This window comes from Primulina huaijiensis, chromosome 16 (genome assembly GCF_012295235.1).
Source record: "Primulina huaijiensis isolate GDHJ02 chromosome 16, ASM1229523v2, whole genome shotgun sequence".
Classification (NCBI taxonomy): Eukaryota; Viridiplantae; Streptophyta; class Magnoliopsida; order Lamiales; family Gesneriaceae; genus Primulina; species Primulina huaijiensis.
Window position 1 is genome coordinate 605,458 of NC_133321.1, and position 72,089 is coordinate 677,546.

General features: G+C 36.8%; 4 protein-coding genes across 6 annotated transcripts; 3 read left to right on the plus strand and 1 right to left on the minus strand.

Annotated features, from left to right (window-relative positions):
- Positions 1–2,013: 2,013 nt before the first annotated feature.
- LOC140961646 (large ribosomal subunit protein eL8y-like) lies at positions 2,014–4,396 on the minus strand. Its single transcript, XM_073420300.1, has 6 exons — positions 4,288–4,396; positions 3,960–4,209; positions 2,788–2,957; positions 2,567–2,695; positions 2,381–2,473; positions 2,014–2,259 (listed from the first exon to the last, which is right to left on the minus strand). The coding sequence occupies exons 1-6, from the start codon at positions 4,288–4,290 to the stop codon at positions 2,128–2,130; spliced, it is 777 nt and encodes a 258-aa protein (XP_073276401.1). The 5' UTR covers positions 4,291–4,396; the 3' UTR covers positions 2,014–2,127.
- An 11,625-nt stretch (positions 4,397–16,021) lies between these two features.
- LOC140961671 (uncharacterized) lies at positions 16,022–18,293 on the plus strand. Its single transcript, XM_073420331.1, has 2 exons — positions 16,022–16,092; positions 17,801–18,293. Exons 1-2 carry the CDS (start codon positions 16,022–16,024, stop codon positions 18,291–18,293), a joined length of 564 nt encoding a protein of 187 aa, XP_073276432.1.
- A 99-nt stretch (positions 18,294–18,392) lies between these two features.
- LOC140961674 (uncharacterized) lies at positions 18,393–19,886 on the plus strand. Its single transcript, XM_073420334.1, has 2 exons — positions 18,393–19,184; positions 19,809–19,886. Exons 1-2 carry the CDS (start codon positions 18,393–18,395, stop codon positions 19,884–19,886), a joined length of 870 nt encoding a protein of 289 aa, XP_073276435.1.
- A 3,453-nt stretch (positions 19,887–23,339) lies between these two features.
- LOC140962002 (calmodulin-binding transcription activator 5-like) lies at positions 23,340–37,767 on the plus strand. 3 transcript variants are annotated; one of them, XM_073420839.1, is made up of 14 exons: positions 23,340–23,407; positions 23,583–23,681; positions 24,601–24,726; positions 24,865–24,980; positions 32,117–32,205; positions 32,364–32,409; positions 32,692–32,824; positions 33,121–33,240; positions 33,341–33,399; positions 34,183–34,602; positions 34,959–35,656; positions 36,058–36,604; positions 36,831–37,139; positions 37,210–37,767. In XM_073420839.1, the coding sequence occupies exons 2-14, from the start codon at positions 23,618–23,620 to the stop codon at positions 37,252–37,254; spliced, it is 2,772 nt and encodes a 923-aa protein (XP_073276940.1). In that variant the 5' UTR covers positions 23,340–23,407; positions 23,583–23,617; the 3' UTR covers positions 37,255–37,767. The 3 variants fall into 3 exon arrangements, with proteins under 3 accessions (XP_073276940.1, XP_073276941.1, XP_073276942.1); XM_073420840.1 differs by lacking the exon at positions 23,340–23,407 and having other exon boundaries at positions 23,623–23,761; XM_073420841.1 differs by lacking the exons at positions 23,340–23,407; positions 23,583–23,681; positions 24,601–24,726 and adding an exon at positions 25,590–25,712.
- Positions 37,768–72,089: the final 34,322 nt, after the last annotated feature.

A 72,089-nucleotide genomic window follows, 5' to 3' on the forward strand; every position in this document is an offset into this window, starting at 1 on the left:
TTGTTAGCCTATTGAGCCTCGAAGAGGAAGTCAATGTTGGAAGTGAAAACTTTCATAATGAACTTGTCTTCGTTTTGTCTCCCATTTGATGACAGATCACTTGTTTTCAATTTCTCTGAAATGAATGTGGGAAAAGATATGCTTGTTGTTATAGATATTAAAACAGTGAGACAAATTTTGGTGAGATCAATCAAAATCTAAAGGGGGAATGGTACCTATAACTAGGTATAGGCTAAGGTACAAGGAGCTACAAAACCGGAAGATGACTTTTTTGGTTGAATTAATGACTAAATTAAAGAGCACACAATTGCGGGAATGGGTACAAACATAACCCCAAACAAGAATTATCGTCAATTATGTTTCTATTTTATTCTCTAAACTATCGTTTGGATTGATATATAGCTTATCTTCAAATTATTATCTGTTCAATTTTATGTATGTTTTGTCATATTATTTATTTATCTATTAATTATTTATCTTATGTCAATCGAATTATTGAATTTAAATTATAATATTGTCTTTAATAAATAATATTATTAATATTTTCAAAAAAGACAAAATAATACAATCAAACATTATATTAATTATCATTTTTTATTTATTTTATCACTAAAAAATTATTTAGATTCACGTTATTATCTTATCTTTCACTTAAGACTCTTTAAAATAAATTTTATTTTTTCTAAAATTAAATTGGTATTGTTAATTTTATTATTACTAATTAAAATATGAAAGAAGATACGTGGAAAAATATATCTATGGGTACACCAATATTTATCAAGTAAAAGAACTTAACTAAAAATACACACTATCATGAGGTTAACATAAGTAATCGCCAAACTGAATAGTGGTTCTATGGGTACACCGAAATTTCATTAAATTAATAATTTTATTTTTATTATATATTTTTTGAATGATATTAGTGAATGATATTTATTTTGAATAATATTTTGTTGATTGTTGTTTATGTAATTTATTTAGACTTTATATTTAAATGTTTTACTAAAAAAATCATATAAAAAGATAACATATTATATTTTACAATATATTTACCTTATTAGTTTAAATAATTGTATCAAAACCGAAATAACAAAACCATTTCGGTATAAAACCAAACCGAACCGAAGTAAAATAGTTCAAATATCGGATTATATATTTGTAAAACCGAAAACCGAAAAAATCGAAATAAAANATAAAAAGATAACATATTATATTTTACAATATATTTACCTTATTAGTTTAAATAATTGTATCAAAACCGAAATAACAGAACGATTTCGGTATAAAACCGAACCGAACCGAACCGAAGTAAAATGGTTCAAATATCGGATTATATATTTGTAAAACCGAAAACCAAAAAAATCGAAATAAAAAACCGAATTGACTAATGAACACCCCTAATGGTAGGTTGTGTTAGTATATCTTTAACAACCGTCTTGGACAATAATGACTTGGTAAAGGCGTGGGGAAAATATCTACCAAATATTGTTGTGATCAAATTGGTAAAAAAAAAAATTTTAATAATCATGTTAATTGATATGTGTCAAATAAGACACTCAACAGATCATATTGTAAACTTAAAAGACCATGTTGTTAATGTTCTCTATTTATAAATCAGATTAATACCATGAATATCTATCATGCATATTCGGGGAAAATTTGTTTCTAAGCCAATAAATAAATTGTCAACACAAAATTTACTATAAGAATGTGAAATTAATACAAGATACTAATGAGGGAGGACATGAGTTTTTATGGTCTAATTTTTCTAGTAAAAGATCGAACTAAGGGTAAAAATTGAAACGGTAAAGAAATATTAACATGAACCGGTGAAATATCAGGAATAAAGCTTCAAGTTCCAGCAAATTTGAAAAAACAAGAAATGAGCCTGTGAATTTTCCTTCAATGATTCCTACTAATATATTTTCGAGTCATTCAGAGATCTTCAGTCAATAAATCTAGTATAGTGATTCCGGATTTCCTTTTTAACCATTGTTGTATCAAAAGCAGGCAAAGAAAATCCAATGATCAACCGAAACTAAAACATTGTCTAATCAAAATCTGGGAAAAAAATCACAAACAATTAACATACTCATTTGGTTCAATCGCATATATGACAATAAACCCTTAGGTCATCCTTTGAGCAGCCTCCTTTGCAATAAGTTTTTCTTTGGATTTTGTCTTAGCTTGACATTTTGAGCCCATAACACCTCCTCCCCACTTCTTCCTAGTCTCGTCATACTTGTCATTAAAGTTGACCTGTAAGAAAAGTAGAGAAAGTGCATCATATTAACACTGATGCGAAACTGTACAAATTTATCACATAGAGCTGTTCAAAGCTGCAGAAAATTTACACCTTTTTCGGTGACGACCCTCTTACCTTGATAGCTTCCAAAATTTTTCTGAACTCCATCTTGTCTTCATTCTTCACGGAGGTCAGACACAAGACAGATGCAGTCTTCTCGTGAACAATCTGCAAAATACCATGCGCAAATAAAATTAAGTTGGTATCATCGCATGTATTGCAAAGGGGTTGATCAAATACCATGAGATACAAATCACTTACAGTTCCCAACCTAGCCTTCCCCTTCACGATGCAGTATGGAATTTCCATTTTCCTGCATAACGCAGGGAGCCATACAACCAATTCGATCGGATCCACATCATGAGCAATAACAACCAACTGGGCCTTGTTCTGCGATAAAAGTTTGATGGCACCATCAGTTTCCTAGTGCTAGTATTTACTAGAAGAAGTATGTACATCGAGAAGTAGAATAACAAACCCACCTGCTCAATCAGATAGGTCACATGGTTCAGCCCATATTTCACAACAATAGGCTTCTTAACTTCAGGAGTTTTTCCTTCAGCTTCAGCCTGAGCTCTTTTCAGAAGACGTTCTTTCTTCTGAGCTTTATCCTCAGGCCTGTATTTAAGCATCATCTTGAACAGACTTGCAGCTGCAAAGTCAAATCGAACATAATTTGAGAATTTGATGAGGTTATCTACATCCCTCAGCACTAGGGATGTAATCGAGCCGAGACGCGTCGAGCCGAACTCTTTAATGTTTGAGCATGACTCGTTTATAATTGAACCAAGCTCGAGCTTTATTTAAAGAATATATTCATAGTTCACGAGCTTATTCGAACTTTTTATCGAAGCTAAATGAGCTTAATAAATATAAATTATGAATTAAATATTTATTAAATTCATTAAAACTAAATTATATATTTAGAGTAAAACATAATATTCTAATAAATAAATTATTAAATTTAATAAATTTTTCTATATTTTTCATAGAGTAATGTGTAAAATTAATAAATCAAATCTCAAAAATATTATTTTTCATCTAAGATATGTCACGAACATGTTCGCGAGCTAACGAGCCGAATATTATAAAGTTTGAGCTTGGTTCGTTTATCGAGACTTATTAAACGAGCTCGGGCTTTTATCGAATCGAGCTTCGAATAGCTCACAAACAGTTCATTTACATCCCTACTCAGCACACGATCAACAAATATTAAACTAGTAGATAACAAGTACAATATGAAGGTACCTAAACATTCCAATCGATCACTCAACACAACACATATAACAAGAAGCAATTCCCACGAAAACTTGAGTGACGCTACACTATACTTGGATGAAACCTATGAAATGGCATAGAACTAAATGTATGGTCATAAAAGAATCTGAATCGTTAAACGCAGAAGATAAAAATGTCCACTGTGCACTGCACCAATTGGGGTCAACCGAACAAATGGAGATAAAACTGACACTGTGAGATGCGAGAGGAAGAAATTGAGTATCGTCAAAAGTAGCACACTACAACATCTACACCATGATTCCAATCAATTGAAAGACAGACTAAGATTAACACAAAATGTTGATCTAATAAATAATTATTTAAAAAAATTTAAATCCAACGAAAAAACGAAGAAATGTAGAAAAGGGTAACAAACCCAAGTTCTTGCTTAGGGTCTTGGAGAACTGATGCATCGGCGGCGGAACCTTCAATCGCTGCTTCAAAATCATACTCTTACGTTGAATCCGCACCACTTGAGGACATCTCACGTATCTATGAAGATCCTTTTTCGGCGGCAAAGCTCCTCCAATTCCGAATTGTTTAGGACGTTTCTCGAAGAGTGGATTTACCACTTTTTCCGCCTTTTTCTTCGCAGCAGCCGGAAGCTTCGCGCCTTCCTTAGGAGCCTGAAAGGAGGAGTTCAAATCATTCAAAAGAATTTACATTACCGCAATGTAAACATGAGCGACAGAGAGGAAGCTCACCATTGCCTTCAATTGCAGCGCAGCTTTGGGAACGCAGTTAAACCTAACGCTGGTTTTTATTTATTAACGGGAGTGGGAGCCCTCCGGGTATATTTTGTTTTGAGTCGTCATGGGCCCATTATACTTGGAACTTTTTGTCATACAGAATATAATTATAGATAGAAGCTTGGAGATTTTAAAAAAAAAAATTGTTATTTTAAATTTTAAAATAAATCAAACTTTATGCTTGAGTTTTATTGATTGTAACAAATTTTCCAACTAATTCGTGATTTCTTATAAACGTAACAAACCTAAATCATTTTTTAAGATTGTTTTGCTAATATTCATAGTGGTTTCTTATAAACGTAACAAACCAAAATCATTCTTTAAGGTTGTTTTGCTAATACTCATAGTGGTCGAGTCGAGGAGAAAAAATTATACGTGTAATCAGAAAGGCTAATTTATAGATACATACACGTATATGTGTGTGCGCATAATAGGCTGTCATGATTTGAGAATTTGCATGTGTATCATATCAACCATATGGGTGTGTATACAAATGGTTTGACACAATATATTTTAATATATGTATGTCATTTGATAATTGTATGTATTATATCGAGTTTAAATTTAATATCTACATATTTTTGCCAACAACCATCTAACTTCTCATATGTATGTAGACATGGTGGTGCAGCAGAATTATGGAGAATGCAAAAGATACATCAATTATTTGTACAATCATTTTTACAACTATCTCTAAAACGACAAAATTATCCTATAAAAATTAACAATTGCAATTCAATTTTTTGGAAGTCATTGTGCAATGAAAAGCTCATTTCTTTCTAGGGAATTTTTTTTCCTTTTTACCACTAATGCGATCCGTGTAAAATGGACGAGTCGGGTCGGGTGCTCCACCGGATCTGCTATCAAGATAATAAAGAGAATAAGAGCAGTGTGATATATGGCTTTCCCTGTGACCTGTTGCCTAGAAGATGAACTCGTGAATGGGTGCCGAAAAGGTGTCCGACGTGGCCACTCCGATGCTTACGTCAGTGAATGACTCAACAAAAAGATCAATGTAACCAAGTGATGTAAGAGTGCAATAAATGAGAGTATTCAATGAGTGTTAATATCTGAATCTCCCCTTCATGTAAATAAAGAACCTGATATTTATATTAGAGATTGCCATGATGACCTCGTTCCTTGCGTTGATAATTAGTTATAATAGGCTGGCTGATTATACCCTATATTCTGACATGTCAAATCATATACTAGTCACATCCAGCCCACTTCATTTTGTCAACCATTTATGTTACTGTCAGAGATAGGTCGGCTGTGCATGCTTTATCAAGTTGACGCCATTAAATACTTTACTTATATCGAGGTGACCGAGCAGAATGCTTCTCGGGCAATTATAGGAGAACTCGGGCATTCCACGTCATGGGGAAGTCATGTCCCAGGTGGTCCAATGGCTCGGCCATGGAAGCTTATCGTAGCCGGGTAATGAAGTCCTATAACAAGCATGTTCGACCACGAGATTTTCAGGTTGGGGATTTGGTTATGAAAAAGACCAAGTCGGTCGGTGATGTGGGAAAATTAGAAGCAAGGTGGGAAGGTCCTTTCAAAGTAATTCAAAGAGTTAGCTCAGGTGCGGCCTATTATTTGGAATATCCTCAGGGACATGTCCTTAAAAGACCCTGGAATGTATTTCCTTTGAAGAAATATTATGTATGAAGAATTGTACCTATTATAAGTTCTCTTAAAAGGAATCATTCAACAATTGATCTACAAAGTCCAAGGACCCGTACCTTGGCCCGAGGACCCGTATCCCGGTCATCTATAAAGTCCAAGGACCCGTGCCTTGGCCCGAGGACCCGTACCCCGGTCATCTATAAAGTCCAAGGACCCGTGCCTTGGCCCAGGGACCCGTACCCTGGTCATCTACAAAGTCCAAGGACCCGTACCTTGGCCCGAGGACCCGTACCCCGGTCATCTACAAAGTCCAAGGACCTGTACCTTGGCCCGGGGACCCGTACCCCGGTCATATACAAAGTCCAAGGACCCGTACCCCGGTCATATACAAAGTCCAAGGACCCGTACCTTGGCCCAGGGACCCGTACCCTGGTCATCTACAAAGTCCAAGGACCCGTACCTTGGCCCGGGAACCCGTACCCCGGTCATCTATAAAGTCCAAGGACCCGTACCCTGGTCATCTATAAAGTCCAAGGACCCGTACCTTGGCACGGGGACCCGTACCCGATCATCTACTAAGACCAGGAACCAATACCCTGGCCTGGGAACCCGCATCCCGGTTATCTCTTAAGACTCGCACCCTGATTATTTGTCAAGATCAGTTGTTAATAAATATTACTTGGAAAATATTATTGAAGGCAAAGAAGGTGGAGCAGAATATTTTCATTAACGTTGTAAAAAATTTTACAAGGTGCCCGGAAACCCGGGAGTAAAAAAAAAAGAAAGAAAAAAAGAATCCTAGTCTATTATGAATGTTCTCTCTTCTTCATCCTCATCTTCCGGGAGGGCCGCAACAGCCTTCGCCAAATCCGGGAAATCCTCCCGGTCTGCTGGGACAAGGCCCGCCTCTTGAAACTGCTCAAGGCACTTGTTGAAGCCCTGCTCGAAGTAAGGGAAGGCTTTGTCAGCCACCATCTTCTTGAGCTCCGGAGACTTCATGAATCGAGCCATTTGTTCCTCTTGAGCAGTCTTTATCAGGCTCACAGCAGCCTGGAAATCTTCAGCTCGGAGTCGGGAGGACTCCGCCTCTGCGCTAGCCGTCTTCGCTTCTACCCGGGATTCCGAAAGCTCTGCCTGGACCAGGTCCATTTGTTGTTTCCATCTGGCCCTCTCCCGAGCCAGAACATGCTCATGAAGCTCCTTTACTCGGCCCAGTTCCTCCAGAACTTTTTCATGCGTTTCTCGGGCCAAGGAAGCTTGTTGATTTGCCTTTCTGGCTGCCCCAGCCACCTGCTCATAAGCAGATATGAGCATCTGCAAGCCCTGCAATTAAAAGAAGAATTAGACCTTGTTGCATGATAACATAAATGATACATGTTGAGGAAACTTACAGAAAAGGACCGAGCAACCCCCTCGTACAACTTCATGTTGGGGTGAAGTCCCTTGAGGTGCTCTATCTCCTCGGGACGAAGAAGGCCTCGCACCATCTTGGTCAGGTTCGAGCTCACATCCTCACCAAATATATTTGGCAAGTCCAAGATCACCTCGCCTTGGGAGGTAGGACCAGTGGATGAGCCGGGAAGAAGGTGCTGTTGAGTGGTGGCTTCAATTTCTTCTTCTTCCACCGTCACTACCTCAAAGGCCGGCTCAGTCACAGCCTTCCTCTTACGATGGTTAAGAGACGCCGGGTCCTCCTCAGTATGCAGAGAAGTAGCCTCCTCCCGGGTGGGGATCGTCTCTTCCCGGGCTTTCGCCTCAGCTTCTGCCCGAGCCCGGCGTTCTTCCTGTTCTTGGGCTCTCCGAGCTCTTTTCTCCGCTCGGGCCTGCTTTTGCTCGGCCTTTTTCTTAGCAGCTGCTTTGAGTAGGCTTGCCTTGATCATTTCTTCCTCAGCTGCGTAAAAAAAATAAAAGTTAGAAATAAAACAAAAGGGGAAAAAATTTTAAAGCTAGAAGGGGAATAATTTACAGGCCTGTGACCCAGCTTGGCTAAATTCATCTATCAGTTGATCCATGGGGTCTTTAGGCCGGGTTCCGACCCCATAATATACCAAAGTATCCCCCCCAATCAACACTGAGGACAAGAAAGATTGGCTTTCTATAGCATCCCAAGCTTGGGTGAAATGGGGAAGGAATTTGTAATCTCGGGGGAGCTCAGGTTGCTCGGGAAGGGAAGATAAAAAACCCAAATTGCAGGCGGGAGGGGTCGGGAATTGCATGAAGAAAAATTTGTTTTTCCACCCCTTCAAAGACGAAGGGATGTCTGTTAAGAATCGGTATTTCATGCGAGCCATAAAAGAAAAAACCTCGTCGTTAAAACGGCAAGAGTAGAAAAAATGGAAGATTGGAGAATTAATTAATAAATTTTTCATACGGAAGAGAATGAAGGTGGCTGCCATAATTCGGAAGACATTAGGATGAAGATGATTGATTGGGAGCCCAAAGAATCGAGCAATTCCTTCGAAAAAATGATGAATTGGGAAACGAAGCCCACTCTTGAGCTGTTCTACGAAGAAAGTTTGGAAGCCCGGAGGGGGTGTGTCCAGATGGTCGTTAGGCTTGGGAATCAATATTTTGTAAGATGAGGGAATCGAACCCAAGGACCTAATTTCTTCAAGGCTACCTGGGCGAAGGGTGGAAGTTACAGTAGAAAACCACAAGGGCCCCGTTACCTTCTCTTTCCCTTTGCCCTGGGTGATAGTAGGTCGAGAGGAAGAGATTTTATATTTTTGTTGAAAAGCAAGTCGGGAAGAAGGGATGGGGATGGCTATAGGGATGTGAACAGAGTTCTCAGAAGGAGTCGGGGAGATATCCTCCGAACGACCCCGGACATTTTTACCAGAAGTTGAAGAAGTAGAGTTTGACATATTGACTAAAGAGGAGAGTTAAGAGACTTACGAGAGCTAGGGAAAGAACGTGACTGGTAACAGAAAATCGCTAGAGTTAAGATTTGCACGTCGGAAAGCCTGAGAGAGAAATCCGGCAGAGCTTCGCTACAAGTTTGAATTTGCAAATGATTTTTGAAAAATCGGTCATCCAATATATATAGGGGAAAGGAATCAATCTACACCGTTGATCTAAAACAGATCGAACGAACCAGATTAGCCTCGAAAATTGAGCGGTATGATTAGGCGGGATATTTGAAAAGACAGGTGCATAAATCGAGGCGTCATGATCATTTAAATGCTCGGAATACGTACAGATTCTGACAACTTTAGTAGGGCACACGCCATTATAACACTATATTAATTACCCGAGAATACAGAACGACATATTATCTATAAGCCCGGGTGGTGTGAGAGCCCGGCATCTTGTTTGTAAGCCCTGGTGATGTGAAAGCCCGGCATCTTATTTGTCATCCCGAGTAAGGTGAGAACCCGGCATCTTATTTGTAAAGCTCGGGTGGTGTGAAAGCCCGGCATCTTATTTGTCATCCCGGGTAAAGTGAGAGCCCGGCATCTTATTTGAAAAGCCCGGGTGGTGTGAGAGCCCGGCATCTTATTTGTAAGCCCGGGTGGTGTGAAAGCCCGGCATCTTATTTGTCATCTCGGGTGATGTGAGCACGGCGTATTGTTTATAATCTTGGGCGATATCAGGCCTCGGCATTTTATTCTGAACCCGGGAAATTCGAGGCCCGGCAATTTATTTTAAGCTTATTAAACATTATGTCCTGGCATTTCAGTTTTACTCGTTAGTTATATATTATTCGGCTTACATGAGTTTGTTTACAGAAGATTAAAGAAGCAAAATACATTAAATCAAAATTTTATTAAGGAAGTTGTCGATGCCGTCTTACATCTGCTATTCTCAAAGCTACATGATCTTGCCACTCAGATATCCAATCAGTCAATTCCTGAATGTGAAGACTGGTGAAGGACTCGGAGGTCGAGATCTTGATCAGTTGATGCCATTCCTTCCACAGCATCGCATGCAACAGAACTTGGTCAGTGGCCAGATCTGCAATTCGAGCTACTTCCAGCTCTCGTCTGTATTTCCTCGCCACTACTCTTTGTGCACGAGTGAGGGCCAAGCCGTTTTGGTACATGTTACTGATATCCTGAATTTTATACCAGGTAGACATGACCTTCACGCAGATGTATTTTTCGATGGTCCTCTTTAAACCCTCCAGATAAGGGTGTATTCCGCCCGGTGCTTGAGCGTGCGTATCACCGAAAGTGACTGTACTACTGCAAGCACTCGACTCACTTGAACTTGACATATTGAACTAATGATTGTCACCTTTCGTTTCCACCATCTTATTTATAAGCAAGTGGCATTTAATATTGAAGAAGTTGGAAGGACTCAAGCCAATCAAAACGTTTTCTCATTTATTAGGAAGGAGTTAATCACAGTCGTTGATCTACAAACGCACAAACGACTAGGATGAATTTTGGAAGTTGAGCCGGGCAGACGAAAGAAAATGCACGAATATCAATGTGTCGAACTTATCGGATTCTCGGAATATGGAACGATTTTTCGGTAATATAAATGCCAAAGCGTGCATCATAGCCACGTCACATGGATTACCCAAGAACACCAACCAACGGAACATCTAAGCCCGGGAAATTTAAGGTCCCGGCACCTTATTCTAAGCCAAGGGTACATGAGGTCTCGGCATTTCGGTTTATCGTTCATCCATTATTAATTCTCGACTGGTGTCAGTTAGCTTTCAATTATTTAATTCATGATATATGCGTCTACTTATGAAACTTAAAGATACCAGGAAAATAAACGACCGAGACAAACTGGGAGAAATATTTCTTGTATTATTCATTAGCACGGATTACATCAAAATATTCCTCTTCTACAGCAGTTTCCCATTTTTTCAACCAACTGGTTAAAACTCCGGTGGAAGTCTTGAGGAAGCTGTCCGAATCAACAATCTGATGGAGGATTTTCCTCTCTTTCCGAAGCATTAGCTGGTAGACATGTCCGTCAGTAAAGATGTCTGACCACTCGGATATGTGCAAGTATTCCCGAAATTTCTTCATTTTTGCTACTAATTTGGGAATAGTAGCTTCTTCCGTTTCATAAAGGAACTTCAGCCCTTGGAGCTCTTCCCAATAGCAAAGAATTTTATGGAAGACTTCATCTTCCATAATAATTTTTCGAGCCTCCAAAGTAGATTCCTTGGAAGCCTCAGTCATATCCGGAACCTTTGAGCCACTTGCACCTGCCATTATACTCCTTGGGTAATAATTTGGTAAGATGATGGAAAAATAGGTGGGTTATTATATATAGGGGGAAGAGATTGATCACAGCTGTTGATTTTTGAATGCATAGACGGTCAGGGTGGGTATTGGAAGTTGTACCAGATAGCTGAAAAGACGTGCACGGATACCAGAATATCATGATTATCATCCTTGGGAACACGAAACGTTTTGGATAAGATTGAAGTTTAGGGCTCACGTCAGCAATATCCACGTGTCAGTACACTGCCATCAACCCTTAAAATCCCATGTGATAAGGCGATTTTCTTGACCGGGCACACGAGACCAGTCGGGACAGCGAGTGGACTCTAGCCCGACTAATTAAGGAGGGAGTGATGATGCCCCGGGATGTCCCAGGTCATGGAGACGTCTCGAGTCATGAATAGTGCCCGGGTCAGGATAATGGGTTAAGGACATGAGTCATATAATTGCTCGAAACAAAGAGAGCACAACTTAGAGAAATCACAAAGTGAGCAATCAGTCAGTGGGCCGAGCCATTGGACCACCCGGGACATGACTTCCCCATGACGTGGAATGCCCGAGTTCTCCTATAATTACTCGAGAAGCATTCTGCTCGGTCACCTCGATATAAGTAGTATTTAATGGCGTCAACTTTATAAAGCATGCACAGCCGACCTATCTCTGACAGTAACATAAATGGTTGACAAAATTAAGTGGGTTGGATGTGACTAGTATATGATTTGACATGTCAGAATATAGGGTATAATCAGTCACCCTATTATAATTAATGATCAACGCAAGGAACGAGGTCATCATGGCAATTTCTAATATAAATATCAGGTTCTTTATTTACATGAAGGGGAGATTCAGATATTAACACTCATTGAATACTCTCATTTATTGCACTCTTACATCACTTGGTTACATTGATCTTTTTGTTGAGTCATTCACTGACGTAAGCATCGGAGTGGCCACGCCGGACACCCTTTCGACACCCATTCACGAGTTCATCTTCTAGGCAACAGGTCACAGGGAAAGCCATATATCACACTGCTCTTATTCCCTTTATTATCTTGATCAGCAACCGATCCGACTCGTCCATTTTACCCGGATCGCATCAGTATGATTTTTTTTTAAATATTTGGGATTTTGAAACATATGCACTTTTTTTTTTGTAAATTGGATATTAGCCAAAGCTTCTAAATTGACGTCAATTGATAATGTGTGTTATGTTTCCCAAATAAAAGATAAAATAAATTGACATTTTATTATGTATGAGTGCATATTTTGTATAACATTTGTATCAATTTAATTATCATATTTCACTTGAAAGATTAATTGTCATTTTTGTTTCCTAGAACGTAGATGAATTGGCCATGATGTGAAAAACGTATAATAGAATGAATAATGAAATTTGAAAGAATTTTGTAATATGTTGATTTTTTTTTAACTTGAAAGTAAAAATATAATAGTGTGGTTGATGTGATCCGGGTAAAATGGACGAGTCGGGTCTGGTAGAATGATTATCAAGGGGCTTTTTTGCCAAAGCTGCTTCCACGGCTTCGGATACAATTTTAGCCAAGTCCTCCGATGTTAAGTTGATAGTAGGCCGGGGACCAGTGGGTGGCGGGCCACCTGCAGCAGAAAGATGAGTGTTATTTTTCTCCTGGATTCGAGATGTGTCTTGGTTCGTCCTTCTAGTAGGAGCCATATCAACGTCTTAGAACTCTATTTCCCACAGACGGCGCCAATGATGTGATCCGGGTAAAATGGACGAGTCGGGTCGGGTGCTCCACCGGATCTGCTATCAAGATAATAAAGAGAATAAGAGCAGTGTGATATATGGCTTTCCCTGTGACCTGTTGCCTAGAAGATGAACTCGTGAATGGGTGCCGAAAGGGTGTCCGTCGTGGCCACTCCGATCCTAACGTCAGTGAATGACTCAACAAAAAGATCAATGTAACCAAGTGATGTAAGAGTGCAATAAATGAGAGTATTCAATGAGTGTTAATATCTGAATCTCCCCTTCATGTAAATAAAGAACCTGATATTTATATTAGAGATTGCCATGATGATCTCGTACCTTGCGTTGATCATTAATTATAATAGGGTGGCTGATTATACCCTATATTCTGACATGTCAAATCATATACTAGTCACATCCAGCCCACTTAATTTTTTCAACCATTTATGTTACTGTCAGAGATAGGTCGGCTGTGCATGCTTTACCAAGTTGACGCCATTAAATACTTTACTTATATCGAGGTGACCGAGCAGAATGCTTCTCGGGCAATTATAGGAGAACTCGGGCATTCCACGTCATGGGGAAGTCATGTCCCGGGTGGTCCAATGGCTCGGCCCACTGACTGATTGCTCACTTTGTGATTTTTCTAAGTTGTGCTCTTTTCGTTTCGAGCAATTATATGACCCATGTCCTTAACCCATTATCCTGACCCGGGCACTATTCATGACCCGAGACGTCTCCATGACCTGGGACGTCCCGGGGCATCACATACCAAATATGAAAAGTAACATATGTTTTATCCTCCAAGAAATGGATCCAAAGATACCAAATTATAAAATTCAAGTAAAAAGTTCCAATAGCTTGTTCTTCATAGTCATCCAAAAATTCCACGGAAGAACACATGCGTGCTCTCGTTACTGAATTTGTCGAACCAATAGTTTCATCATTATCTAGTTGGCCAAAATACGAAGGTAATGGGGTTGTTACATGATGATCGAACCTAAAATTTGATCCAAAGTCGACTCCATATTGGAGTGTTTTCGTGACAGTTGTAAAATTATTAACCTCTTTTTCGCTACCGACATTTGTACCTCTGTCTTTCTTTGACTTAATTTGCACCTAGCAAAATAAAGAATGTTAATATAATTATTTTCAAGTATAATGACATAAGAAAAAGAGTTATTAAATAATACCTTGGTTTTCTTTTGTTCTAGTTTCTAATGATCCTTTTTTTCAAACCGTACGAGGGGCTCCCTTTCTCTTCGTACACTTCGGGTCTAGAGTTTGAGTAGAAAAGGTGGTTCCAACTTCTCCAACGCTGGCAGATCTCACTGGATTACATGGTTGAACTAAATATTCACTTTCATGACCTGATATCATTCTTGAAGTGAACTCAGCCTTCTTGACTAAAATCCAGCTTTTCACCTCCTGAAATCTTGCCTCATCATCCGCAGCCAACCCTGCTAGTCCTGAAAATTCTCGATCCAATTCATCATATTTTTCATGCTCTGGAGTAGTAATCCAACCATCATAATTTACTTTCACCCATGTGTACAAGCAATTCGTATCACGCTTCCATCTCCTAAGGATATAATTTTGTGGTACTGATCTCACGTCATTGAATAACAAAACCAACACAGAATGTCTGCAAAGTATTCCTCTAAACTCAAATAAATGCAACTGGAAACTATCTCATTTTGTTATATTTCAAACTGGACATCTACAATTCTTTGTTTTATTATTTTTCTTTGACCTCGACATCCTCACGTACCTTCATAGGTTTCACACCAAAGAAGGTACAACATATTTATGTTGGTACTTCAGTGTGAATGATTCGAATCGTGAGTATTGCTTGCCTTTGGGCCGATTTCGTCAGGTTGGTCAACAATTGACTTATGGGTTTTTAGGGTTTTGTAAATCATGTTGACAAAGCTAGGATTTTGGTCCTTTTATACTTTATTTTTCTTGATTAATGGGGAAGGATGAAGTGTGATGTAACCTTTTAAGTGGTGATGGGTGTGCTTTTTGTTCATTCTGTTTTTGTTTTCCTCTGTTATTGGATTTTTTTTGGGGTGGGTGGTACAAGTACTTATTATATTATTCAAAACTAGCAGTGTTGGCACGCTGGATGAGCGTGTTAAAAACTAATTAATAAATTTGTCAAAAATATTTTGCCTGACTGGTTGATGGTTTTCTCAATCTTTTAAGTTTTATGTGGATTAAGGTATATATACATGAAATAAATTATAAATTATTTAAAATTAAAGGTAGTTTTTGTAAAAAGTAAGTGGACATACCAAACTACTGAAAGTAGCCACATTGATAGCCACATTGATAGCCACATTCTTAATAATATGCTAAGAGTTATAGTAAGATATATATGAAATAAATTGTAAATTACTTAAAAATAAGGGTTGTTTTTGCATACCAATCTAAAAAAATAGTCATTATAATAGCCATATTTTTAATAATATAGTAACAGATAGTACGTATTAGTGCTATGGTTTTAAGTCCAAACTTGGGATAAATTATTGACTGTTAATTTTGTGGGGGATATGTTCCAATAAATTGATTCATTTTCTTGTTCACTTGTTCATAGAATCTTGCTGAATTTTTCCTTCAAAACTCATGTGAAGTGCTGCCCTAAACGTGTGTGTGTGTGTGTTGCTTGGCTGAAGGAGGAGTCCTAGTGCTCTTCTAGGGTGAGGCTTGTGTTTTATGTAGGAGTTGAGAGTTTTCAAACACTAATTTTAAAAAAAATATCAAGGCAAAGGTTTAGGCCCAATAACCTAGTATAATAGGCCCATTAGATAGTAATTAAAATATTTTGTTTATGATACTATCGAAAATTTTAACCGAGCCTCCAAAAAGTCTATATTTTTGTCAAAAATCGAATACCGGTTTGAAATACGACTTGGCGCGTAAAAACACCTCAAAAGTCATCATTTTCGAAAATACCATTTAAAATATACCATTTATTAAATAATTAAAAAAAGTCCTTAAAAATATTTTCTTTTTACGGTCCTCGTTCTCCGTTTCTCGATCGCGTCTCGAATAATCTTTAAAACATAGTTTTTTTATGTAATATCCCAACCTTTTATCATTTTACTGTATATGATGTTATTCTTTGGTACGGTGTTTAGGGAATATGGTTATTGGATCTTCATGGTTTATCATTGTAATGGATATTTCATATGGTTTTGGTGGTGATGTGGGATGGTTATTGATTATGGTTATGTTTATTGGAATGGGAAAAATTATGGTTATTGTTTTGGAGTTATGTTTTATAGTTGTTGATGGTTTGTGGAGATGGATGGGTTCTTGTTGTGATGGTTTTTATGGATGATTTGAGGATGTATTTGGATGTTTAGTTGCATTGATATTGCATGGCATTGGAAGAGGATGGATTCTAGGTAGATTGGTGATGATTTTTAGGTGCAAGGGCAGCGCTGCTAGTGTCCTTGGGCACAGGCGACAACGCCTAGGCGCTGTAGGCGCCGAAGCGCCAAGAAGGTGGCGCTGCGGCGCTAGTCGGGGCGAAAATGTTTATTGAAAATGCGATTTTGAGGGATTGAATGGCTTATTTATTGAATTGTCTAGAGACTTCTACACATTTCCTTCTCCTTCCTTAATTTTCTATCGGTTCAAGCTTTTCTTTCTCAAGGTTTTCTCTCCGAAAAATTTCTCTACTTCAAGTTCAAGAGTTCTAGGAGAATTTTTAGTTTCTTCTACTAAATTTCCTAGCTCCAAGGTAAGGATTTTATATTTTTGGAGTTTAGAAGGGTTTGAGAAGTTGAAGGTATATGTTGGCTTGGTTGAATTCTATGATAAATGGTGATGATTAATGGTTGATTATGTGCCTATGGTTGTAGGAATTCCTTCAAGATCATCTAAGCAAATACTTGCTTCTTAGGTTGTAAGTAGAGGCTCTCCTTCTTGCTCAAATGATATATATATGTACAAAAGCCATGTTTATTGATGTCTAGCTTCTTCCATTGATATATTCTTGATGTATATATTGCTATTTATTCATTGATTAAGGAATATCATTGAATGCATTGATAAAGGAGCTAGTAAGCCATTGTTGCCTACCAAATGTTTGTTCAATTGCCTCAATGAAGTTTTTATGATTAAAGCAAAGAATTGATAGTATTTACATGCATGTCATTGGCCAATTTCATGATGAATGTGTATCTCTCACAATTTTGATATTTATATCAAGGAGATACTTATTACATGGTCACAGGTCACAGAACTATCAATTCATTTCATTAACTAATGCCAAGAGATACCATCTTTATTGCCTTGATATTTTTTGCTCATTGAAGATGGTATTGTATTGTTTTTCATTGCCATAGACATGTTATTCAAGCCAAACCTATATATATGTATTTGTTATTTATAGCTTTTTACTTACTGAGTTTTATCTCATTCCAGTTATTATCATGTGATACAGGTGAGAAGAAAGAATGAAATGGACTGTCCAGTGTGGAAGAAGTCATATGGCAAGAGGATGGGAAACTTTTGGCATGTAAAATTTATTTTGATGGGTTGGAACATGGGTGGTCATATGTGTTATAGTATGCACTTTATGTGAATGAATTGTATATTTTAGTGATGATGTTTGGATTATGCTTTAATGACAAATTTAAAAATGGTTATGTTAAAGTTTAGTCAAGTTTTTGCTAATACGAGATTTGTTTTGTTTATTTTTCCCTTTTACAAATGTAATGCTTCTGCGCATGCTATTCTTTAAGTTTAATTGTCATGGGAATGGGGTGTTTCAAATGGTATCAGAGCAAAGTTTCTTCGGAACATATATGACTTCTTCTACCTAGGACAATCCGGTACGTTTTCGATCCTACATCTATTGAAGGGGTCAAGGCAGGACGGAAAGCACTGAAGATGGTTCTTATGATCGATTCAGGCGGATAAATCCTCCTGAATTTATTGGTGGTCCTGATCCACTAGTGGCTCTTGAGTGGGTCAAGTCATTGGAGGCCATCTTTGATTATTTGAAGTTCACTGATAGAGATAAAATAAGTTGTGCTGTGTTTATGTTGGTGAAAGCGGCTCGTATTAGGTGGGAAGCTACCAAGGTGACTGTTAATGTTCGTGAACTAAAGTGGAACGAGTTTAAGGATTTATTCTATGCCAAATATTTTTCAAGGGAAGTCAAAGCCAAAGAAGTAAAAGAATTTCTTGAATTGAGGCAAGATTCTATGACTGTCACTGAGTATACTCTGAAATTTGAGGAAAAATGCATCTTTGTTCCCTTTATTGCTGAAAATGATAAAGATAAGGGAGAACACTTTCTTCGTGGTTTGAAGCCAGAGATTAGAAGGGATGTTCACATGTCGAAAGTGGTCACATATCAATACATTGTTGAGAGAGCATCGCTTGCCGAGCATGATGAATAAGAAATCGAGAAGGAGCGACAGTTGAGAAGACAAACTTTCCAAGCAAAAGGTCAAGGTGCAAGTACTCATGTTCGAGGTGGCCACAAAGGGAAAGGCAAGATGGAGCAGCGTAATAAACATCATTTGCCTTCCTCGGATACTGAGGGACCATTGTGTCCTAAGTGTGGCAAGCCACACAAAAGAGAATGTTTGGTTGGCAGTGGTCGATGTTTCAGATGCAAAGAAGTGGGGCACACAACGCAGAAATGCCCTCTGTCTTCGGATAAAGGAAGAGTACAGGGGAGAATTTTTGCAATGACAAAAGAAGGTGCTAATCCTGATTCTTCGGTAATATCAGGTAATATTTTAATATCTGGCAAAGAAGCACTTACATTAATTGACACTGGTGCGACACACTCGTTTATATCTGAAGTGTTTATGCACTCTTTATCTGTTGAACATACTGTCATGCCTTTACATTTCAATATTGTGTTGCCTTTTGGAGATGAAATTTGGCCAACTTGTATCCTTAAGGCATGTCCTGTACATATGGGTACGAGATTATTGTTTGCTGATTTAATTGTTATTCCGATGGTTGCCTTTGATTTCATACTGGGTATGGATTGGTTGTCTGCCTATCGTGCAGTGATTGACTATGTGGGAAAGACATTGAAGTTTTTAGCTGATGACCATGAGAGTGATGTATTTGTTGGTCTAGGTTCTTCGATGAGTATTCCCGTTATTTCTTGTTTACAAGCTACTAAATTGTTGCACAAAGGGTGTATTGGTTTTCGGGCTTCGGTGTTGGATGTGAGAAAGGATAGTAATATGCAATTACAGAATATTGATGTGGTGAAGGATTATCCTGATGTGTTTGCTGAGGAGGTACCCGGATTACCACATGATCGAGAGGTAGAGTTTGATATTGACTTAATTCTAGGTACAACTCCAATTTCTAAGGCTCCGTACAGAATGGCTCCAACCGAGATGAAAGAATTGAAGAATCAATTGTAGGAGCTATTAGATAAATGTTTCATTCGACCTAGTTCCTCGCCATGGGGAGCTCCAGTTTTATTTGTGAAAAAGGAAGATGGATCGTTGAGGTTATGTATTGATTATCGAGAACTCAACAAAGTAACTGTTAAAAACAAATATCCTTTGCCGCGGATTGATGACCTTTTTGATCAACTGCAAGGAGCAGCAGTGTTCTCGAAGATTGACCTTCGGTCCGGGTATCATCAATTGAAGGTGAAAAAAGAGGATATACCAAAGACTGCTTTTAGAACGAGTATTGACCATTATGAATTTTTTGTGATGTCATTTGGACTAACCAATGCTCCTTTAGTTTTCATGGATTTAATGAATCGTGTCTTTAAGCTGTATTTGGATACTTTTGTCATTGTTTTTATTGATGACATTTTGATCTACTCTAAGACACGAGAACTTCATAGTGAACATTTGAGGACGGTATTGCAGCTATTGAGGGATAAACAATTATATGCTAAGTTAAAGAAATGCGAATTCTGGTTGGAGCAGGTGGCATTTTTGGGCCATATCGTTTCGAAAGAGGGAATATCGGTGGATCCATCCAAGATTGAGTCCATTAAGCAATGATCCCTTCCAAAAACAGTTTCAGAGGTTAGAAGTTTTCTTGGGTTGGAAGGATATTACAGACGGTTCATAACGGATTTTTCAAAGATAGCATTGCCACTGACGAGTTTGACACGGAAGGCTACAAAGTTCGAATGGACCATAGAGTGCCAACAAGCATTCCAAGCATTGAAAGATAAGTTGACTTCTGCCCCTGTGTTAATACTTCTTTGTGGTACTGAGGATTTTGTTGTGTATACAGATTGCTTCAAAGCAGGAGTTAGGTGTCGTACTCATGTAGCGTGGGAAAGTGATAGCTTATGCCTCTCGTCAGTTGAAAGACTACGAGAAAAATGATCCCACTCATGATTTGGAGTTGGCGGTTGTGGTTTTTGCCTTAAAGATTTGGCGGCATTATCTCTATGGTGAAAAGTGTGAAATTTTTACGGATCACAAAAGTTTGAGCTATTTGTTTTCGAAGAAAAAATTTAATATGCGGCAGCGGAGATGGTTGGAACTTGTGAAGGACTATGGTTGCACAATTAGCTATCATCCTGGTAAAGCTAATATGGTTGCAGATGCTTTGAGTCGCAAGTCGAGTTCTTTATTGAGTTCTATGATTTCAAACCATTGTTTCTTGATTTGCAAAGAAATGAAATAACTCTGATATCTAAAGGTTCAGTAGCTCAATTATCTGCATTAGTCCTTCGCTGAACCTTGTTTGATCGAATTATGAAGGAACAACAGTCTGATAATCAGTTATTATAGTTAAAGAGAAAAGTGATCTAACAAGGGTTTCTGAGTTTTGGTTGAATCATGATGAGTTGTTGACCTTTCGAGGTAGGATATGTGTTCCTATGGGTGATGACATTCGAAAAGATGTACTCCTTGAAGCACATACAACGCCATATTCAGTACACCCTGGTAGTACGAAGATGTACCATGATCTTCGACGCCTTTACTGGTGGCCAGGTATGAAGAAAGATATCATATTATTTGTTTCTGAATGTCTAACATGTCACCAGGTTAAGATTGAGCACCAGAGGCCGGCGGGATTGTTGCAATCTTTCCCTATACCGCAATGGAAATGAGAACACATCACCATGGATTTTGTTGTAGGGTTGCCAAGGACACAGAAGGGCTTTAATTCTATTTGGGTGATCGTGGATCGCTTGACCAAGTCATCACATTTCTCCTTGTCAAGACAACATATTCTATGAATCAATATGTTGAGGCTTATATTCAGGAAATTGTGAGACTTCATGGGATACCAGTGTCGATAGTTTCAGATCGTGATCCAAGATTTACATCTGAGTTTTGGAAGAGTTTACATCGAGCCTTGGGAACGAAATTGGCCTTTAGTACCGCCTACCATCCTCGAAGTGACGGGCAATCAGAAAGGGTTATCCAAATTCTTGAAGATATGTTAAGGGCTTGTACCATTGATTTTCCTGGTAGTTGGGACTCAAAATTACCTCTTGTCGAGTTCACTTATAACAACAATTATCAGTCTTCAATCGGCATGGCACCTTATGAAGCTTTATATGGAAGGAAGTGTCGATATCCTTTATATTGGGAAGAGGTAGGTGAAAGGAAGATGTTGGGCCCGGAGTTGGTTCAATAAACAGCAGATGTTGTGGAAGTGATCCAAGAGAAAATGAAGACCGCTCAGTCTAGACAGAAAAGTTATGCAGATGTGAGATGATGGCCTTTGGCATTCAAGGTTCGTGACCATGTTTTCATTAAGATAGCTCATCTCAAGGGGGTTATGCGATTTGGTAAGAAAGGTAAACTGAGTCCTCGATACATTGGTCCGTTTGAGATTCTTGAAAAGATTGGAGACCGAGCCTATCGTCTTGCATTGCCACGGGACTTGGATCGAGTTCACAATGTTTTTCGTGTTTCGATGCTCCTTAAGTATCTTCCCAATCCATCTCATGTTCTTCGGCACGAATATTTGAATCTTTTACCTAATTTAAGCTACGAGGAAATACCGGTTCAAATTCTTGATCGCAAAGTTAAAGTGTTAAGAAATAAAGAGATTGGTCTTGTCAAAGTTCTTTGAAGGAATCATGTGATTGAAGAGGCCACATGGGAACCGGAAGAAGAGATGAAACATCGTTATCCGAATTTATTTGATGGTAAGCAAATTTCGGGGATGAAATTTTTATAAGGAAATGAGATTGTAATAACCCAACATTTTATCATTTTATTGTATATGATGTTATTCTTTGGTATGGTGTTTAGGAAATACGGTTATTGGATATTCATGGTTTATCATTGTAATGGATATTTCATATGGTTTTGGTGGTGAAGTTTATGTGGGATGGTTATTGTTTATGGTTATGTTTGTTGGAATGGGAAAACGTATGGTTATTGTTTTGGAGTAATGTTTTATAGTTATTGATGGTTTGTGGAAATGGATGGGTTCTTGTTGTGATGGTTTTTATGGATGATTTGAGGATGCATTTGGATGTTTAGTTGCATTGATATTGCATGGCATTGGAAGAGGATGGATTCTAGGTGGATTGGTGATGATTTTTAATCGATTTCTTCCAATATCATGGCATATCAATGCATATATGAGTCTTCGGACCATATATGGACCTTCAAATTTTTGGACGTTACAATCTATGTTAGGAACTATCTGTTGCGATTGTGTGATTCGATTGTGAGGAGTTATAAAACCTGGTGGATATAACCCGACGACACTCCAGTCAAAAAATTAAATTGTTCAATTTATTATACGGAATCATAATATGCCATTTATAAAAAATAAATCAATCATTTGAAACATGATATATAAACTGCAAGCCTTTTGTAGCTACATGTCTTTGGGCTATATGCTTTTAAGAACATGTTCGATATGTATAACAATGCTACGTACCATAATTATGAAGATTGATGATATTTTTGAAAATTTTAAATGATTAATGAGCTCAAACAAATATTTGGAGGAGTATGAAGTGAAGAGAGTTATTAGAAGTTTGCCAAAAATCATTAGCCTTAAATTTAAAAATAACAAAAAAATGTACTTAATACTAAAAGTAAAAGTGTACAATTGCACGTTAGGTATTTTTTAATTTTATTTTAAAAAGTTAAATTATTAAAATTTATATTATGATCAGGTATTATACAAAACAATATCATAAAAATGAGTAAGTCTCTTGTGAGACGGTCTCACGAATTTTTATCTGTGAGACGGGTAAACCCTACCGATATTCACAATAAAAAGTAATACTCTTAGTATAAAAAATAATACTTTTTAATGGATGACTCAAATAAGAGATCCGTCTCACAAAATACGATCTATGAGACCGTCTCACACAAATTTTTGTCTATAAAAATATACAATTGTTTTAATATATATTTGTAATAAAAAGTAAATTTTTTTTATTGATAGAATATCAAAAATATTATAATGCGAGTTTTGGTTAAATATAGTTGAGAGAACAAAGGTGCATCCTGGCTTCAAAATCCATCTTCGTTTCATTTGTATTTATCTGCCGAGAAACATAGTTGTCATTGGCTCGTACAACTCAAAGGCAAGTTTCTTTCTTTTTTTTTTAGCTTCCATGTATACAATTCTCTGCAATTATGTGCAGAATCTTTTGAATTTATTCAATTGCAAAAATATTAACTGATCTGGTTTTTATTTTTTTTTTTGCGCTGTATGAATTATCAGCTCGTAATTCAATTGTTTTCGCCATGTAATTGCAGTATTTTCGCTGTCATCGGTGTTTGTAGTGTTGCCCATGGAGAGTAGTGTACGGAGTCCGCTAGTTGGGTCTGAAATTCATGGGTTTCGCACCAAAGAAGGTACAACACATCTATGTTGGTACTTCAGTGTGTATGATTCGATTCGTGAGTATTGCTTGCCTTTGGGCCGATTTCGTCAGGTTGGTCAACAGTTGACTTTTGGGTTTTTTTGGGTTTTGTAAATCATGCCGACAAAGCTAGGATTTTGGTCCTTTTATGCTTTATTTTACTTGATTCGTGGGGAAGGATGAAGTGTGATGTAACCTTTTAAGCGGTGATGGTTGTGCTTTTTGTTCATTCTGTGTTTGACAATCTATTTTGTTTTTGTTTTCCTCTGCTATTGGATTTTTTTGGGGTGGGTGGTGCAAGTACTTATTAGACTATTCAAAACTAGCAGTGTTGGCACGCTGGATGAGCGTGTTAAAAACTAATTAATAAATTAGTCAAAAGTATTTTGCCTGACTGGTTGACGGTTTTCTCAATCTTATAAGTTTTATGTGGATTAAGATATACATGAAATAAATTATAAATTATTTAAAAATAAAGGTTGTTTTTGTAAAAAGTAAGTGGACATACCAACCTACCGAAAGTAGTTACTATGATAGCCACATTCTTAATAATATGCTAAGAGTTATAGTAAGAGATATATGAAATAAATGGTAAATTACTTAAAAATAAGGGTTGTTTTTGCATACCAATCTACAAAAAATAGTTACTATAATAGCCACATTTTTAATAATATAGTCACAGATAGTACGTATTAGTGCTATGGTTTTAAGTCCAAACTTGGGATAAATTATTGACTGTCAATTTTGTGGGGGATATGTTCCGATAAATTGATCCATTTTGTTGTTCACTTGTGTTTGTCTTATCATTGTGCTTTTTGTAGTAAGCATAACTGTTAGCAGAGAGTGTTTCATGTTTTTCTTCATTTACATACTTTGTCATGCGTAACTTTTGGACTTTGTCGCATGGATAGATTTGGATGTAGGCACTATGATGGCGGAGGCGAAGGCAAGATGGCTCAGGCCGAATGAGATTCATGCCATACTTTGCAACAACAAATATTTCACTGTGAATGTCAAACCTGTGAATCTGCCAAAAAGTAATATATTTTAATGTTTTTGTAATAATTTAATGTGGTAGTTGATCTGGAATGAATATAAAAAGTCTTAAAGTTTTGGTCCTTCGTATGCACTATGGCATGAGTCTAGCTAATATTTATTATGTTATGGCGCACTAGGTGGCACCATTGTGTTATTTGATCGTAAGATGTTCCGGAATTTTCGGAAAGATGGCTATAAATGGAAGAAGAAAAAGGATGGAAAAACTGTTAAAGAAGCCCATGAGCACTTAAAAGTAAGGTGTTATTTTTCCTCAAGAGATTCTGTATTGCATGAAACGATCAATAATAAACAAGTCTAGTTTGAGTGTAATGTTGGTTAATGTCTTTGTTGTAAGACCCGAGAATATTTTTTCGGAACAGAGTGTTCTATATTAGGAATGTATATTACAGATTTCCTAGGATTATAATGTAATTTTTTTCTCATTTTGTGGTATAGATTTTTTTTCTTGTTCTTTCATGTAATTATGGCTGTAAATTAGTATATCATATAAAGGGTTGCGCTGGCCTCATTAATAAAATAACTAGTTTTTCCTTCTCAAGTTATCATGGCACAAAAGTCCTAGGACTAAACCTGGGGTGAATATCTTCTTTTCTTATGGGCTTTTATACCCATGTTATCTCTGACTCTTTATTGCTGAAAATCCTCACCTTCCTCCATTTCTCTTTCATCTTCTGATTTTTATTCGTACCCAAATCAATATGTTGGAATCTTCAAAAACCACTGGACATTCTGATGATACCATCATGCAACAAACATATGAAGATCTTTAGACTATGCAGGCAGTATACAAGTTGAATTGAGAAGAACTACCTAAAATGGTCTCAATTCTTTCAATGTACAGGTAAGGGAAAGGAAAACTAAACCATCTTTTGCGATGGGGCCAAGAAGGAGACCCGAATTTTGAAACGTAAACGAAGCAAACTCCATGATCATCTCAGTTGTGGAATTCCATTATTGGAAATCGGTAAAATGTTTGTGTTCTCCTGTGTCTATACCCCCAACAGAATGGAGTCTTTGAGCATAAGAATTGACACTTACTTGATGTAGCAAATCCTTACTCTTTACCCACAATGTTTCCACGCATTTTTGGGGTGATGTTGTCCTCACCGCTACATATCTAATCAACGGAATGCCATCTCGTGTCCTCCAATAGAAAACTCCCATCCAAACTCTTATGGCCTCTTTTCCTACCACACACCTAATTTAGAGCATCCCTCTCCGAGTCTTTGGATGCTCGGTTTTTGTGCATATCCCTGATCGGGGAAACTTGACCCTCGAGCAATCGAGTGTCTTTTTCTTGTAATCAAAAGGGGTACAACTGTTACTCGCCTATCCAAGAAATTCTACAATTCCATGGATGTCACGTTTTTTGAGCGTGGGCCCTTTTATCCCAAATCTTCGATTCAGATGGAGACAACATTGAGTGAATCTCACAATTGGGAACCTGACACACCTGCCTTTCCACAATTAGAGCCCGTAGATAACCCCAATCACAATTGGAGCGTCATAAGCCATTAGTGGTTTATTCTCGTAGGAAACCACCACATGCAGAAATCCAACAGCACCATGTACGGATTCAGCACAGCCCTGACTGTCCTCAGAGCAGCCAACTGAAACTGAAAATACACAAAGTATTGCTGAGCTTAATGATGAGTTCCTATAATTGAATATGATGTTACTGATGCAAGACCTATTGCATTAAGGAGAGGTGTTCATTCATGTACACAACATCCTATATGTGATTTTGTTTCTCTTGATCAGTTGTCATATCGAGCTTTTATATCCAGATTAGACCAGGTCCAGGTTCCATCAACCATAGATATTACTCTCCGAGATCCTCACCGGAAGGCAGCTGCTTTCGAAGAAGAAGAACAATAGTTGGATTATCATTGATCTCCCTAATGGGAAACAAACAGTTGGATGTAAATAGATCTTCTCAGTGAAGCACAAAGCTGATGGTAGTGGAGAAGATTCGAAGCACGACCGGTGGACAAAAGATACATGCAATCATGTGGCATCGATTACCAAGAAACCTTTGCTCCAGTGGTCAGACTCAATGTTGTCTGAGTTATCTTATCACTGGCAGCGAATTTGGACTGACCCTTGTACCAGCTTGAAGTGAAGAATGCCCTTACTCGGTGATCTAGAAGAGGAAATCTATATGGATATTCCACCTGGATTTGTAACAGAATCTACAACTAATAAAGTGTGTTAACTGAAGAAATCCTTGTAGGACTTGAAGCAATCACCTCAGGCATGATTTCATTGTTTCTTGAATGTTCTAAAAGTGAGAGAGTACATTAAGGGCCAATCTGACCATACCCTGTTTACCAAACACTCCGACAAAGGAAAAATCGCAGCCCTCATAGTCTATGTTGATGATATCGTCCTTACAAAGAATTATTGTGAGGAGATGGCACACATGAAGGCCTTACTCTCGAAGGAATTTGAAATGAAGGACCTTGGGAACCTCAAATATTTTATTGGAATGGAAGTGGCCATATCTTCCCTTGGGATCCCAATTTCTCAAAGAAGTATGTGATAGATCTCTTAAAAAACTGGAATGCGGGGAAGAAAACCAGGGATGATAAGAGGTCATTCAAGAAGAAGAAGGACCAGAAAGTGCTTTTTGGTGAGGATAGAATAAGCAAGTGGGCAGATTCAGATGTAGAGCCATCCAGCTCAAAGACCTCATCCAGCGAGAGTGATGAGCCTTTCTCATCGGGCCCTGCACATAACTATAGGGGAATTGGTAACATGGAGAAGTAAGAAGCGGTTTGTTGTTGCGAGGGATAGAGCAAAGGCAAAGTATCGAGACTTAGCTCCTATGTAACACAAACACATTGAATTTGTTTTTGAAGTATCGGACATGGATACGACACGTGTACGGATTCGACACTCGGATACGCGTGTCGGATACGGAAAAATCAGTGTCGTTGACTTTTTTAGGGTTGACCAGTCATACATTTTAAACACGGCAAGGACACGCTATGGATACGGCTTGGATACGTTTTGGGCAAAATTGCAAATATTTAAAAGTTTTAGGAGTTAATTGAAAAAGTTGAAATTTATGAGAACTAATTGGAAAATAATTTAAAAAGAACTGGGCTTTGGCTTTGGGCTTTTAAATCCCTAGATAAATTCTAATCGTCTTCATTCTACTCAACACAGAGATCGGCTCTCAAGTCTCAATTCTCGTCGGCTCTTCAAACACTTTGCGTCTCCCCTCTTTTTCTGCCGCGGCTGCTGCTTATATAATGGTTCTCAGAAGTAAAATTGTAAGCCGCTACAATTCCTTTACAGTTACAATTGAGATTTTCTATTATAGTTCAAGTCTATGTAGCACAGATATTCTTAAATTTTTTTTGAAGTATCGAACACAGATATGAGTGTCGGATATGGCAAAATTGGTGTTGTTGATTTTTGCATGTTTGACCAGTCGGACACTGCCCTGAAGTGGTACATTGTATATATTTACATAAATATGTATATATATTTCTACAATATATTTATATAAATATGTATATCTCTACAATTTTTAATACTAAATTTATATATATATGTATAAAAATAATATTTATATATATTTTAATAATTGTCGTATCATAGCCGTATCATGTCTTATATTTTCAAAATTTTCCGTATTGCCGTATCCGTATCGTATTCGATACGATACCCTTACCCGTATCCATGCAACATAGGTTCAAATGTTCTACCAATTTCAATTATATATGCTGAATGTTGTCTGGATGACACAGATGACAAAACCTTTTAGACATATAATCAAAAAATGAAATGCTATGACTTTCTGTTTTTTGCTTGTCGTAACTTCAAACAGCCCTAGCTTGGAATTGAAATTTTTCAAAAGGAGAGTGTACAAGAGGATGTAGATTATTATTCTCCTTTGTGGAAATTTGCAACCAAGATCGAAAAGGGAGCTGCTAGAGGAGGAAATGTTACTTGGTCGTGTAACATATGTACCAAAGTGTGCAGAGGATCGTACACGATGGTGAAACACACCTATTAAAACTCAAAGGATTTGGAATTGCTGGTTGTGTGGCTGTTTCAATAGATCAAATAAAGCATATGCAACAACTTGTGGATGGTGCAGAATTGTGGAGGAAAAGTGCTAAACAGAAAGAAGTTCAATTGCTTTCATCATCAAACATGGCTTCAAAATCTTCATGCAGTGGTCCTTTCTCTTTGCAAAGTGATGATCCAACAAAAAAGAGGAAATGAATACTTGGCCCTCTTGAAAAAGCTTTTAACTTGAATGCGAGAAATGAGCTCCACTATGAAATTGCGAAGTTGTTTTACACGGGGGATTATCTTTCAATATTGCTAGAAATCCTCATTATATTTGTGCTTGCAACATGGCTACTCAACAAACGATTCCAGGTTATTTTCCACCCGGATACAATTTATTGAGAACTACACTTCTTCAAAGAGAAAAGGCTCATATTGAAAAGTTGTTGGAGCCAACAAAAGCTGCTTGGAAACATAAGGGTGTTAGTTTTTGTAGTGATGGGTGGTCAGATGTACAAAGAAGATCGCTTATTAATATTGTGTTTGTGTGTGAAAGTGGTCTTATGTTTCTAAAGTCATTAAATTGTGAAGGTGAGTACAAGGATAAATGTTTCATCTCTAAGTTGCTCATTGATGCCATAAATGAAGTGGGACATCAGAATGTTGTCCAAGTGGTCATGGATAATGCTCCCGTATGCAAAGCCGCTGGGTTACTTGTTGAGGCAAAATACCCACACATATTTTGGACACCTTTTTTTGTGCGCACTTTGAATCTTGTTTTGAAGAATATTTGTGCACCGATACAAAACAAATAAGCCTTTGAAGAGTTTAAGTGGATAGCAGAAGTATCAGATAATGCTTCGATGATCAAGAATTTAATAATGAATCACAATATGATATTATCGATGTTCAACAATAACTCGAACTTGAAGATGTTCTCACTTGCAGAGACTCGATTTGCTTCCACGATCATTATGCTTAAAAGGTTCAGGCAAATCAAGAAATGTTTTGAAAACATGATGATTAGTGAAAGATGAGATCTATACAAGGAGGATGATGTACTGAAGGCTAGAGTAGTGAAGTACAAGATATTAGATTATCAATTCTGGGAAAACATTGATTATATACTTTCTTTTACAAGTCCAATTTATAAGATGCCAAGGAAAGTTGACACTGATCAACCTTGTCTTCATTTAGTATATGACTTGTGGGATGAAATGATAGAGAAGATTAGGGTTGCTACCTTGAAAAGGCCTCGCAGTGGAGATTCAAAGTTTTATGAGATTGTTCATGATATTCTGGTGCAGCGATGTAATAAAAGCAATACACCTCTACATTGTTTGGCGCATTCTTTGAATCCGAGGTAAAACTCTAAAAAAAATTTAACTAAGTTTTAACAGATTATACATATCAGTTCATATTTAATTATCAATCTTTTTATATAGATATTATAGCAATGAGTGGCTCCAAGAATCTCCCAATCGTCTTCCTCCTCATAGGGGCATCGAAGTTTCAAGGGAAAAGAAAAAGTGCTTTGAAAGATATTATTCTTGTTCATCAGAATGAAGAAGTGTCAATGAGGAGTTTGTCTCTTTTTTAAGCAGCCATTGATGATTTTTCTGATAATGATGCAATGCGTGATCGATGTTTGATATCTCCAACTAAGTTGTGGGTTATACATGGTGCTTCCGCACCAACTATTCAAAGTTTAGCTTTAAAGCTACTTGTGCAGCCTTCTTCTTCTTCTTGTTGGGAGAGAAATTGGAACACCTACAATTTCATACACTCATTGAAGGGAAACAAAATAACACCACAAAGAGCGGAAGATTTGGTATATGTTCACTAAAATCTTCATCTTTTATCTAGGAGGAGTCCACATTATAATGAAGGAGAAAGTAAGATGTGGAATGTTGATGCATTTGATTCCATGGACATGGAGGGTGTTGCTATCCTTGAAATTGCCATTTTTTCTCTTGACGAACCTGAATTTGAGTCAGTCTTATTTACTGATGAAGGTAGTGTTTGTGATGAGACCGATATGGATGTTTGATTTTTTTATTACTTGCTTAAGATGGATTTTGCGATTTATATTTTGTACTTAAGATATTATGATTGATGAAATATTACATCTATCTTTATAATTTTTACTTTTCAATACTAAATTTATATAAATATATATTTATATATATTTTAATGATTGTCGTATCCTAACCTTATCGTGTCTTCAAATTTTAACTTGTCGCCGTATCCGTATCGTTTCGATATGATACCCGTACCCGTATCCATGCAACATAGCTTAGCTCAAGGTATATGTGAAGGGATGTGGCTGAAGAGACCATTCAATGACTTGGAAGTTTGAAGTTGAACAATCTTTGCGAGTAATGTGTGATAATCAAGCATCTAAAGTCATTGATCTCTGTTATATCCCCACTCACTTGTAAACAGCAGACATCCTAACAAAAGCTCTTCATTGAACTCATTTTGAAGACTTGAGCTCGCATCTTGGCATTATCAACATCTATAACTGGCTTGAGGGGGAGTGTTGAATGTGGAACTACAGATCTTATCCAAATTATTAGTTATTAGGATAGAGTATTATTTGTATCTTAAAAGTCTATTTAATCTTCTAGAGTGAGGATTCCTAGTTGGAGTAAAATAGGTAGATAGATCTTTATAAATTGGTATCTTGTATCATACCTATTTACTTACTTTTGCTGAATAATATTCTGCACTTCCAAAACCTATATGTGTTCCTTCTTTTGCTACGATATGCAATACAATTGAATGAACACTTGGTGACACATCCTTGAATTAGCAAGAAAAGACTTGTTTTTATTAATTAAGCCAAGACAAATTAAGATTGGCTTCTGTACTGAATTTTCAAAGTTATTATTACCATGAATGTTCAATATGTCATCGTGATTCTTTTTGCTTGAATTGTCACTTGGTGTTTTAGGTGGGGTTGGAGGGAAAGCGGTCCAATTCTCATTTGACCAATGGAGAGGATTGGCAATTCGAGTACTTAATTTGGGATATATTAGGACATCACATTGTTATTATTTTGTTTATGGAAACTGGAGAAATATTGTATGAAAGAGCTAAACATTTCCCTGTGTTGGATTTTCTCCGGTTTTCAAGCTTATATTATCCTATCTCATAAGTGATGCATTTGTTTATGGTGACATAATATTTGTTTCAATCTACTTTTTCTGTCTAAAGATGATTGACATAGACTTAGCCTCTCTGTTCACTTCCTCTTCACGTTGAGAATTCATCTTCATCTATTAGATTCTGTAGTGACGTGTAAGGATTAATTTCACCTTCGGTCTTTTTGTTTGGTAGGTTGGTAATGAGGAAAGAATTCATGTATACTATGCACATGGAGAAGACAGCCCAACTTTTGTTCGCAGATGTTACTGGCTGTTGGACAAGTATGAAAACATTAAACATTGTGCTAAGATAGTTAACCGTCATCTTTTATATCTTGTGGGCATGATAGCGTGTGATGCTTTTGTAAGTTAACATTTTAACTGAGAAAAGCACTTATTTTTATAGGCTTAGATTTCATTATGTAATTTATTTGTTGTAGATCGCTGGAACATATTGTCCTTGTGCATTATCGAGAAACACAAGAGGTTTGTCTTTGATTCATAAACTATATGTTGATTATTAAGTATTGAGTGACCTTTTTTAGAGCTATTACATAAGTAGAGTTTTGTTGAATTTGATCACTTCTGGGATCTAATTATTCTTTGTCTTTGCAACACTTGGCAAAATCATGGTCGTCAATTGCCAACTCCTGTATATTTAACATGACGTTATTTTTGTGACTGTGGCTTTAGAAGCATCTTGTATGTTGGAAGTAACATGTAATTTCATGCAAACTGGATTATGGCTAACTTATGACACTGTTGCAGGTTTCCCCTGACACATCTGTCAATTTCAATCCTAGTCCATCTATCTCTGACCCACCTACCTCTTTGCCTTTGTTGGAAGAATTTGATTCTGCTCTTCATCGTGTATATCATGACACCAGCAGATCGCTTTTAGGTTATATTTAATTTCTGTGCAGAGATATTTGCTTTACCTTTCACTGGGATTTAGTCGGTTGATTACCTTGAATAGGATGTTAATTCTTTAAGAAATCTTAAAGGCATAGACTTAGTAAAACTAGATAGAATAATTACCATTTTGTAGCTGACGTGTAGTGAGTTTTCAAACTCTATATTAAGTAAGAGACAACGAAAGTCATTTTATCTACTTAGACACAGACTCAGGCCTTGAGTTAAAGCCAAAAGTTTGATTCTTGACATTATATTGTTGCTGGATCCTGTGATATTTTTCAGAGCGACACGACAGCTTGACTGTGAAAAACCACGAGCAGAGACTTCATGAGATAAACACACTTGAATGGGATGAACTTTTGGTGTTGGATGATTCGCACAAGATGATTACTCAACATGATGGTATAGACTCAATGTGAAGACTGTTTGCAGTAGTGCCACGAGTTTCTCAAAAAATCACTGATTATTATCTCTTTTGATGCATGCAATTTACTGGTTGCAGGAAAAACTTCAGATTTTGAGCACTCTAATCAAAATCAGATGAACAGTTACAGAATACGTGTAAGCGGTCGCAATTATGTTCCATATGAATCATGCATTTTTATTGATGAAATTTGAGTCACAAGGGTTGTTTTAAAAATGCTCTCAGCTTAGTGTTTTATAATTTTTAACCACGTGATGTTGGAACACAATTTTCCATAAAATTATGGTTTGCTTCAATGGTTGATTACATTCCATTTTGGAAATAAAGACACGTGGTTGCATCATGGATTCATAATGGCATAGAACTTTTCCACATATCTAGGCATTATGTTGGACCAAATTGGTGACCTGATTTTTTTGTTTTAGAATAATCAGTCATTCAATTCTTCGTGACGGGAAGAACGTTTATATGAGCCATTGAAGGACTGTTTGATGCTTTAAACATAATTTAAGTCAGACAGTCAGACCTTTTGGTCGAGATGACCTCTTAAAAGCTTGCTAAGGACTTTATATGCTAGCAGAGTGATAATTCACTTTATTTGTTTGAATCGGTTTAAGGGATCATAATGTAGAAAAGGTGGTCAATGTACTTTTTGTTTTAGATTTGCTGTTGCTTTATTATTTTATGGAAGTTCACTCATATGTGATTAATTTTTTCCCTCTTGGACTGTTGTTGCACCCAGACCACATGAACTAAGACACAAAAGGAAAAAAACGACCACCCTACACTCCTAATTTATTTTGCATCATTCATGGCTACCAGGCAGTTTAAATGGTTCATACGCCATTTGTTCATTATCAAATGTAAGATAAATATTTAATGTAATATTATTTATTCTTAATAAGCATTTCTGAGTACAGGACGATGGTCCGATAACCAACAAGGTATCCCCAGAAAGTTCTGGAAGCAATGTTTCTGGACAAGTTGCTGGGACTTATCCCATTGGTTATGATGTTTTTGGTAATTTATCTTACAATATGGTGGGTGGTGAGACTGTTGTGGATTCAACTGGATTGGGGCCATTAAGTGAAATTGATTCTCTAAATAACGTGGCAAAAGATGGTCTGCAAGCTCAGGACAGTATAGGAAGGTGGATGAGCTACATCATTGCTGATTCTCCAGAATCAGTGAACAATCAGGCTGTGGAATCTTCAATCTCAACTGGCCACCAGTCGTTTACGTCTCCGAGGGTGGATGATCATTTGTCATCTGCTCTAGGGCAAATATTTAAGATAACAAATATTTCACCTGGTTGGGCTTTTTCTACTGAAGAAACAAAGGTTCACGGCCCTGGAATTATTTTACTTTATATTGGTGTTGTCTATGTACTGTAAATACTCACGTGTTTCACATGTTAACATTTGAGATTGAAGTGAGATTTATATTACCATCTGATTTAAAGACCAATATTTGTGTGACTAAAAGTAACCAGGGGAGAATGTTTAATGAAAATGTGGAAGGGTTAAATAGTTGTATGTTACATTGGAAGTTGCATGAAACTCTACTTGGATAGCAAATACTTCCATCCATTGGTTAAGTGCAAGCAGTTAAATTTACACTTGTAATGAACAACAATTTAGTGCATGCAATTACTCTCATAATTGTTATATAAGTTCGCTGAGTTGTTGTTATGCAGATCTTGGTTGTTGGGGTTTTCAATGAGGGGTGCTCACCCAGCACAGAGTCCAATTTATTCCTTGCATGTGGAGATTCCATTGTCCCTGCTGAAGTTGTACAAGCTGGAGTATTTCAATGTTCAATTTCTCCTCAAACTCCAGGACTAGTGAATCTCTATCTGAGTTTTGATGGCCATAAACCAGTCAGCCAAATTTTGACCTTTGAATTTCGTGCTCCTGTAGTTCCCATTATGACAATTCCTGCGGAGAATAAAACTACTTGGGAAGGATTTCAGCTTCAAATTAGACTCTCTCATCTGTTGTTTTCATCATCCAAGGGCCTGAGAATCTTTTCCTCCAAGTTACTCCCAAATGCCTTAAAGGATGCAAAAGCTTTTAGTCAGAAAACATCACAACTCTCTGACTGTTTGATGTATTTGACCAAAGCAATCCAAAACTATAAGATGTCTCTTGACGAGGCAAAAGAAAGCTTGTTTGAATGGACTTTGCAATACAGACTGCATGAATGGTTGCTAGAAAAAGTGGTTTCAGGGTGCAAAGTTTCCGAACGTGATGAACAAGGTCAGGGCGTAATTCATTTGTGTGCCATCTTAGGTTATACGTGGGCAGTTTACCCATTTTCATGTTCTGGCTTGTCATTGGATTATCGAGACAAATTTGGATGGACTGCATTACACTGGGCTGCATATTATGGAAGGTGAAGTCCTGAAATATCTTGACCAGTAACATTGCTTGTTGACTCGAGTTGAGTTACTACTGAGATCTTGAATGATTCGCCTAGCTTTTATTTTCGTTTGTAAAGAAGTAAAGCCCTTCATATGCTCAAATCATTTTACCACTGGGATCTTAAATTATTTCACCAAGTTTTCTATCTATAATGCCCCATATCTTTGAAGTTTCTCTTATGTCTTTCAGTTTTTTGCGTGTTGTACTGTGACAACATGATAAATTGAGTTTCCAGGGTCATAGCGTTTGTTGCAACATTAGAAAGGAGACAACAGTGTTCTGGGCTTATTATTTGAAACTTTGATTAATATTTGTCCCTAAATGAACAATGACCGCACATAGTTTGCATCATTTACCTTTTGTTATATTCAGGGAGAAAATGGTGGCGACCCTTTTATCTGCTGGTGCAAAGCCAAATTTAGTAACAGATCCAACTGCAGAAAACCCCGGAGGCTGCACTGCTGCTGATCTTGCTTCTAACAATGGGTATGATGGTTTGGCAGCTTATCTTGCTGAGAAGGCTTTAGTTTCTCATTTTAAAGATATGACATTGGCCGGAAATGTTAGTGGGTCGCTGCAAACTACCACTAATGAAATAGTGAATTCTGAGAACTTCAGTGAGGAGGAGTCTTATTTGAAGGATACTCTAGCGGCTTACAGGACAGCTGCTGATGCAGCAGCACGCATTCAGGCTGCATTCAGGGAGCACTCATTCAAAGTGCGGACCAAAGAAGTTCAGTCATCAAATCCAGAAATCGAAGCACGCAACATAGTTGCAGCAATGAGGATCCAGCATGCTTACCGGAACTATGAGACACGCAAAAAAATTTCAGCTGCTGCGAGAATCCAATATAGGTTCCGCACTTGGAAGATGCGGAAGGATTTCCTCAACTTACGTCGTCAAACTATCAAAATCCAAGTAAGTGAAGCTGACATATGATTTGATGTGCCATAAATTTCAAGCAGAACGAAAATCATACGACTTAATAGTTTGTATTTTAGGGGCTGGATGCCTATGAGAATCAACCATGATGGAATTTAAATTGCCGGCTATTTCTGCAGTGTGAAGTAAATTATTGTCTGTGCTATATGATATGAATACTGTTCTACTGGATGTTTCTGATTGTAATCCTTCTCCATTGCAGGCCGTTTTCCGAGCTTTCCAAGCCAGGATGCAGTATCGTAAGATTGTGTGGTCAGTTGGGATCTTTGAAAAAGCAGTACTGCGTTGGCGTTTAAAGAGAAAAGGGTTCCGAGGGCTTCAGGTTCAACCTGATGAAACTCCTGAAGATCCAAATCGAGGAAATGATGTGGAGGAAGGCTTCTTCCAAGCCAGCAGGAAACAAGCCGAGGAACGAGTTGAGAGATCTGTTGTAAGGGTCCAGGCAATGTTTAGATCGAGGCGAGCACAAGAAGAATATAGAAGAATGAAATTAGCGCATAATCAAGCCACGGTGAGGATACTCTTATTCTTGTTTTCCTGTAATTATGATGTCATATTAAGTTAATCATTGCCCATTGCAGCTGGAATATGATGGACGTTTCCACCCGGACACTGAAATGCGATAATAAAAGGACTTATCCACTGCCATTTACTTACGGAGCAAAGACAGTGGAACCTTTCTTTGCTGGCGTCAAGAATTGAAGACTCGTGATAAATGTTGTGTTTCTGAGTTTAAGATTAAGGCAGTTCTGTCGGGTTTTGAAGCTTTGGTTTTGCTCCAATTGGCATCCCGCCTCATGTTTCACATTAATGTAGTTTGTGACAAATGTCTGTAAGGATTTATCATTAATCTAATGTGTGCAGAAGAGTAGATGGAACAGAATTGTTGCATGTAGGATCTGAAATGCTGCAATATCGTGTTCAAATTTGAGGTTCGGTATAGCTGACCAATTTTCTGCTTTGATTCTCGGTGCATAATGTTGTTGAAAAGGCATAATAGTATCTTGAATATTTGAGTGTATCTTTAATTCATTTCTATTGTTGGTTGGCTGTTAGGATATAGTTTGAAAATCGGATTGTATTCTCGATTGTATCTTTGAATATCTTAAGATGGTAGTTATTTGTTAACTTATTTGTAAGCCTGTTTGCAACGTTAAACCTTGTATGTATAATCTCTTTCTAATTAATAAAGGGGGAATTTTTTATTTATGGTATCAGACACGCATCTCACTCCGTAAAATGACCATGGTCACTGCTCTGCAGTCGTCTTCGTCTATCATTGTAACTTCACAATGAACCGAACTGTTATGAACATCTTAACTTTCAGAAACTCATCTCGATTAATGTTTCTGCTCAAGCTCCGTTGAAACTTAAAGAACTACCGGCATGTATCGGTTCTGTCAATGGCTCTAAATCCTCTACAAGACAATACATGAACAAAACAACATTGTGCCTGATATTGGGCAAATCCAATTGATCCTTCAAGATGCGTTGTACAGTTTAGAACTGTAACCTTTGCCAAGAAGCTGAAAAAGAAATCAGTTCTCAAGCGCATCATTTCACTGGAATCTGCAGTAATAAAGGTTGTAAAGGCTACTTTAGTTGCCCAGTTTATGGAAAGAAGGGCACACTTCTTCGATTTAATGACAATCAAGAAGCTGACTGAAGTAACGAGTGAACTGAAGAAAACCATGATCTAGTTGGACCAATTGCGTATGCCGACAGGGTAGTATTTCAGCAAATGGACTCTGATCTCATCACCCTCCAACTCAAGGTCAAAAATTGGGAGATGAGACAAAAGCTGCACATTTCAGTTGATACAAGCAGTCCAACTGAGGAGTTTATAACAACTGTTGTTGAGTCTGCCATTGAACCAGCTGATGTGGAATCAGTTCGAGAACCATTAGTCAAAGAAAAAACAGAGACTGCTTTTCCATCAGTCTCTGAATCAGCTCAACCTTCCTCCTCCATAGCTTTAATCACTATACCAGTTTCTGAACCAGTAACTCAACTGACCATATACACAGAAGAAGAGCTATTCTTAGCCAATATGGATGAGCTGTTGTTATTAGTTGATGAAGAAATTTAGCAAGAGCATAGGGAAGACCAAGCTGCTGATGAAGATATTGTCGAACCAGTGGTTGAGGAAGTCAATGCACCGGTACCTGAAGCTGAGGTACAAGCTGAAGAAGTTCAGTTGGGAACTGAACAAATTACTATTGTTGATCAAAGCCAACAGTCTAGGAACCATCAGTCTTATCAGAACTGATCTCCACTTGCTTGGTGGTTTTTGAGACTTTTTTTAATTCAGAAGCTTTACACAAACTGATCTTTTCAAAGAAGACTGCTGAGGCACCAAGTGCTTCAACTGATCATCAGGATCAGCCTCAGAGTTTATCTATACAAGAAGAGGCAGTCAATGAAGTAGCTGAAGATGTAGACCAAGATGCTGGCCCTGGAACTTTAGCAGTTGTAATATCAGTGGGAAAGGAAAAGGGAAAGTCCCAACTACTGCTGAAGAATTCTCCCCAGAAATGCCGATTGTGACTGATTTCATGCTTAACAATATACAGTCCAGTTTGCAAGATCTTGGGTCCATAGTTTCTCAAGTAAAATCAACTCAGCTGCTGCACACTTTAAGTCTGGATACTCTCAAGGACCACACAATGAAAGACTTAAAGAAGATGTCCAATGATGTATCTGCGTTATTCTCAACAGTTGAGAAAAATGAAAAGAGAAGCGGTTGTGAATCCTACACTGCTCTCCTCTCAGGAACTACTCAACAACATAATTGATTTTGTACATTCAAGCCTATCTAAGAAAATTGACATTGTGCAATATTAACTAGTTGAAACATCTGCACAGGTTAAGCTCAACATTCCTCCTATTTTCAAAATTGGCGAGTGTTGACAAAATGGTGGAAGAATAGAAGAAGACAACAGAGACAAGTAAGAAGCGTGGTGAACTAGACAGTTCAACTGACAAATGACCAGTTGATAAGAAAGTCAAGAAATGATCAAGTGTCCGACATCAGTTATACAGTCTGAGGTGCTTTTGTATATACGTTATAACTTTTTATTTTGAAATGTTTGTATGAATATGTACTTATCTTTTTCAAAATTAATGAAAAATTCTTTCTTATGTTGTACGAATCTGTATATTTCTGAAGATTTATTTTATCTACAATTTGTTTCCGAATATCAGATAAATCAGTGAAACAGTTCAGAACTCTAGGTTTTGTTAAACATCGAAAATGGAGAAATTGTTGGAATTGATTAGTTTCAGAGTTTAACAAACTGACCAGTAACCGATCAAAAAACCTGAACTGAACCAATAACTGAATTGAAAAAACATAACTAAACTGAAAGAGACTTATCAAGTTAATGGATCGAGTAGAACTGAAGCAATCAGACTAAAGTTCTCAAAGGATTTAATAAAGTCTCAAACTGATGAATCGAAGATTGATGAACTGACTGATACCAGATCTGAAGAACTGAATGTTTTATTCGCAGAACTGGTATAGCATAACTAAAAACTGAAATGTAACGTTCAAACTGAAAGGACATAAGTTATAACTGATGTAGTCTAGCTGAATTGATCGGTCGACCAGTTTGACTCCTGATCAGTTAGCCACGTCATCAGTCGCAATTTGAATCTCAGCAGGCAAAACTGGCAGTCCGTACCAAAGCAGAACAGTCTGATACACGTACCTCTGTTAGAAAAAGTCATCTACATAGACTAAAAAATGAGTCAATGGATATTAATCATTAAATGCATTCAATGTGACCGTTGGAACCGAAGACTATATAATGAGTTCGATTGGAGAAAGGGCTAACAAACAATTACAAAGAACAACAAGAAGATAAAATCAGTTGCGATTCACTTTCGATTTTATTCAGTTTACAAATCGCAAAATCCTAGCTCATACTTTATTGATTTATACGTAGCATACAGGCTACTGATCTGAGATATTCAGTCATCAACTATTAAGTGAAAAGAAAAACTAAGAGATTCAGTTTGATATTATTTAAGTCTAACTGAAGTGGGTTATTACAATTCATTAGGCTTTTAGTGAATTCTTATCCCTGAGATAGAAGGAGTGACATAGGAGTAATTGAAGTCTCTGAACATCCATATAACTCTTTGTGTCCATCTTTTTATTCATTCAGTTATCACAATACTCTAGCCAAAATATTCACTATCTTTCAGTTTATTTCTGCACTACTATTAGTTAACTGATCGATATTGACATACAAGATTTCATGACCAGTTTCTTAAATAACTGATTCATGTCTGAAAGATCTCAAAAACCGAAGTGTTTATTCAATTCCTCTTCTAAACACATCATCTATATTAACCGATCCTAATGCTGAATTTACATCAAATTGATAAACTTTGAAGTACTTAAATGCAGCATATGCAAGGAAGATTCTTACGTCCTCAAGTCTTGTAACGGTGCGGATGACTCATCAAAATCAATGTCTTCCTCTTGCCGGTACCATTGGGCTACAAGACGGGCTTTGTTTTTCACAATTTTTCTTTTCTCATCCAGTTTGTTCATAAACACTCATCTAGTCTCAATAATATTTTGCTTATCCGGTCAATAAACTTGTAACGATCATCACTTACTATACTACTTAAAATATGTGGAATTTTTTTTTCTATCTAATAAAATCCATAATTCTTAACTTTTAAACTCATTATATACCTACAAATCATTTTCGAAAATCTCCAATAAATCACCTAAAAATTCGAAACTAACAAAAAATTGAAATTCAGATTCTGCTTATTTTAAGGCATAAAAATGTTGCAGATCGACATCCGCAAAATATTCCCAACGAACCAACAAAAATAATTTTTTCCCAACCATGAGTAAATAAAATAAATTAGAGGACTAAATTAGTTTTAACACGCATAAAACTCATAAACTGTAAGGTCATTGGGCATGCACCGTCTATAGTTGGAGCTTGCTCACTGGTCATAGCATCCTGCGTCCTCAACAACGTCATCTACATCAATCAAGTCTAGCGAGTCTAAAAACTCAACATGCATAAACTTTAAGTATCCAAATACTACATAATAAAAGAAAAACCATGTGATTTAAACATAATTGATACGTAAAATAATTAGGCATAAATAAATAAGACGTGAATTCCCTGGATAAATAATTTCATAAACGTGCTTCGTTCTTGACATAACATAAACATAATCATTTTGCGTAGAGTTCTACTCATTGAAATGTGGTACCATAACATAATTCGTTTGATCAAACTAACACCACATCGCTTGACCGGCTAGGATCACCACATCCCTTAGACTGGATATCCACTTCCAATCATAAGATAATAATAAGATAAGTAGGAAAGGTCCCCGGACACGTTCTCCGGCTTCCAGACCCGTATATTTATAATTTGGTCACAAGACAACTTACATACCTAAAAAATAATATTTTTGCATGTTATATTTTCTTACGAATGTCGTGGACCTGGTTGGATCGACCCCCGGACCTGCTGCCACCACTTATAACTTATAACTCAAAACAGCCCATAACTTGCATCTTACCCGTACGATTCCCAAATTAAATAAAACGACTTACGACTTACCCCACGACTCGAGACTCGACTAAACTTTGACCAGCGACCTAAATCTCTGTCCATACCCTTAGAACCACCTCTCGAACAATCCTAAACCATCTCGAAACAAGAAAAGCAACTCTAGGCTCTTTTCGGTACCTTTTTGACACGTTCGGGTTCTATATGGCTCCAAACATACCACGACTCAAACCAGCCCTTAACAAAGCCCTAGACCATGATCTTCGACCCTAACCAAGACACTGATATGGCCTTACCTACTCAAGTCACATGGAGACATCGTAAAGCAACCGGCCGTGACAGCGTCTTGCACGAGCTTCATGCGCGCTCGCTGTCACTTCCCATCTCCAACGACTTTCCTACCCGACCAACTCATAAATGACCATGACCAGACCCACATTAACACCCTAAGACATGGTCTAGACCCTAGCCATGAGCCCTAGCCCAGCCCTAACCTGCCCCAACCGGCCAAACCCATAAAACCACCCCCATGTGCGGCGATATGGCAGCTTGCGCTCCGCCTATTCTATGCGCGACCAGACCACTTCTGACCTTTCAAGGATTGATAAATAACATCTAAACACATCTTAATACATAACCATACACAACAGCAATAGCCCAGACGATCTACACGAATCCTACGTATCAAAAACTCATTAAAACTTGAAGGATCATGCGCAGAAAAATTTCAGCATGCAAATACAAGTTTTGATTCAAATCTTTCATACATAAAAACGTTTTTCATACATATTTATCATAAAACAATAGTATATAACAAGATTGATATGTCAAGAAAGCTTTAGAACACGTCTTTGCGTATAAACGCTCGAATAATCGATACCGACGCGAGGGAACGTGGAAGATGAATGAGGAACGATTTCTAAACGTTTTCCCTTGACCAAACTTGCGAAAAACTCACCAAAATATGGAGGTAGAAGTGGAGAAGGGTGGTGGTTGCTTGAGAGCCAAGAACCTTAGGTTTTCTTTTGTGTGTGTGTGTGTGTGTGTGTGTGCATGAGTTGCGTGTGTGTGTGTGTGCACGTGCATTTTTATAATTTTTTCTTTTTTTAAAAAAAAAACTTCGAAAATTCAATTAAATGCTAACTAAAAAATTTAATTACGACATAAAATAATTAATAAAATATTAAACTAAAGAATTAAATCTCCTAATTTTAGAAATTTGCTAATAAGGTGTTTTAAAATCTTTTAATTCACCTAAAAAGTTAAATTTGACTTTAAATCATTTAAATTAAATAATTTCTCAGCTTAAAATTTAAAAAAATATAACATTTAATTTTAGCACTTTAATCATCTTCGGTCTCATATCCCCGACCAAGCATTGATTATTCGTCTGAAAAACTCAAATCGAGAAATACAATTAAATCCTTTCACGCTCAAGTCACGTCAAGGTACTGCAGAAGAAAAAACAGCAAAATCCGATCCAATTTATCGTAATCGATTAGTTAACATGTTGGGTAACCGTATTCTGAAACACGGAAAAAAAAAATCATTGGCTTATCAAATTATCTATCGAGCCATGGAAAAAATTCAACAAAAGACAGAAACAAATCCACTATCTGTTTTACGTCAAGCAATACTTCATAAAATAAACATATAAATATTTGAAATAAATTAAACATGTTGTCTGCATCATTTAATCCCTTTAAATCATGTAAATTAATTAATTTATTAAATTATGTATGTGGCTTACATATACTGGTTTTTGGCCGCTAGAATTCTTTCCCCCTTAATAAAATTTTGTCCTCGAAATTAAGGATTACCAAATAAGTCTGGATAGCGTCTCCTCATCTCGGTTTCATTTTCCCAAGTAGCTTCCTCATCGAAATGATTCAGCCACTTGACCTTGACCAACTTGATGACTTTGTCCTGTAACCTCCTCTCATGTCTATCTAGAATCTGAATAGGTCTTTCCTCTTACAACAGATTTGGTGAAAGCTGTAACGATTCAAAGTTCAGTACATGCGAAGGATTCGCCATGTACTTCCTCAGCATAGAAGCATTGAACACTTTGTTCACTCCTGTCAGATTTGGCGGTAGAGCTACACGGTAAGCTTGTGTTCCCACTATGTCAAGGATTTCGAATGGTCCTATGAAAATATTGACTCAATTTGTCTCTCTTCCTGAATTTCATAACATCCTTCATAGGTGCTATATTTAAAAGACATGGTGTCTCACGGAAAATTCGAGGTCCTTTTTTCTCATATCGGCTTAAATCTTTTGACTACTCGAAGCAACCTTCATTGTGACGTCTACCGTTTTAAAAGTGTGGAAATATTTTTTTTTAAAAGCTCACATGTTCGAAAGATACTTAAATGTTTTGCATATATGCACTCTACAAAAAAATATAACATTTAAAAATGATCTTAAATATTTGACAGTAAAAATAGTACAGCTTAAAATAACCAAACTCATCCCAAAATTATACGTAAACATAAACGAATAAAAATCCAAAAATCATCAACATATAAAAATGTTTATATTCTCTCAAATCTCATAAATTATAATGCGTAAAACATGCGGTCCTCGGGTCGTGTCACCGCACCAGGTCTGCCTACTCAGAGTTCGGCACCTCCAGTCCCCTCATCATCAAGCTCACCTGCATCACACACGTCTAGTGAGTCTAAAGACTCAACACACCTGTACCATGAATAACAAGTACATATACATGGCACACAGCAGTGAAAAATACCATAATCAACATATATTTCGTGAACTTAAAAGCATGACATAAACGTGTCGTATGATCTCAAACGTGTCAAAGCATGTCTCATCATGTCATCATATACGTATACATTTTTTTTAATTGAATTCAGTTCATTAGTTGTGACTTTCGTATCAGCTATATCGTATCAGTTCTATTGATGGATCCATCTACGTATAACCACGGTACCAGCGGCGGGGACATCAGCGACATTATTACCCGTCCACTAAGCCTTGGCCTCAGCTCATCATATCTCATGTCATCGTATACATATAAATCGTTAGTCACAACCAAATCTCATCTTTCAAAAATATCATCATAATCACTACTAAATAAAAACATGCATATACGTAAATTTTTCCTTAAAACCAAGTATGCACCGTATTTTTCATAATTTCGTAAAAATCATAAACGTGATGCATAAACATTTAAAACATGGTAAAATGTGCTCAGGGCACTGCCAGGTCCAAAATTTCACCCCGGGTGCAAAATGTCCATTTTGCCATTTTGCACAGGGAAACCCAAAATTTACCGTTTTACCCCTGGGCCTCTAAAATTGACCCGAAACTTACCAAACTCCTTATAATGTCCCAAAACATATTCAAAATCGTTTTTAGACGTAAACTCGAGCCCAATCACAAACTTAACCGATTCGTTTTAAAACTTGGATCGGGGTCCCGGTTTTAACCCGAATCAACCCGAAACTTAATTAAATTTTTCCCAACATTTTTACCACACCTAATACACACACCTTCAGTTCTAAAACCCCAAAACCAGCCCCTTAAACCTTCTAACAGGCCTCTGGACAGCAGCTGGAAAAATCCAGCGAGCCATCACCCAAAACACTAGCCGTGACCCTAACAAGCGCCTATCGTCCCTACGCCAAAGCCGATGCTTCCATCCACAAACCAACCCTTCTTAGACCACTCTAGGACCCCTCTGCACCTACTGAATCCACGCCCCAAACCCATGCACGAAGCACAGCTCGCACGTCCGAGGCTCACCCTAAAAGCATGACACGCACCCAACCCCTTCCTCACACCCGATCGACGTTGAGACTTGTTACAGCAATGGTTGAGCCTTTCTAGGCCGTGGGTCGGACCCACCAAGGTCTGGTCCATGGCTTGGATCGGCCCTTGCACCGCTGGTTCATGCCTCTCCCTCGATCTACTCACTTACGAAGCACACCGCAAGGAAACTCGCTCGGCCCTCTTCCCAATTGTCATGACTTCGGCTTCCACCTTATCCCCTTAACCACTCCAGTGTTTCAGACCTCTAATGGCAGCAGCCTGCAACACCCTTACAATAGATCAAAACAAGCGTGAGTAGGAAGAAAAAGATGCAAGAATTTGAACCAAAAACCGAAGCTTCTCCATGATAAAGGCTGGATCGAGAATTTTATGCAAATAAACACACATACACTACAAGAAAATACACATTCAACAACACATCAAAGACAAAGGTTTTTATTAAAACCGTTGTGTTTTTACTTCTAACAACGGTTTTGACAAAAAACGTTGTCGTAGCCTAAAAAAATCCGATCATAGACAACAGTCTCTTTAAAACTGTTGTCTTTGATATATACCGTTGTCTATGAGCATTTTTTTTTGGGCTACGACAACGGTTTTTAAAAACTGTTGTCTAAGAGCGTTTTTTGGGCTACGAAAATGGTTTTTAAAAAACGTTGTCTATTAGTGTTTTTTTTAAAGCTACGACACGATAACCGTTGTCTATATGTGTTTTGTAAAGGGTCAAAGACAACAGTTTGTTTAAACCGTTGTCTTTCAACTGATTTTTTAGTTCTACGACAATGGTTTATATAAACCGTTGTATTTTCTTATTGTTTATATATGGTAACCGTTGTCTTCGAATTTTTTTTAATAAAATTAGTTGTTAATATTAGATTTTGCGACGGTTTTGCAAACCCGTCGCTAAATTTAACGACGGTTTTTACCAAACCGTCGCTAATTTAAAACTTGCGATGATTTTTGTATAACCGTCGCTAATTTTAGCGATGGTGTTAAGCAAAACCGTTGCCGATTTAAAATTAGCGACGGTTTGCAAAAAAAAACCGTCGCAAAATTTAAATTAACGACGGTTGGATAAATAACCGTCGCAAACCGTCTATAAATATCCCCATTCTCGGTCCATTTTCTTCCACACCACTTCACAACACTTAAATTTTTTTTTCCCTTACACGATTTTAGTTTCGATTTAGGGTAAATTTTTTCGCTTTAATTTTTGGTAAATTTTTAAGATCAAGAATATTGTTAGCATAGTAAGATTGTGAGTTTTTTTAATTTATATTTATTAAATTATTAAAAGTAAATTTTTTTTATTTTACTGAAANATTTATATTTATTAAATTATTAAAATTAATTTTTTTTTATTTTACTGAAAAATTTAGTGACGGAATAGCGACGAACTTTATAAAAAAACCGTCGCTAATTTTAGAAACGGTTTTTAAAAATCGTCGCTAATTAGTTTGAAAACCGTCGCAAGTTGTAGCTACCACAACACTCCAAACCCGTTGTCTTTGAACGAACACTTTAACCACAGGGCCTTGAACAACGGTTTTACAGACCTACGACAACGATTTTTCACCGTCGTCTTTAGACGTCTACGACAACGGTTTTTCATCTTGTCTTTGAGCACACCCTTTAACCATAGGGCTTTTAACAACGGTTTTATTTTACCTACGACAACGGTTTTTAACCGTTGTATTTTACCATTATTTTTTTGTAGTGATATCAGCAATTAACTAGCATGGATGATGCAGAAATAAAAGTACATGCTTGCCTTGATGATTCCTACGCAAGAACATCGAAGAACAAGAGTCGGGGAGGCGCCGGAGAATTTTATTTTGCAAGAACAAGCTATGGTCGAAGCTTTGATTGGCTATGGTTGCTGAAAACGAGAGGAACAGGTGGGGATGTTGTGTCGACTGGTGGGGGTTTTAGGTTTAGGTTAAATAAAAATTAGATGCTTGGTTTAAGTTTAATTAAAGGGTTAATTGGCCCTAGCATAAAATAAAAGGGTAGAAAATGGATGGGGAGCCCATTAAGTTTAAAAGTAAGCTCATTAAGTCCAAACACACTTCCGAAAAATATTTTGTTTAGATACGTTTTAGAAAATATTACCCGAACCCTCAAAAAGTCATCCGTTTCGATAAAATTTGCGTACCGCTGAAAAATATGCCATGGTGGGTGAAAATACCCAACAAAGCCCATTTCTTTGAAAAATACATTTAAAACATCTTATATCATGTAATAAAAATAATTTTCCTGATAATTCCCCCGTCTCCGTTCCTCGTTCGAGTGCGAAATGCATCTTGAAACTCTAGTGCATGAACTTTTAAAATTTCATGAAATGAATACTATTATGCGATAATTATGAATGAAATTTAAATAAATCCTGAATAAAAACACAAATTAATGAAATAAACATGCATTTAATGCTTTAAAATAATTAAATAAAATACCAAAGAAATTTAATAACTTGCATGCATGTGGTTTACGTGAACCTTCAAATTTACGAGACGTTACATTCATCCTGTCTCGGATTTTGACTACTATGTCTGCAGTCTGTTGAACAATCTCTGGACCAAGTTCTGATCTCTCGCCAACCTCGTCCCAATGAATAGGCGATCTACATTTTTTTTTCCATAAAATGCCTCATAAGAAACCATTCCTATTGACAAATGAAAGTTGTTGTTATAAGTTAACTTCACTAGAGGTTGCTTCTATTACCAACTCCCATGGAAATCGATCACACATGCACACAGTAAATCCTCTAAAATCTGAATAACCCTCTTAGACTTGTCGTCTGTTTGAGGATGGAAAGTTGTATTAAATAGCAACTTCGTCCCCATTGCAGAATACAAACTCTTCCAAAAGGATGATGTGAATCTCAGGTCTTATTCAGACACGATCGAAACTGAAATCTTGTGCAATCTGACTATCTCCCGAGTATAAAGTTTTGCGTACTACGTCATAGAGAAAGTCGTCTTTATCAGCAATAAGTGCGCCGACTGGGTAAGACGATCAATGATTACCCAACTGGCGTTAGAGCTTCTTACTGACCTCGGTAATCCAACTACGAAATCCATAGTAATATTCTCTCATTTTCACTCAAGAATAAGAAGCGGTTTGAGCATCCCTGCTGGTCTCTGATGCTCTACTTTCACCTGCTGACAAGTTAGACATTAAGATACAAAATGTCGAATGTCAAGCTTTATACCTGGCCACCAATAAGGCATATGTAGTCCCTATACATCTAAGTACTCCCTGGATGAATGAAATACGGTGATGTATGTGCCTATGACAAGATATATCCTCTAATCGAATCAACATTAGGCACCCAAATTCTCCCTCTGTACCTTACAATTCCATCGACCACTGAATAAAACTTATTGCCTTTTGATTCATCTCTCAGTCACCATTTCTACATTTGCTCATCGGATTCCTGTCCCTTATAGATATTGTCTATCAGGTAAAAGTGTGTTGTCAGGGTGGATAACCTAGGAGCTCTGTCCCTAGAATAAATCTCAAGATCAAACCTCTGAATCTCTAACTGTAGAGATCTCTGCACTGACAGTTGTGCTGCAACTGCTACTTTTCTACTCAAGGCATCTGCAACAACGTTAGCTTTCCCCGGATGATAGCTAATGTCACAATCGTAGTCCTTCACCAACTCTAACAACCATCTCCGTCGCATGTTTAACTCTTTCTACGTGAAAAAAAATTTGAGACTCTTGTGATCGGTAAATATCTTGCATTTCTCACCGTACAAATAGTGTCTCCATAATTTAAAATCAAAGACAACGGCAGCTAACTCAAGATCATGGGTCGGATAATTTTTTCATGCACCTTCATCTATCTAGAGGCATACGAAATTACTCGATCATGCTGCATCAGAACGACACCTAAACCAAGCTTGGATGCATCACTATATAACATATAGTTACTTTGCCCTAATGGCATGGCTAAGACCGGTGCTATTATAAGAGCTTGTTTCAAAGTGTCGAAGCTCTTCTGGTATTCAATGCTCCACACAAACTTATCATTCTTCTTCGTCAACGAGGTAAGTGGCACTACAATAGAAGAGAATCCCTGAATGAATTTTCTGTAATAAACCGCCAAGCCTAGGAAATTGCGAATCTCAGATGCGTTCTTCGGTACAATTCATTTCTTCACAGCTTCTACTTTGGATGGATCAACCTCAATACCACTGCTAGAGATATCGTGACCTAAGAATGCTCCTTTCTCCAACCAAAACTCACACTTGCTGAATTTTACATACAACTTTCGGCTCTGCAATACCTGCAACGCTGTATGCAAAATGCTGGCTATGATCCTTCTGAATCTTCGAATAGATAAGGATGTCATCTATGAATACAATGATAAAATGATCCAAATAAGGCTGAAATACCCGATTCATGAGATCCATGAATATCATTGGAGCATTTGTCAACCCGAACTGTATTACTAAAAACTTGTAATGCCCATAGCGAGTTCTGAAAGATGTCTTATGCACATCTGCTTTTTTCACCTTCAGCTGATGATACCCAGTGCGGAGATCTATTTTGGAGAACATAGTCACTCCCTGTAACTGATCGAATAAATCATCGATCCTTCGTAATGGGTACTTGTTCTTCACTATAACTATGTTCAACTCACTATAATCAATACTTCTTCTTCATGAAAAGCATTGGTGCGCCCCAAAGGGAAAACTAGAGAGTAAAATTTAGTTAAATTAATTAATTCACTATGAAATCTCAAGGCATGCTAGAGCAGAAAAGAAAAAAGCGAAGAAATAAACACATACATTAGTTCAATAAATAATTAAATAAAATGACTTAAAATTAGTCATAAATATCATCATTTTACATAGGCTACCATCATCTTCATTGGCTAATATAGATGATTTCATTAATTTATCGGGTTTAACATTATTTTCTTTCTAGGTTGATAGCGCTGTGATCTCGCTGCCGCACATTCATAAAAATTTTTATTCGATAGCATATGCAGTACCATTGAATATCAAGTCATTGTTAATAAAAAATAGTGACAAATTATAAATCATGATTTTTCAATAGTATTGACAACAAATATATAATTTGAATTGATATCCATCCAATATTCTTTGGCAAATCTTAGATGTTTTAATGATATTTTTCCTGGAATATTGACAATTGTATATCATATATCAATATTCTTTAGAAAATTATAATGAATTTCTTAATTTATAAGATCCTAAAAAATTCATTCAAACAAAAAGTACATCAAATCAATATTCTTCAATTACATTACTAAATTTTGTATCTTAAATTATTATTATTCATGAATAGCAGCAAACCTTGCATCTTATGATTATATTTCTTTTTAAATATTGATAATCTTTGACATATATCTATATTTATCAATATTATTTACAGATCTTGGATCTTATATCAAATCTCAATTATGAATATTTTCAATTTATCAATATATATTAAATCATACATCTTATCTTTACCATGAATCTATTTTGATTTTCAATATATTATGTCATAAGCATGAATTTCTTTAAATTCTCAATATATTAGATCTTATATCACAAATTAATCATCAATAACTCGATAAAAATCATCTTTCTCTACTTTAGAGCCACAAACATTATAAATTCATGACATTCATGGGCACCAATATATAAATAATTATGATTGTGATGCTTCTAGAACATCAAAGAATATCTCATAAAATTGAACATTGATAGCACGCCGTGTTGTTGGGAAATTATAAGTTTCGAAGTTTCACGAACCAATCAGTAACCGAACTGAAGACCAAAACTAAACAGTGACTGAACTGAAAGTACAAAACTGATCATAGAACTGAAGAAGACTTATCGAACTTAAATGGATCAAGTAGAACTGAAGTTAATAAATTAAAGTTCTCGCAACCATTAATAAGTCCCAAATATGATAAACATAAAACCTTCGGAGATTGACTAACTGATCGATACCAGAACTAAGATCATAACTAAACGTGATATTCGCAGAAGTGGTTTATCAAAATTGAAATACTCAAACTGAAGCTAACAGAGCTTTCAAATTGAAAGGACGTAAGTTAGAACTGATTATCAAATATAGGCCAGCTTAAATGGTCAGTCGACCAGTTTGACTCCTGATCAGTTGGTCACGTCATTAGTTGCATTTTGAATTCCAGCATACAAACTAACATTCCGTACCTGAGCAAATCATTTGGTGCACAACAATCTGATACCCTGTACTATTGTCAGAGGAATGTCGACGTGGACAAAAGGACGATTCAACGGATACTATTCTTAAATGCATTCAATATTACCGTTGGAATCGAATCGTCTACGAGAATATAAGTTACACAACTATTCAAGAACATTCAGTTATCAAGACAGTTACGATTCATTTTAAAGCTTACATCCAGTTTGCAAATCGCAAATTCAAGCTCGCACTTCATTGACTTATTCGTAGCAATCAGGCTACTATTTGAGCAATTCGGTTAGCACATTACACTATTGTATTCGATCTTTCGAGATCAGTTGTGCTAGTATATTTAAATTACTTAGTCAGTTATTCACTGATAAGTTTAAGAGAAGTTAAGAGTTTCAATTGGCATTGTTTAAGTCCAAATTGAAGTGGGTTATTACATCTTGTTGTATTAAACAAAGTATTTTTGTAAAACCCTATCCTTGAGATAGAAGGGGTGACGTAGGATCATTTAAAGTCTCCGAACATCCAGAAAAATCTTTGTGTTCATTTTTCTTATTTACTATTTCGTAGCTATCTTTCAAACCTTCAGCTTTTACAGTATCTAAGCCAAAATATTCAAATATATATCTCAATTTACTTCCGTACTCTTTTTAGTTAACTGATTGATATTGACATATAGAATTTCAAGACTAGATTAGTTCCTCAAAGAACTGGCTCACATCCGAAAAGAACTCAAAAAGTCTACGTGTTTATTCAACCTCCTTCTAAACACTTTATCTGAGTTAAATGATCCTAACAAGTGGTATCATAGAGGTTAAGTCTTGTTTTTGAATATTTCCAAATACATATATCTAATAATCATGACTTCCTTCAACAAAATTCATATGTTTTCCAAAGATGAATTCGATGATTGGAAGATTAGAATGCAAGCTCACTTACATGCACAAGATGGTGACATATGGTACGTCATAACTGATGGACCAATGAAAATCATGAAAGCTAATACTGATGTTTCTCTAACTGATGGATCACCTCATCGTATTGAGAAACCACATGATGAGTGGACAAAAGAAGACAAGAGAAAATACAACTTAGATAATGTTGCCAAAGACATACTATACAAGAAGTTGGATAATAATACATTCAGCAAAATAAAGATGTGTAAATCTGCCAAAGAAATTTGAGACAAATTGATTCAGTTATGTGAAAGCAATGAGCAGATTAAGGAAAATAAACTTTCAGTTGCTGTATAGAAATTCAACAACATCATAATGAAATCTGGTGAATCGATGAATGAATTTGATGAACTAGTCAGTAGCATTATCAACGAACTGAATGCAATGGGAAAAGCGTACTCAAATAAAGAAATTGCACTGAAAGTGAAGCATGGTCTTCCCAAGGAGTGGGATGTCAAGAAAATGGCCATGCGAGAATCAAAAGATGTGAGCAAAGTGGAACTTCATGAAATTTTTGATGATCTAAAAGCATATAAATTCGAGATACAAACAAGAGAGGGTGAACAACTCGTCCCACAAGTCACAAATGCCCTAAGTGTTCGAAAACTGGAGCTAACCATTTCAGCTGAGAAGACCGTTGAACAACTAAGCAATGATGCGAGATCATTGTTTGTCAAAAAATTCGGGAGGTTCATTAGGAAGAACCAAGGATCATTCCAGAAGCACTATCACAAGAATGAATCCAAGGATGAACCGAATGCTTGGTACAACTGTGGAAAAACTGGTCAATTTATTGTTGACTGTCCCAAGCCGAAGAATGACAACATGAGATCATTTGAAAAGGGAAAGAAGCACTTTGAGCACAAAACTGGAATCTAACAGTGAACATGTATTTGATTTCAGTTCAACTGACTTTACACGAGAAGAAGTTATTTCAACATTGCCATGGTAAACGAGTACCATAAACTTGCTATCTCCTTTGAGGAGGCTAAAGCAAAGTAAAAAAATCCTAAAGACGACAAAACTGAAACTGATTGCTCACAATCAGTTGATCTGTCGAATATCAAAAAGAAAATTGCTGAGCTGCCAGCTGAAAATGATGAAAACCAGTCTGTGATTCAGCAGTTAAAGTCTGAAAATTTGAGACTTACTGATCTGATCCTGGTCTAGAACAAATCATCAGTTACATTGAATGAGATGCAAGGATTGCATAAATCAGTTGGAGATAAAACTGGTTTAGGATTTAATAGCCAGAGCGAACCATCATCAAGTTGTACAAATCCAGAACTGAACATGTGCAAATGGAAATACATTCAATTTTTCAAATCAGTTATGACACATGAACAACCTAAGCTAAGTAAGCTAGTTGAACTACCGATGGAAAAGATTAACAAGGCTAACAGGCATGGGATTGGATGTAGCCCAAAGAGCTCAACTGATACGTGGAGTTGATCATATAAACGGTCCAGTTATAATAAGCGGAACTCTGTAAATGGATATCACAATCACTACTATAATTTTAAGCCGGTTCAGAAAAGATATTGGATGAACAACAAGGCAAACAAAGATAAAATGAATCATGTATCAACTGCACACAACACACCCCACACACAAAAATTATGTAAATTAATTTGGAACACGGTGACTGGAAAGTCAGTTCGACTAATCCAAGTTTGTGTTCCTAAAGGACTAATCAGTTTATGACCGAAATAGATTTGGGTACCAAGTTTATTCATTATCTGTTATTGCAGGTTGCAAGTAAACTGACCAAAGATTCAGTTTGGTACTTGGACAGTTGATGTTCGAGACACGTGACTGGAGATGCAGATTTGATATGATAACTGATCAAGTATTCAGGTCCCAAAATCAGTTTTGGAGACTTCTCACAAGGTAGAACCGTGTGTAATGGTAAGTGTTGGAAATTATGAGTTTCAGAGTTTGACAAACATATCGGTAAAATAACAAAAGAAGCAAACTGAACTGACGCAACTGATATCGAGACAAAAAAGACTTATAAGACTAAAATGGATTAAGAACTGAAGTAAATAGACTAAAGTTCTTATAAGTATAAATAAGTCATAGAACTAATGATTAGAATTCGTTAAATAGATTGAAGATTATAACTAAAGACTTCGCAAAACTGTACTGAAATAACCTAACTGAACTAAAATGTTTAAACTGAGAAAACATCCGTTAAAAGTGATGTAGTACAGCTGAACTGATCAGTCGACCTGTTTGACTCCTGGTCAGTTAGTCACGTCATCAGTTTCAATTTGAATCTCAGCAGAAAAACTGACAGTCCGTACTAAAGCAGAATAGTCTGATACATCGTACATCTGTTAGAAAAAGTCATCTAGATGGACTAAAAGACGATTCAACGGATATTAATCATTAAATGCATTCAATGTGACCGTTTTAATTGAAGACTATATATAGATGATGAATTCAGTTGAAAAAAGATGATACACAGTAAAGAACCATCCAAAAACAACTATCACTCAGTTGCGATTCACTTTTAAGTTTATTCAGTTTAGAAATCACACAATTTAGCTCTTACTTCATTGTTGTATTTGTATCATTCAGGCTACTTATTAGAGCTATTTAGTTATCAACTGATAAGTAAAAAACAAAAATTAAGAGTTTCAGCTTGACATTGTATAACTCCAACTGAAGTGGGTTATTATAATTCTTTATAATCAATCAAAATCTTTTAGTGAATTCCTATCATTGAGATAGAAAGGGTGACGTATGAGCATTTGAAGTCTCCGAACATCCATAAAAATCTTTGTGTCCATCATTCTATTTATTTTGTTGTCAATACCTTATCCAAATATATTCAATCTATCTTTCAGTTTATTTTGCACTATTACTAGTAGTTAACTGATCGATATCGACACACAAGATTTCTGAATCAGTTCCTTAAAGAACTGATTTATACCCAAAAAATATTTCATGAACCGAAGTGTTTAATCAACTCCCTTCTAAACACATCACCTTCATTAACCGATCATAAAAAGTGGTTAAAATCTTGTCTTGAATATTCCATACGCTCAAATCTGATAATCATGTCTTCATTCAACAAAGTCCATATGTTTTCCAGAGAATAATTCGATGAGTGAAAAATTAGAATGCAGGCTCATTTAGCTGCATATGATGATGACATGTGGTACGTCATAATTGACGGACCAATGAAAATCATGGAAGCAAATACAGTTGTGCTCTAACTGACAGAGCACCTCATCGCATCGAAAAGCTGCGCGATGAGTGGACAACAGAAGATAAAAGGAAGGAAAACTTAGACAATGTTGTCAAGGACATTCTTTACAAGACGCTAGGTAAAAATACTTTCAGCAAGATCAAAATGTGTAAATCTGCCCAAGAAATTTGGGAGAAGATGATCCAGTTATGTGAAGACAACGCGCAAACCAAAGAGAATAAACTTTTAGTTGCCGCAAAAAATTTGATAATATCAAGATGAAGGCAGGAGAATCAGTGTATGAGTTTAATGAAGGAGTGAGTTGCATCATAAATTAATTGAATGCACTAGGAAAAGTGCATTCAAACTAAGAAATTGCTCTAAAGGTGATGTGTGACCTTCTCAAAGAATGAGATGTTAAAACTATGGTCATGCGAGAATCAAAAGACCTAAACAAGATGGAACTACATGATTTGTTTGCTGACCTAAAATCATATGATCTCTAGATGCAAACAAGAGAGGGCAAACCAGTAGTCCCACCAGTCACAACTGCCCTCAGCGCTCTGAAATTGGAGCCAAAAGTTTCAGTTAAGAAGACAGTTGAACAGTTGAGCAATAATGCGATGTCATTGTTCATCAGGAAATTCAAAAGATTCACGAGAAAGAATCAAGGATCATTCGAAAGAAATTACCATAGAAATTAATCAAAAGAAGAACCGAATGCATGCGATAACTGCAGAAAGACTGGTCACTTCATCGCTGACTGTCTGAAACCAAAGAAGGACAGTAGGAGATCAGTTGAAAAGGGTAAGAAGCCCTTCGAGCACAGGAGAAGATCAAAGGATGACAAGAAATCATCCAGGAGAAAGCACGAAGCCCTAGTAGTTGAAGAGAACAAATCAAAATGGGCAGAAATAGATAGCGAAACATCAGAAACTGAGAGCTCAAGCAGCTCCAGTGATGAAGAAGAGGTGAAATGACTTATGGCTGATGATGCTAAGCTAGAATCTGACAGTAATCAGTTATTTGATTTTAGCTCTACTGACTTCACACGAAAAGAACTCATTTCTACACTGCACGATATGGTAAACGAGTACCGCATGCTGGCTCTCTCCTTTGAGGAAGCTAAAGTTAGGCAAACTGGTCCTTCAAATGACAAAACTAATAGTTCAAAATCAGTTGAAAGTTTAAATATCAAAGAGGAGATTGCTAAGCTAATAGCGGAAAATTATGAAAGTCAATATTTGATTCAGCAGTTGAAGTCCGAGAAATATAGACTGACGGACGTGATTCAAGCTTGGAATAAGTCATCAGTCACATTGATTGAAATACAAGGTTCACATAAACCAATTAGGGACAAAACTGGTTTAGGCTTTAACTATAAGGTCCAAAATACGATAACGTAACCTAACTGCATGCAAATCTTAGGAAAATAGAAAATGACTGAATATATGGTTTTAACTACATGAATTAAACATAGTGTGCATGTTTACATGTTTAAAATGCATTTTTCTACATGAATGCATAAAACTATGTTTTAAAGAGATGCGATCGAGAACGGAGACCGGGAGCTATATGAGAGAAAATATTTTTATTAAATAATTATTTTTAATTGTTTAATGTGTGTTGTATTTTAAAATTAATTTTTGAAAATGAAGTATTTTGAGGTGATTTTATACGCCGAGTCGTATTTTTAAACGGTATTCGATTTTGACGAAAATATGAACTTTTTGATAACTCGGCTAATATTTTCACAAACTTTCCTAAACAAAATATTTTAAAAATTAATTAATAGGCTTAATAGGCCTATTATACTAGGTTCATGGGCCTAAGCTTACGCCATTGGTTTTAGTTAATAAATAAGCTTAAAACTCTACTCTAAACACCATAAACTCTCGCCGCTCACCCCCTAAACATACTAGGACTCTTTCTTCATCAAATACACACACCACACGAAATCTTTGCAGGAGGAACTCAAAAAAATTGGAAGAAAAATCAGCATAGGGTTTTCTCCTCGTTACGTCCTCGCATCGCCTCGAGCATAATATACGCAAAGGCACGCCTTAATCATCTTTTTTCTCATCTATCATATCATATTATATGTTTGATTCATGTTTGCATTGAAAATAGGCTACCCTTTGGTTTATTTTCGTTTTTATGCCATGGCTTTCCTAAAACTCATGTTTTTATGTTATAAAACTTGTGTTAATGATACATAAAAGGGGTTGTCATCATAGAGATATGGGAAAGGACGACTTTAAGAGAGTTTAATGGTCTAAACAAGCTGACACAAGGGCTGGACATGAAGAAGGAAGGGGTTGCTCGAAAATAGAACTCTTGTGGGACTAGGACTCTTCGGCTAGTGCATCTTTGATGGCCACGGCTTCTAGCTACAGTTAGGGTGTGTCCAGGGGACCAAAGAGTGGTTGGAGGGGGGTTCAAGGGGGCTGCACGAAGGTAGGCTTGAATGGATAGGTGATGGCGTTAGGGAAGGGAGTCGTGCACATGCATGTGATCGGGTTTGAGGGCTGGGTAGGGTTCTAGGGTGGTCAACGATGGGCTGGTCGAGTTGCTTGAAGGCTAGGGTCGAAGCTTGCATGAAAATACAACCTAGGGTTTTCATAAATAGGTGCTGAAGTTAATTAGGAGTCCTAGGCTTGATCATGGGTCTTGATTGGCTTGGTTTGGGTTGAATATGGTTTATTTAGGTGTTATTAAGCTTTTCAGTTTGGTTAAGTTTCGAGTCAATACGAGTCAAAACCGGGATATACGTCTAAGGTTAAAAATGAAACGATGAAATTATCGAAAACCTAAATTTTAAGCCTAAGGAATATTCAAGGGAGTATTTTAAGGTAAAAGGTTAAGTTTGGAATGATTTGGGACGCGGTCTAGGGATAATTATGGAAAATTATGCGTCTATGGGTAAAACGGTCATTTTACACCCTAAAATTGTTAGACATCCTGACAGTGCCCTAAATGCCGTAAATAATGTTAATATGTTTATTTTAAATATTTATGAAATTATATGATGAAACGTTAATGCAATAAGACATGTTGCATGCTTGTTTTAAAAGAAAAATGATTTATATATATTAAGTTTTATAAGTGATGGAAATATGAAACGTTGAAGAAGGTGAACTGCATGTGACTAATACGATGATTATGATGATATGTAAGGCCAAGGCTCAGTTGACGGGTGAGAGTGTCGCTGATGTCCTCGCCGCCCAATACTGTGGTTACACGTAGATTGATCCATCGACCTTCAGATGATACGAAAGTCACAATTAACGATCCGAATTCAATAAAAGGAAAAACCTATACATATATGATGAAAGAAAATATGATATGATATGATAGAAGGAAATATATTAGGATATGAAGAAAGGAAAAATGTTTACGTTTATGCATGTTCGTGAAAAACTATTTTTAGTAAAAATATTTTCACTATTGCATGTGATTGTATATGTATTACTTGTTATCATTGTATGGTCCAAAATTAAAATGACGTAATCCAACTGCATGCAAATCTAGGGAAAACGGAAAATAGCTAATTAAATAGTTTTAATTGCATAAATTGAATATGATATGCATGGTTGCATGTATAAAATGTACTTTCTACACGCATGCATGTAAACTGTATTTTTAAAGGTTATTCAAAATGTGATCGAAGAACGGAGACCGATGACTGAAAAAGGGAAAATGTTTTTATTAAATAATTATTTTTAATTATTTAAAATAAGGTTGATGTTTTATGATATTTTTAAGAATAAGGAGTTTTGAGGTGATTTTATACGCCAAATCGTCATTTTTAACGGTATACGATTTTCGACAAAAATATGAACTTTTTGAGAACTCAACTAATATTTCACGAAATTTCCTAAACAAGATATTTTAAATATGCAGTAATGTATTTATTGGGCCTATTGTACCATGCTAATGGGCCCAAGCTTGCACACTTGTATATTTATCAAATAAATAAGCTTAAACCCCTAAAACTAAACCACATACACACGTCCAACACACACACAACACACACAAGACTCCTAGCAGCCAACAAACACACACACACATGATATTTTGAGTAGGAAAGCCTCGGTTCTTGCAAGGAAAATCAGCCTAGACTCTACGTCGTTGTTTTTCGAATCGTCACAACGTTTTCGTGCGTAGGCATGCAATAAATATTTTTTTTCTCATCTATCACATCCTATTACGTGTCTCGTTTGCATGAAAAACATGATTTTCTTATGATTATTTTCGTTTTTTATTCTTGTGGTGTTATTAAATTATGTTTTCATGATTCAAAAACTTATGTTGTTATTGCATGAAGGGGCGTCCACCTTAGGGTGACTTGAGGAAGCAATTTTCCAGCATGTTAGGAGTCACACGAGTCATGGTTAAAGGCTGCACACGAATCGGAATAGGCTTGAACGAATTATTGCATGTTGGGACACAAGGGACACGGTTAAGAGGAAACCCAGTGCACGGCTCGACCAAGGCTTGACCAGGGCTCGGATTGGACGCAGCTAGGTGTGAGGAAGAGTCCTAGCATGCCCGACAGCCAGGGAAGAACCCATGCACGATGGGACTCTTCCCAAGCAGCCGAGGGCTGTGTGGTGTTGAGAGGAATTGCGGCCTAGCCAAGGGGGTCCAAGCTAGGTATAGGGGTGGTCTAGTGATGGTTCACGAGGGTCTGGGCTCGGGTGGTGGCTTGGGTGAGGAGTCCTAGAGGCGTAGGAGTCCTAGGCATAAAGATGAAGGAACTCGTGCATGCCTTTGTTTTCATGCAGGAGGTTGCAGCGGGCTAGGGGCTAGTTCAAGGGGTCATGGCTGGTCATTAGGGTCCATAGGTGGTCTGGGAAGAGTTTGGCTCGGGCATGGCTCGAAGGAAACGTGAAGTGGCTCGAGGGAATTAAGACTAGGGTTTCGTTTTTAGAGTTTAAATGGCTAAGGGTCTAACCATGGTCCACGGGGTTCAAGTCATGGTTCACGAGGGTAGTTTAGGTATAAAAAGTCTAAGATTAAAATTTGGAAAGAAAATATTAAATTTTGAATTAATTCGGAATTAAAACACTCTATGAATTAATAATTATTGAATTAAATCAAAAGCCTAGAATTTAAGCTAAATAAAATTATAAGAAAATTAATTTAAGCTTAATTAATTATTTGAGATGGTTTAGAGTCAACGAAAGTAAGAAAAAGTCAAAATCGAGAAATTTTACGTCTAGGGGTAAAACGGTCATTTTACACCTGAAAAATTGTAAACGTCTTGGCAGTGCCCTGAATGCTGTAAATAATGATAATATGCTTATTTTAAATGTTTATGGAATCTTATGATGAAATGGTAATGCTAAAAGATATGTTGCATGCTTGGTTTGAAATAAAATGATTATTATATGCTTGAATTTTGATAAGTGATGAAAATACGAAAATTTAAAGGAGGGAAAGTAATTGTGACTAATACAATGATACGATGATTATGATAATATGTAAGGCCGAGGCTCAGTTGATGGGTGAGAGTGTCGCTGATGTCCCCGCCGTCTAGTACTGTGGTTACACGTAGATGGATCCATCGACATTTAGCTGATACGAAAGTCACGATTAACGATCCGAATTCAATAAAAGAAAAAATTTATACGTATATGATGAAAAAGAAATGTATATTATGAATGGAAAAATGTTTATGTTTATGCATGTTCACGAAAAGTTATGTTGTGTAAAAGTATTTTCACTGTTGCATGTGATTGTATATGTACTTCTTGCTATCATGGTTATGGTTTGCTGAGTCAATAGACTCACTAGATGTGATCGGTGCAGGTGAGCATGATATTGATGTTGAGGGACTTGATGGTTGATCTTAATGGACTGAAGGTGCATAAGACCAGTGCTAGTTTTCTGCATTTATATTAAGTTTATGGTTTAAGTTTACGTTAAATATTTTTATGATTTTTTGAGTGGTTTTTGAGAGGATGTTAGAGTTATGTTTATTTTTGAAATATTGCTAAGTTAAGTTTGGTAAACGATTGACGATTTTATGTTTTAAATGCTTTCCTTTGAATTTTCAAATATAGTTGGTTGTTTTATTTTTAAAAAAAGGTGCAAAGCTATTTTAAAAGTATATATATATGTATAGTTGTATTCGGCCGATTAAGTAATAAAAAAATTTTCTAGTACTTTTTAAGAAAAACGAGTAGTGGACTTCAATCATGGTTAAGGTTTGCTGAGTCAATAGACTCACTAGATGTGATCGATGAAGGTGAGCTTGATAATAATGGAGGTCTTGATGGTTGAACTAGCTGGACTGAAGGTGCACATGACCTGAGGACCTTCGCGAGTTTTTCGTACTTCTGTTCATGACTTATGCTAATGATTTAAGTTACTTTTAAGATTTTATTTCTTATGATGCTTTTGAGGGGTTTTTGATAGAATGTTAGAGTTAAGTTTATTTTTGAAATAATGTTAGGTTAGATGGGTCGAACCCTCAACAAGCGGTACAAAGACAAAATTGAATATGTTCAAAGGAAAATATATTCACTTTGTTAAATTAGTCATGATACAAAAATAACTTGAGTCCAGTAAGCCGGTTGAGCGACCGATTGAGAACACGAACAAGGCTAGAAGACACGGAATTGGATATAGCCCTAAGAGTTCAACTGATTCAAGCAACTGGTCACCCAAGCTGTCCAGTTATAGCAAACAGAACTCAGTGAAAGGCTATTACAATCACTATTACAATTGCAAGTCTATTCAAAAATGATATCGGATGAACAACAAGGTTAACATAGCAAAAACACATGTTGTGTCATCTTCACGCCACACACTTGTCACACACAAATTAGGTAAAATTATTTGGAACACAGTGACTGGTAGGTTAGTTTGATTGATCCAAGTCTGAATTCCTAAATGACTAATTAGTTCAGGACCCAAATAGATTTGGGTATCAAGTTTATTCATTATCTATGATTATAGGTGGCAGGTAAACTGACCAAAGATTCAGTTTGGTACTTGGATAGTGGATGTTTTTGACACATGATTGGAGATGCAGATTTAATATCACAACTAGTCAAGTATTTAGGTCTCAAAATCAGTTTTGGAGACACCTCTCAAGGTAGAAAGCTTATCTATAGTAATATTATTATTGATGATGTCTTACTAGTGGATAATTTGAAATATAACTTGATTAACATTTTCAGTTTGAGTTTAATAAACATAATGCATAGTTAAAAATACAAATGGTGATATCATAATGACAGGAAATAGATGGGGTAACACATATAAAGTAAGTTGGAACAACCAACCCAATGAGCCAATTTGTTTTGTAGCTTCAAATCAATCTAAGAAAAGGTTATTGCACAAAAGGTTGAACTGCCTTAATTTCAAAGCCATTGCACAAATGAGTAAACACGAACCGATAACTGGTCCACCAAAGATTGAGTTTTCGAAATATAAAATTTTTTCAGCGTGTCAGCTTGGGAAGCAAGTGAGATCATCTTTCAAAAACAAAAGAAGTAAATCTTCTAGATATTTAGAACTGATGCATATGGACTTGTTCGATCCAATACCAGTCATGAGTTTGGGGGAATGAAATATACTTTAGTGATTGTTGATGACTTCTCAAGATTTACTTGGATAATTTTTCTCAAATCTTAAGATCAAACTGCTTCACAACTGATAAAACTTTTTAAAAGAGTTTTAAATGAGAAATCAGTTGGGATTGACATAATAAGATCTGATCGCGGAATTGAATTTGTCAATCAAACTCTATAGACATGAGTTCGCAGCTGCAAGAACACCACAACAAATGGTGTAGCTGAATGCAGAAATCGGATTTTTAAGGAGGCAACTAGAACTATGCTTACTGATTTTGGGATTTCTCAAAGATTTTGAGCAGAAGCAGTTATCACAGGATGTTACACTCAGAACAGATCGATGATTAATAAGAATCATTCGAAGACACCCTATGAGATCTTGCATGGTAAGAAAAGTGTGGTTTCATACTTTCAAAATATCTGGGTGTAAGTGCTTCATTCACAATAATGATAAAAATCACTAAACCACTTTAGACAATAAATCAGAAGAAGGGTTGTTTCTTGGTTATTTATCAGTTAGTAAAGCTTATAAAATATTTAATAAGTGTACTCTTAATATTGAAGAATCAATACATGTTGTTTTTTATGAGACTGTACTAAATGATAAGCCAACTATCCAGATGAGCTGACAAATCGCTTAGTAGATATCAGTTTGGAGGATGACAGTGAAGATGAAGATCATACTGTCAGAAATTTCCTTCAAACACCAGAACTCGAGGTGGTAGAACAACCAGTTGAACAGGATATCGTTCCTAATGATCAGTTTAGAATACGCCAAGAACATATTCAACACAAACTGAAGTCATTTCAATTGAAGCAGAAGAATCTGGTGCCAGTTAGGCAAAGAAGTTTGATAGATTCAAACTACAGATGAAGCAAAAATCATCCTCATAATTTGGTAATAGGTAATTCATCTGATCCGGAAAAACTAGAAATCAAATGCTTAATTTATTCATACACTCTGACTTTATATATAAATTAGAACCAAAGAAAACTAATGAAACTTTAGCTGATACCAGTTGGTAATTGCTATGCAAGAAGAGCTAAATTAGTTTACTCATAACAATGACAGGACTTTAGTTCCAAGACCGCTTTCAAATTCTATTATAGGTACAGAATGGGTGAATAGGAACAAACTGAACGAAGATGGTTCAGCTGCAGAACAAAGTAAGGCTAGTCGCACAAGGCTATAGGCAAGAAGAAGGAATAGACTTTGATGAAACGTATGCTCTAGTTGCTCGACTAGAAGCAATCAGAATATTCCTTGCTTGCGCATCTTTCAAGAACTTCAAAGTATATCAAATGATTGTGAAAAGCGCGTTCCTAACGGTCAGTTACATGAAGAGGTTTACGTAGAACAACCACCAGGTTTTGTAAATCATCTATTCCCTGACCATGTTTTTCATCTAAACAAAGCATTATATGGTCTTAAAAAAGCTCCCAGAGCCTGGTATGAGACCTTATCAAAATTTCTAACTGGTAATGATTTCATTGTAGGAACAGATGACAAGACACTATTCAAATTCTCAAAGAAAGATCACACCTTACTTGTTCAAATCTATGTTGATGACATTATTTTTGGGTCAAATAACCCCAAATTATGCAAAAATTTTGTTGAATTAATGCGAGAAAAATTTGAGATGAGTATGATGGGTGAACTGGCATTCTTTCTCGGTCTGCAAGTGAAGCAACTAGAAACTAATATCTATATCAGTCATACTAAATATACTAAGGAACTGAACAAGAAATTTGGCATAGAAACATGTTCAACCGCATCTACTCTCATGAGTTCATCGATTAAACTAGATAAAGATGAAGGTGGAATATCAGTTGAGATGGCATTCTACAGAGGTTTAATAGGTTCATTATTGTACCTAACTGCTAGCCGTCCCTAACTGCTAGCCGTCCTGTTATTATGTTTATTGTATGTTTATGTGCTTGATTTCAAGCTAATCCTAAACAATCGCACTTCTTACCTGCTAAATGCATATTAAAATATCTGAAAGGCACACAAAAATGTGGGCTTATTGTATGCTAAAGATTCTTCTTTCAATTTAGTTGGATATTCAGATGCAGATTACGCAGGATGTAAGCTTGATCGCAAAAGTACAAATGGACCATGTCAGTTTCTAGGAGACCGACTGATCTCATGGTTCAGCAAAAAGCAAACATCCGTTGCCACTTCCACAACTGAAGCTGAATATCTAGCTGCTGGAAGTTGTTGTGTTCAACTGCTCTGGATTCAGCAACAACTGAAAGACTATGGAGTTATTGTTGAAGAATCATCAATCTTCTGTGATAACACCAGCTCTATTGCGATTACATATAATCTAGTTCTTCATTCTAAAACCAAGCATATTGATGTCGGATATCACTTCAGTAGAGATCATGCTCTAAAGAAGGATATTCGATTGGAATACATATAAACTGAACAACAAGCAGCATATATCTTCACAAAGGCTCTACCCTAGACTAAGTTTTCTTACTTTAGAAATATTTTAAGACTTAATTATTTATCTTAATTCTTATTTTAGGGAGAAATTTGAATTTTAGTGAGTTAACTGATAAGACAGATGTTGGTTGTTTATGAACTGAATGAGTCAGTTTGAAACTGATCAGTCAATACCTAAATCAATTGATCTTATCAAATTGGTTGACTAACTTTAATTCGATTCAATTCTATAATTAAAATCGTGACTGATTGAGAGTTGTAAATTTAAAATTATTCAAATTTTAAATCTAAAATTAAATTTTTGCGTAACTGTCTGATTTCAGTTTTTCAAATAAACGAAAATGGTTGAATGACCTACAATTATGGTCAAACTACTCACGGACTTACAAGTGTCCGAAATTTGAAAAGTCAATGAATATATTTAGAAACCGCCTTTCTCATACTTCACTTTACAGTTTCTAAATTCCCCCAACTCTCAAATCTCTCGAACAAATTACTCGCACTCTATTTTTCCTTCCTCATATACAAATCAATATTGAAATGGCAGCCCAAACTCCCGCTTTTCTGTTGAATGTTATTGCCATCGATTTCGACTCCATCTTCACTATTCAGGATGAAGCAGTCAAGGAAGTATTTTAGAAGATTGAAGCATCTGGACTTCATCATTTCTTAGGACTGGCTACTCAAGAAATTTTTTCATCTGAGCTCTTTTATGTCTACGAGTCCAGCTCGGTTACAGATGACAGAAAGATACAGATGCAAGTTAACAATCACTCTATGGTTATTGATGAAGATTTTTCAAAAACCTATTTAATCTGCCAGCTGAATGCCTCTCAAGTTTCTCTGAAGTGGTTGCTACAGATATTGAAGAAATGCAGACATTGCTATCAGCTAGCGGAAAGATGGTCAAGGTTTCTGAAGCCAAAAGGGAACTGAAGCCAGAATTTTAGCTGTTGGCAGACATTATTGCAAAGGGCATCCTGGCAAAAGCTGGTTCTTTCGTAGCCCTCACTCTTGAAAAATTTCAAGTAATGACTGCAACTGTGAAAGGCATCAAGATGAACTGGTCATCTAACTGGTTCACGATTATGAAGAATATGGTGCAATCGACAAAGCAGTCAAATGGATTTGCACTCAGCTGAGCAAGATGATTGAGGACTCTGGACTCTCTCTGGAATCAACCTCAACAGTCACCAAATTCAAACTCTATAATGCTCATAATGTTCAGTCAAAGAAGGCCAAAGAAGATGAGGCAGCTGTTAAATCAAAGAAAGTTGCTAAGTCCAAAGCAGTTGCACCTTCAAAGCCAAAGAGAAAATCGGTTCTGACAACCAGTGACTCAGAGAAGACTTCATCCCCGCAGCTGATCAAAAAGTCGAGTTCTTAGAAGACCAAGCCAGCTGTAGCTCTAGGAGCTCTACCAAAGCTCAGAATACTTCATACTGGAGCTGAGGTACCACTCCCTGCGTTCCCAATACAATCAATCAAACCAGCTACAAAACTCCGGTCCAAGAGCAAAACTGACTATCCTCCAAAAATAGTAACTGAATTTGGGGAGACGATGAAGCTGATTGGGATTCCAACTCCCCTCACCGTAGTTGTCCGCCAACCATTCTTCCACATGCATGGATGAAAGGAGTGCTCATCAGAGAAGTGGTGGCACGACTGGTTCTGGACTGGATCTTCCACATGCCCTAACTGATTCAAAGGGCAAGGCTAAGATGATTGAAGAGCCATGGCCGTACAATTTCATTCAGACTCAGATTGATCTTATAATGGAGGAAATCAATGAGTATGCTAAATTGAAGATGAAGTATTATGATGAATGAGTACACTTCAGAACTGTCACTCTAGCCAAACAGTTCAAGAAGAAATCAGTTCTCAACCACTTCATCTCCTTGGAGTCAGAAGTGATGAAGGCAGTGAAGGCTAACTGAAAAAGAACTATGATATAGATGAACCAACTACTTATTCCCACAGGACAGTTTTCCAACAACTGAAATCTGATCTCATCACTCTCCGAATGAAATTCAAGAATTGGGAGATGGGACATAAGCTGCACGTTCCAGCGGAGACCATCAGCTTTACACCAATTGAGGATTTTACACTAACTGAAGCTGCTGAGGAGCCTTTAATCGTTTTACCAGCTTCTGAACGAGCAGCTCAACCGACTACTTATACTGAAGAAGAGCTATCCTTAGAAAATTTAGATGAGTTGCTGCTATCAGTTGCTGAAGAAATTCAGCAGGAATACAAGAAAGATCAAGCTGCTGATGAAGTTGTTGTTGTACCAGTGGCAGCAGAAGTAAGTACCCCAACAACTGAAGCAGAGGTACAAACTGAAAAAGTTCAGTTGGAAACTGAACAGCTTGCTGATGATAAAATAAAGCCAACAGTCCACAAACCATCAGTTTTACTAGAACTGATCTCAACTAGATTGGTGGTTCCTGAGATTTTCTTTATCTCATAAGCTTCCCACAAACTGATCTCGTCGAAGAAGACTGCTGAGGCACCAAGTGCTGCAACTCATCATCAGGATCAGCTTCAGAGTTTTTTAGTCCAAGAAGAGTCAATGAGTTGGCAAAAGATATTGACCAAGATGCTGGCCCTGGTCAGTTAGCAGTGGTGGAATTTAGTCAGAAAGGGAAAGGGAAAGCAAAGGCTACGACTGAAGAATTCTCCCCTGAACTACCACTCGCAATTGAAGTGATACTAGATAGTATACTGTCAAATCTGATAGATCTTGGCTCAAACATATCTCAAATCAAGTCAACTCAGCTGCTACATTCTTTAAGTCTGGATACTCTCAAAGACCATACGTATCTGCTTTATTCACTACAATTGAAAAAATGAAAAGAGAAGCAGTTACAACTCCTAAACCAATCACTTCCCAAGAACTACGCAGCAACAGGATTGACTTTGTGCATACCAGTCTGTCAAAGAAGATTGATATTGTGCAGAATCGGCTAGCTGAAGTTTCCTCTCAAGTCAGTTTAGCATTCCTCATCTTTTTGAAAGTGGCGGGTTTTGACAAAAAAAGAGAATAATCGAAGAAGACATCAGAGACAAGTAAGAAGCCCAGTAAACTAGACAAACCAACTGACAAAGGACCAGCTGACAAGAAAGAAAAAAATGATCAAGTGTTCTGCATCAGTTATATAGTTTGAGGAGAGTCTGTATATAATGAAAGGGGATCGGTTACGGTACCCGCTTGCGCAACGGAAGTTTCAAAATATTTTTCATACAAGAATTTCGAGCACCTACACTAAGATGTGTAGCAAATAATATAAAACACAAAATGACATTCATAGGGTGTTTTAAGATTTTTACCTATCAATCTCAAAAGATTGATGATGGCTCCAACTAAGTTGTAAACAACTTAGCTCTTGAATGGTTGACCCTCTACAAGTTTTCCTTGCTCTTGGACTCCTTCTTTCAAATTAGGTCCACCACCAACTAGGAAGATCCCCTCTAATTTTGCACTAAAAAAATTAGAGGATTTATCTTTTGAGAAGAGTAGGCTTTTCTCAACCAAAAATGAAAACAAAAATTGAGAGGAAACTTAGCTCAAAATTTCAGCCACTATTCATGGAGTGAGGGGGAGAAATTTTTCTTGGTGCTTGAAAAAGTAAAGTGCATGTGAGATACATGCCTTGTTTATTGAAAAAGTTGTCTCCCAACTCTTCACCTCCCCGTGCATATTATTTGGACTTGTAATATTTACAAAGCCCATGGACTTTTATTTAAATATCTCAAACACATTTGAGACCATTTAAACTTTACTTGAATTTACTCAAGCCCACTAGTTGAATAATTATTTCCTATTGGGCTCTACAAGATCCAATATTATTTAATTAATTCAACACTTGAATTAATTTATTATTTGGACTCTACTAAGCCCACTAGTGTTTAATTAATTCAACATTTGAATTAATTTAATTTAGTCCATAATAATGTTTATGAAAATCACAATTTTCAAATATTTTATTTATTTGAGCCATATTTTAAGTTAGGAACATTTCCTCAAATTAAAATTTACATTTCCCATAATCCTCTTATAGAAGTCATACTTCTATTTTTCTTTACGCTTATAAACTCCTTTATAAGCTGTTCAACACATTGAACTATTTTACTTCTCAACGGGATCTAAAAAGTTAGCACTTGTGTGACCCTCAATGGTTCAATGATAGAACTAGCAGTGGGTTCACATCTCTATGTGATTCAGGGCTAAACATGTCCTTATATGAGCATACCCCAGTTGCTTCATTCTTATTTATCAACTCCTTGATAATAAGAACGTCAGAACTCAAGTCTGATAGTATCCAACCAATCATGTTAAACGCCTAGCAGCATCACTTACATGATTCCCTAAGTATCAAATGATAGTGCCTGCAAGAACCAATCTATTATGGTTAGCATACCGTACGGTCCCTTTATCTCATATATCTCGACCGATTCGACAACTATTGGTATATCGAGAGCTGTCAAAGAATCGATACTATGTGTCATGTCGTAGTTGCATCGATGGTGTAATCTATGAAATTCCCTTCATAATTACCACCAACACTCTGATCAGATATTTCAAACTACATACACATAGGATATCCATACCCGACGGTAAGCGGTGAATCCCCGACTACAATGCATCGACTCCTATATGTTTCGACAAAACACCCAACCTTGCCACCTGATAACCCCATGAGAGTCGGTAAACAAGTCAAAGTGCAATGCTAGCATATAGAGTCTCAATGTTGTCCCGGGTCATAAGGACTAATGGTGTACAACCATAAACTAGGAGAGAACCGCTTGGAAAGTCCTATATGGAGGTTTGTTCAGTGCACTCTACCAGAAGCACCTATCTGCATGCTCGGACATCACAATGTCTCCTACCACTGAAACATGGTACTCACATCGTAGATACTAGTCTCAAACTCAAGCGGCCTATATCCTTCTTAGATGCGGCTGAATCGACTAAGAACTGTTTAGAATATACAGTATTCCAAATATGAGTTTCATGATAGTCATCATATGAGCATCTCATATTCTTTCTATTATTTGTATATTCAAGGACTTTATCTATGCAACAAGCATGAGTATACAGATAAAGATATCCCAAAACAATAATTTTAAATATTATTAAAATAAATATTGTTTATACATAGAGTTTCGATGTGAACCCTCGGCCAACACTTGGCTCGACGAGCACCTACTCCAACATATAAATCTTGGAACTTTTTATCCTGAAACGTTTGTACGAATCTGTACTTACCTCTTTCAAAATTAATGAAAAGTTCTTTCATATTCTGTACGAATCTATACATTATTTTATCTACAATCATTTTCGGTAGATCAGTTAAGTCAATAATATAAGAAAATTCAGTATAACAATTCAGATCAGTTAGCTAAAACTGATGTAGTTCAGCTGAATTGATCTGTGGACTAGTTTGACTTCTGATCAGTTAGCCACATCATCAGTTTCAATTTGAATCTCAACAGAAAAACTGACAGTTTGTACCAAAGCAGGACAGATTAAGCAAAACAGTCTGATACATCGTACCTCTGTCAGAATAAGTAATCTATATGGATTAAAAGATGAATCAACAGATATTAATCATTAAATGAATTTAATGTGACCGTTAGAATATAAGACAACATATTGCTGATGAATTCAATTGAAGAAGGATGATACACAGTAAACGAACAATCCACGAACAACTATCAGTCAGTTGC

Coding starts and splice junctions, on each gene's coding strand:
- LOC140961671 (XM_073420331.1), top strand. CDS start 16,022: ATGGTTATTGGATCTTCATGGTTTATCATTGTAATGGATATTTCATAT. Junction 16,093..17,800: donor TTTGGTGGTGATGTGGGATG/GTTATTGATTAT, acceptor TGATCGATTCAG/GCGGATAAATCCTCCTGAAT.
- LOC140961674 (XM_073420334.1), top strand. CDS start 18,393: ATGGAGCAGCGTAATAAACATCATTTGCCTTCCTCGGATACTGAGGGA. Junction 19,185..19,808: donor GATTACCACATGATCGAGAG/GTAGAGTTTGAT, acceptor TGGTTGGAGCAG/GTGGCATTTTTGGGCCATAT.
- LOC140961646 (XM_073420300.1), bottom strand. Junction 2,958..3,959: donor GACCCTAAGCAAGAACTTGG/GTTTGTTACCCT, acceptor TTGACTTTGCAG/CTGCAAGTCTGTTCAAGATG. Junction 2,260..2,380: donor AAATTTTGGAAGCTATCAAG/GTAAGAGGGTCG, acceptor CTTTTCTTACAG/GTCAACTTTAATGACAAGTA.
- LOC140962002 (XM_073420839.1), top strand. CDS start 23,618: ATGGAGAGTAGTGTACGGAGTCCGCTAGTTGGGTCTGAAATTCATGGG. Junction 35,657..36,057: donor TGGGCTGCATATTATGGAAG/GTGAAGTCCTGA, acceptor TGTTATATTCAG/GGAGAAAATGGTGGCGACCC. Junction 36,605..36,830: donor GTCAAACTATCAAAATCCAA/GTAAGTGAAGCT, acceptor TCTCCATTGCAG/GCCGTTTTCCGAGCTTTCCA.